This window comes from Corvus kubaryi, unplaced genomic scaffold, assembly GCF_017639235.1.
Source record: "Corvus kubaryi isolate FWS band 111438036 unplaced genomic scaffold, C.kubaryi_AGA036_p1.0 37394, whole genome shotgun sequence".
Lineage (NCBI taxonomy): Eukaryota > Metazoa > Chordata > Aves > Passeriformes > Corvidae > Corvus > Corvus kubaryi.
In genome coordinates, this window is record NW_024581133.1 from 4942696 (window position 1) to 5014784 (window position 72089).

At 45.0% G+C, this 72089-nt stretch overlaps 1 protein-coding gene across 4 annotated transcripts; it reads right to left on the minus strand.

The window, feature by feature from the left end:
* Positions 1 to 22322: 22322 nt before the first annotated feature.
* Positions 22323 to 56992, minus strand: MINAR1 (membrane integral NOTCH2 associated receptor 1). Of its 4 annotated transcripts, XR_006017915.1 has the most exons (6): positions 56784 to 56991; positions 45634 to 47989; positions 43908 to 44162; positions 40251 to 40361; positions 34767 to 34966; positions 22324 to 34023 (listed from the first exon to the last, which is right to left on the minus strand). XR_006017915.1 is itself a non-coding variant. In XM_042039389.1 (5 exons), exons 2-5 carry the CDS (start codon positions 47941 to 47943, stop codon positions 34889 to 34891), a joined length of 2754 nt encoding a protein of 917 aa, XP_041895323.1. In that variant the 5' UTR covers positions 47944 to 47989; positions 56784 to 56991; the 3' UTR covers positions 22323 to 34888. The 4 variants fall into 4 exon arrangements, 3 of the variants coding, with proteins under 3 accessions (XP_041895323.1, XP_041895321.1, XP_041895324.1); XM_042039389.1 differs by having other exon boundaries at positions 22323 to 34966; XM_042039387.1 differs by lacking the exons at positions 22324 to 34023; positions 34767 to 34966 and having other exon boundaries at positions 36519 to 40361; positions 56784 to 56990.
* Positions 56993 to 72089: the final 15097 nt, after the last annotated feature.

A 72089-nucleotide genomic window follows, 5' to 3' on the forward strand; every position in this document is an offset into this window, starting at 1 on the left:
GACTCCAGGCAAGTGCCCCAATGTCATTACAGCCTCAAAACCTGAGCACAGAACAAAGACACTGACCCAGCCCAGGGGAGGTGTCCCTCAACCCCTACTAAAGCAGATACAAGTAGCTCCCACCATGCTAACCACAGCAAATCCCTAATTCTTCTTCATCCACCCAGGATCACAACAGCCTGCTCTCTCTGCTCTGGGGGCAGCAGAGTCACAGGATTTCTGAGGATCACTCATGGAAGGAGATTAAATGACTGCCCCTAAGGCTCCCCATGTCACTGCTGGGCTGAGCCTGAGTGGCCTGGGCCTGGTGGCATCGTTTCCTCAGACAGCCTGGGCTCCAGATCCCACAGAGCCAGCAGAGTGACCCAGCAGGCAGCAAAGCCCTGCTGCTGGCCGTGGCTCCAGCTCTGACACCCTCCAGAGGCACAAGGCAGCTGCTCCACAACCACCCCACCCTCCAACTCTGTTAGTCCTTGAAACTTTCTCCAAGGGCCTCTGGAAACTATTTTCTCCCCTTGTTTGTTCCCTGCTCCTTTAGAAATACAGCATTTGTGAGCATGTGCCTGCGCTGGGCAGCCCTGCACACATTGAACGCCAGTTCTGCAACGAGTTCTGCCTTTCTAATGCACATCTTAGGGATGCAAATTTTTTGCAAATGAGAAATGTTCTCTAACATTATGGATACAGTTTATTTTTGTGGAGATCAGAGAATCTGGCAATGTTACACAGTGATGACATTATTCCAACTGAAAATTCAAAAACTCATTGAAATACTGTCAGTTGTGTATTTAGTTTTTCTGCTGCCAGTTGGTGAGAGGAAGGGCACAGATTACAGTCACATTCCAAATGTTTGTCTTTCCCCTGTACTTTTTGCAAACAGAAGAAACATGTATCAAAAGGAAGCAGGAGATTTCCCTTTTTTCTTCTAATATTCAAGGCCAACCAGACCTTCAGCTGCTTTAAGAAGAATTCGCAGTGAAAGCAGCAAAGGACAAATTGCAGATATACCAAAATTCTTGCCTTTCTTCCTCCGTCTCCCTGATAATATTGGGCAAACTTTACAAATGGTGCAGTTACCAGGTGTCTAAGCAATATGACATTGCTGCTTTATTCTTCTTGTTGCCCAAAGCTGGGCTTGATGGACACATAACTCAGTGCTAAAAGGAGAGTGGTACTGCCTGGGTCTTTAACTCATTTTTCTATTAAACTGAGCCCATTCCTATTATGCAGTATAAAACCCCTGGCAGCAGAGAGCAGCAGGGAAGGCAGGTATTCATCCTGCAGCTTTACAACAGAAGAAACCAGGACAGGAAGTTTAAATGATGTGCCCAAGGCTACACAGCACAGGAGTGCCAAATTGTAGGTGGAAACCAGCAGCCCATGCTCCCTTCCCTTCACTTTATGCTGTTGCAGAGTTGAAAGAGGCATTGCTTCCCCAGGCCAGGAAGGCTGGCATTTCCTTACCTGCAGCCTCTGTTAGAAATACTAATTTAAGTTTCAGCTATTTAGTTTACAAAGAGAAATACTAAAGGGAATATTTCCAAGAAGTTTCCTGAAGCAGGCTTGCAAAGCAACAAAGACTTTACTCTGGCGTATTTCATGTTTGCATGAAGGACCCAGGGAGTGGCCAAATGAAGGATGGTAATTCATTTCCATTCCTTTTACTTATTTTTGCCTGTTTACCCATAAATCTGTTCTTTGTTCCACATAAAAAATAGAAACACCTAGGATGACAGCCTCAGACATGAGAGATTGATGAGCTGATGGGGAGGAGACTGAACATTCACTCCTTCATTCCTTCCATCCTTCATCTCTTGGAGGATGCAAGAGGAACTTGCAACTCTTCTGCTTCTAATTAGGAAGGGTTTGCAGTTTGTTAAGCATTTTGGAGTACAAGGTTGTTTCTTGTTTGTGTGTACATCAAGCCTATGAGCACCCTGTGGGTAGCTCAGCCTGGTTTTGCAGTAGCTGGGAAGGATTTTGGAAGGAACAAAGGATCTGGCTTAGAGGTGAGATGCATGGGTATGGGGATACATCACTGTCATCACACTGCAGAGGAGGTTTTTCATATTCAAGCTGCTGGTAAATCTCCAGGAGCTTGATTTACATGGGGGCACCCAGACTTCCTCTGCAGCTCTTGTATTGTGTGTGGTGGGTATTTAATATAGCAGAGAAAGGAATGATGAAACCTGGCCTGGAAGCATGTGGGGAGTTTCAGAGAATTTCTCCATCAGTGAGTAGCCTTTATTCATGTCTGCTCTCTCTATGAAGGAAAATAGACTCTGAAGGAAGGACAGTCCCTTTGCCACTAAAACCAGCCCAGCTGATAAAAAGTTTGCAGAATCTAGTTCAGAATCAGGCAGGTGTCAATAGATGAAATCCTAGGGATATCATCAGTAAAAATTCCATTGTTTTCAGGGCTGTTTGGCTTCTTGCACAGGGCCGGAGTTCAACAAAAGCCGTTGAAAATATGTCCTTTTTTGATGCTGTGCTGCACTTTGTTCATAAGCAGACTACACAAGAGAAAGGCGTGTCAAATCCCTGAAATTCATGACAAAATTCCTGTGAAATGAAGTGATGTGGACTTTTGCATCACCCACACCCAATGTTACCTTTTTTCTCTCTAATGACTTCCTTCTTCTCCTATGAAACTTGTAAACAACGTTGCTCCAGGAAAGAGTGAAAGGAGTTTGCCAAGAGCCTTATTTCTGTGCTCGACATTCACAGATGGTCAAAGAAATAACCTCTGCCAGAAGGATGCACTAGAACAGCTTTGAAAACCAGGGCCTGTGTATCCCATCTCCTGAGTTCATGAGCTTATTAAGTTTTTAGAACCAATTCTGTGATTCCCTTTAATTCCAATAACCTTTGCATGGATTGTTGACACTTCTATTGAAACTGCCAGATGCTGTTAACAGGAGTTGCCACTCAGTTTTACATGTGCAGGTGCTGCTGTTGTGAGCGGCTTTGTGCAATTAATTCAGTTGTCACAGGGACTTGGGAAGCCTGTTGTGGATCAGATGGTAGCTGTCTATTTTAGGGCTGATCAAGAATCCTCCCCAGCCAAAGGTAATCCCTAGATGGACCACTTAGCCATTAAATCCCAGCCCACTTCCAAGCACAGGGACTGCTCCCTTTTTTCCCAAGCAGTGGCCAGAACAACCAGGTTGAGGGAAGGACAGCAGCTGCTCCAAGGGCTGAAGGAATTTCCTTTCCTAGTCAGAGGCTGTGGTAAAACTGCCCCAGGGTAGAAACATTCCGCCTTGCTTGGGGTTTTCCAAAGTTCACGAGACATCGTTATTGAGCTCTGGATTTATCTCACCCAACACAAAACCTCTGCAGATCTCACTCGAAGAGAGACAACCAGGTGTGCAAAAATGCCACTGGGTACACCTACCCGGGCAGTCAGACTACATAATCCCAGCATCTACCCTGCACCAAGTACCCAAAACCTCTCTGCAGTAAATCTTCAGAGCCAGTTTGACTCTTCTGAAGTTTCTGCTGCTTTGTGTCCATCTGCTTCAGAAGCAGATTGTGAGCCCATACCCCATTTAGCTCTACCCAACCCCCCCGGGTCTGACTGTATCCAAGTAATGTGCTGGTCCATGGTAGTTTTAAGTGGAGATTACTGACTAAATGCTTTTGCACCCTGATAAACTCCCAGACTGATACATGAGGGTAACCAATATCATTAAGCACTAAGGATCAGCCCAGCGCTTCCCAGCGCGGGACAATGCCGGATAAAAGCCAAGTTATTATTAACATCAGTGTCTCTGGAGTTAAGCCTTGCTCCACTTTTTAAAGCCTTAGATAATTAGGTGGGAAGATAAAAATATGTAACGGGAAAGAGAGACTGTGGGTCTTAAGCAAACACCTAGCTGAAACAGGAAAGGTGGCTCCAGATCTCCGTCACTGACATTGAATTACCCTCTGCTGCTCAGTGTGGGGCTGACTCATCCTCTCCGTGGGTTCCCTTAGGAACATCTGCTCCTTGCAGTCCATCTGGGGTTCACTGAGACCCCTGGATGTGGTGGCACCGGCTGTCACCAGGGCTGAAAGCATGGAGGGATGACCACCTTAAGCTTCTCACTTTATTAATCTCCCATCATTAATTGCAAAGGAATTTCTTCTGCTGTAATACGCTCATCCAATACCATCAACTCTCCAGACAAGAACTGTTTCAGAGCAAAGAAGACTCAGGAGTCTCATGGCCGTCATGAGAATGCACTTCTAAAGTGAATTAATACGTTAACCCTTCCACAGCCCATCTTTTAAATATGTGTCACTTGGAATTCTGCACTCAGGGCACTGCTATTTTAGCTCTACAGTGCAACATGAATGAGAAACACTACAGTCTGGGGGGAAAAAGTCACCATGAGTGGGGCAGCCCTGTAAGATTATGGGCTCCTTATGCATTTGAGGAATCAGGGAGTATTCTTGCTGTGTCTTAATAAGCCATGCTCAAACCTGGGCTCCAAGTTTGTTTTCAGTACCAGCCCGCTGTGTGACCTTGGATTAAACACTTCCGTGTGTCAAGTATCTTTGCACTATTTTCTGAAACCAATCTCCTCCTGGATTCTGACCTGGCTGTGAACCAGTTCTCGGTGGTCCCACACTAGTTCTGACCAGGTGAGGATCCAGCCCTGCTGGTGCCTCCAGCAGGCAGATCCCCCCTTCAGGGTGATGCTGAGCAGAACTGACAGCAGGGTGGGTGATGGTGCCCTGTTCTGCAGTCAGGGGTGGTTTGTGTATCTCTCTCCTCCTCTTAATAATTGCAGAATATTGTGAAGCAAAGTAAGATTTCTCACCTAATGTCTGCAATTCATTAAAGCATGTTTAGACAGATGGTTGATGGAAGAGGGGTGAATCCTCCTACCCTGCAACCTGAGATTTAACTTAAACAATGACGCTTATTCCTCAGTGAAACATTGGAAAACCATGAGCAATGAAACTCTGGAATAACATTTAGTCAGGCACAGCATGAGTAAGGCAGCAAAGCAGCAGAATCAGCATATTTTCCTTTGTTCCTCTTACAAACTCTCATGTCAACAGTCTCAGCAGTTGTTCTTTGGAGGGCATTTATACTGTTGCACATTGCATTACACTGTTATTTATTCTTTCCTGGCTTTGTGAGAGGAAAGCAGAACAGCAGACAAAGGCTTCTGGAATTAACACATCCAGGAGAGCAATTCAGGGAGTGAATATTAAAGCAGGTGAGCTGTGCACCTCCTATCATCTCCCTGAAGCTGTAGATTTTTCTGTTGAAGTAACAGAGCTGCTGCCTGCATGGAACTCATCCACTGGCAATAACGTGGTGCTGGTGGCAGGTTAATTTGATGATGATCTCCCTGTCTGTCTACTCTGTGAAATTAAGAGCAGACTCAAGACCAGCTTTATGAACACTGATCACTGGCTGCGTTGGCACAGACCTACCACACATAGACACAGTGAAAGCTTTCAGCTTGCATTCCCATCACTTATCCTATCTGGTATGGCATCCACCTTCATCATTAACTATGTTTATACATGTTTGGCTGGCTTTCACATGAGCACAGCAAAGTTTGGAGGCTCCTCCCCTAGAAATTTTTGTTCTGAGTATTTTCCACACCCACACAACACAGACCATACTGGTTTTGTCAGCTGCTGGCCCAGTACTCCCATCTGGGCCAGTACTGCCCAACTTGTCCCTGTTTGGCTGACAAAGTAGGTGATTTCTTTGCCTGTCCCTGCAGAGCTTTGGTGGCTGCCACCACACAGCCAAGCCCTGCTACTCCTGGTCACAAAAGCATGAGAACCACCTCCCTGGAGCCCACCTCCCACACCAGTTCCTCCCTGTGCTGTGGAATGTTGGGAATCAGTCCTGAGTTCACTTCACTCTGAATTTGTCATTTTGTATAAATCTCTTGTATTCCCCCATGTTCTCTTCTCTCCCAAGGGGGAGATCCAGTCTTTCTTCATAAAGCAGAAGTTCATTACCCTCAATTATTTTGCACTACTCATTTTTCCCCTATGATGGACTCTTTGGACACAGGTACACAGCCAAGCCCAATGCCAGAAAACTGCCATTATTTCAGTCCCAAATCAGTATCCCTACAGGCTGGCACCCAACCTAAAGGGATACATTCATGACCTACAGCAATGACAACATCCACATGAGTAGGCTGTCAGTTTAAAGAAAAATTTGCAAAGCTTTACAGGTTTCCAGCACTCTGCTGGCCTCAAAGTGCTCCTCTCTTCTCCTCAGAGCTGTGACTAACACAGATTTACCCACAAAGTGCCATTCTCCAGGTGAAATAAGATCTGGATGGGAAGCAGTTGGCTCCAAATCAACTGAGAGAAGAGCAACAGCCATTTGTGAGCAGCTGGGACCATGGCAAAATAATGGAAAAAAACCCAGTTACCTCACCCTGTGTTCACAGCATCTCCCCTGTTCGAGAAGATGGATGGTCTTGGGGTCATAGAAGCCTCATCTGCTATGGTAACAGCCATTGCCATAAACAAGTGCTGATTGCTGAGTGAATTTCCACAGGCTCCTTTTGTGCCAACTCCCTGAAAATAAACCACGTCGTACATTCATGGAGAGGAGTCCTCAGTGAGCATGGAATTTGGGCTCTCTGTACTGTGGGGTGCATCATTATCCTGCCACCCCCACCTCGGACACCAGGTTGTGGAGTGAAAAGAACCATCTCCCCCCTACCTGGTGATTGTTCTCCCTGCAAGAAGCAGAGGTTTAGCTCCTTCCCTCGCAGGCAGCAGATGGTCCAGCTCTCCCAGAGAGCCGGGGCAATGTGTGCTGGGCCAGCTGCTGGCTCTGCCCTCCCAGGACAGGGAGGCAGATTGAGATGTCAGGTTGCTCCTGAGGCCCAATGGGTTCCCCTCTTTCGTTGTCCACTCAGTAGCCATTTCTCCATGGTAATGACAGAAAGATGTTTTATAGCTTTGATACCATCCTCAACCTCAGATTTATTGGCCAGGCAAAGCACATGAACTGCCCATGCAAAATACTAAATGGGGCAATTGTGACAAGTGCAGTGTGAGCAGACCAAGGGGGTGCATATAGGACTTATAATAACCAAAGCAGGAAGTTTTAAATGCAAAGAGAAGCAAAAGGTAAATTCAGCAAATAATTGTCAGCTGTATTTCCTAAGGGTGGCTTTAACTATCTCAGCAAGTTAATGTAACATCAGAAAAAGATAGGAGCACATGAGCACAAAGATCAGAACTTCTGTTCCCTTTTAGTGCCCTGTTGCTGGGTTTAGGACTGGCAGTAAAGAGGTTCAGAAAGTGCAGCTGATCCGCCGTGCGACATCGCAGCTGCCGACTTGTACCGGCTGGGAAAGCATATTCTGTCCTGTTCTGTTGTGCTCAGCTCACAGCTCCTGGCACAGGTAATTCATATCCTGACTCTGCACCCTACAGCAGCAGCATGAGCAGCAGAACTGGAGGATTCTATTTATTTATTTAGTTATTTATTTATTTGAATGAAAATTTTCTTGCCTGCTGGAAAGGCTGGAAAGAACCTCAGCATCTCAGCAATTTACTCTCTCTAGTCCTTTCCCCCCACAAAAGCTCAGCCATGGCTATGGCACTTCTGATAAATATTTATCCAGCCTCTGCTTGGAGGCCTCCAGCTGTGGAATCCCTACAGCCTCCCCAGGAAACGCTCATCCTTGCCATTAGAATGTTTTACCTCCCATTTAGTCTGAATCTTCCTTGCTGAAGTTTAAGCCACTTCTCTGTCTGGAGAGAAGAAAAGATTATTTTCTTCCTCTTCACAGCAACCTTTATAAGTCTTTCACATTAAGTAGAAGATCAGGGAGACACAGCAAAGGCAGAAGCAAAGGCAGAAGCAAAGGCTGGAGCAAATGCTGAAGCTGTTTCTGCCTCTTTTGGCAGTTCTCCTCATCGAAGGTAATTCAGTGTAAAGAGGTATTTTCTCCCAGTGCAACAGGCATGTTGCTAACATGCAAGTAGGCTTTGTGCCATCTGAGCAGATGCATGTGTATGTAGGCAAGAAAAGGCCATGTCTGAGCATCAAGCATGAAAACAGAATTGAAATCTAGACAGAAACAATCAGGCTTTTTCTGGTATCATATTTTTATCAGAGATGACAAGAAATTTATGTGGGTACAACATCTTATCAAACCATGATGTTTCATTTCTTTCTCCTCCTCCATCATTCATCTCTTTGAAATCAGAGTTCAATAAGCCAGCACCCAAACACTGGGGCTGGAGATGCAGCATGGAGTGGCACCAATATTCCTGCAGCAGGTGGGAGATGCCCACCTCCAGGACCACCAGGCAGTGACAAATCACCCAAAATCTAAGTCACTGCTGGCAGGAACCCCTTTCAGAGTACCAAAGTGCATGTCTCTGGCTGTCATCCTCAGGAAGATGGCAGTAGTCTCTGACTGTAATCAGGTCTGTCCAGCCTTCCCTGCTCCCAGAAACAACAGCCCAGTCTAGTTCCAAGAGCTGTGTGGAGATAACAAGAACCAAAGAGGCAGCAGGTGGTTCCAGCTGAGTTCATCACATCTTTGCCCAAAATAATCTCCTGGACAGCTGTGAGGAGGAGAATCTCGTCTGGCTGCAAACCAGCATAAGCAGGGGAGATGGGATGTGGAGCCAGGCAGAGAGGCTGTCGTGGATTATTTATGGTTCTCAGTGGATGGACAACTTTCCTAAGCTAATAACCCTGCAGCCAGAGCTTTTTTTGGTACTTCAAGAGCAACAAAGCACATCTGGTCTTGCTTCCCAGGCTGGTAAGTACTGAATCGCTAGGGAGATACTGTCCTTGATGCTAAGAGGACTTTTTATCTTATTTTGCAGTATATACCAACATAATCAAGAGGCAACACAGAGGAAAGAGAGTTTGTCTCTGCCAGACACTGCTATATTATGAGGCTTTGAGGATGCTCTTCTCTGCAGGGCTTTGCAGGAAGGAAATTTCTGTCTGTCTTAGCCTGAGAGGTGCAGATGTGTGTCAGACCAGGACTACAGAGAGCAGAGAGAAATTCTGACTGAAATGTTTTTACATGCTGCCACACACAACAGCTTTTCCTTTTGTTATCCCATATTTCTGAGGTGGTTACCCACCTTTGGTGTTTTCCTTGCAAAGTCTCTTCGCAGAGTGGATCTTTAGCCTGAGTGACTCCTGAAAATAATTCCAATTCCTAATTGCAGGAGGAGATAAAGGAGATTTTGAGCTTTAAAACCACTCCCAAGGGTCACAGCCAAAGTACTGAGGCTTCCCAGAGTTTGGTTTGTGGGTTGGATGGAGCACCCAGCAATTATCTGCTGTGTGGAATAAGCTGTTCCTATCACATAACATATCTGTGCATTAAGCTGATCTATGTTGACAGAAGTGGGATATTGGGGAGTGCGAGCTGGGACTCCTGATACTTTGCACAAAGCAGACATGGATAATTGAAAAAGATGTTCCCTTCCACAAAGCACTGCCGGCCACCTCATCATCCCTCTCTTTCTGCTCCTCCTGCTTGGCTAAATTGGAAGCGAGTGCACTGCTTGCTTCTTGCTGCTCTTCCACTGTTGCTCTTTCATGCCACTGGCAGCAAAGCTCAGTGTGGATGGGTGATCAAGTGGGAGATGTGCATTTTGCCTCTGCCATCAAACCATGTCACAGTGCCTGGTACCTGGGTGGTCAAACAGGCCAAACCTTTCCTCTGAAAAAACCCAAGTGAAGACCACCAGGAATCACATCTTGCTCCTGAAGGCAGCTTCCCTTCCTTCTGGCTTCTAGATGTTTCTGCACTTACATTTAGATAAAACAGTTCTCATTGCACACCAGGCCAGGTAAGAAAAAAAACCCAAAAATCCCAGGCCAGAGGTCAGGGATGCAGGACAAGAACTAGGACCCCCATGGGGTGGACTCCAGTCCACTGGACCATCATGCACACCCACCTATTCCCATCCTCTGCTCAGTGACCAGAGTAATTGTCCTAAAAGAAAGGGAGAGAAAAGCAGAAACACAGAGTCCAGCACCAAGCTGCTCCCACCAGGCACAGGGATGACCAGGGGAGCAGCTGTGCTGCTTGCCACTGGGATTTCCCAGGGATGCTGTGAAGCTGGTACCATTTAAGTGCCATAATCTACAACATCAGCCCAGCCTTGGCTCTGCCTGGCCCCTCTCGATCCCCAGCCTGGGCTCAGGGGAGCTGCAGCTCTCTTCCAAGTTGGTTCTGTGTGGTGTATTTTGACTGGAAGGTATGATTAGCTCTGAATGTCAAAATGTACTTAGGGGTTGAGGAATAAACTCAGGGGAGATGAATGTAGTGAGACATGCTATTATTTAAAAACGCCCTGAATGATTTATGCACCCTCTGCAGCCCTTCTGCACCCCCTCACTCATGCTTATGCATTTATGGACTTCAGTTTTCAGCTGGCAGTGAGGTGTTTCTGCCTTGAGGAGCAGGAAAAAAGGTTCCTGACACTGAACTGAAGCTCATAACCCACAATAAACCCAACACTGCATGTTCCTGGCCTTCTTCCACACTTCAAGAACTCGGAAGCACCCAGCAAAATGATCAGGCCACAGGTTTACAACAGTCAGGAGGAAATATTTTTCCCCTGCCATGCATAATTGAGTGACTCTCTGCCATGGAATTATGGAGATTGAAAGAGAAATAAATTCACGGGCAGATTAGACAAATTTATAGAAGACAGGACCAAATAATGGCTATTAAATGGGATGATCAAGATGCAATTGATGCTTAGAAAATCACCAAATTCTGATTACAAGAATGAGCAGAGGAGCTGGATGCTTAGGGAAGTGCTGCTCTGCATATTCTCCAGCTCATACTCTTGTTTAAGCACCTTGTTTAAGGCATGAGTTGGGGATGGAAGGATGACTGCTCTGATTCACAATGGGTACTATTTAAGTTCCTCCCTCAGCCTGGTCACCTCCCCGCAGGCACCATCCAGTCCTGACTCTGACACAGCCCAAACCTGCAGAGGAGTCACCTGGCATCAGTCAGGGTGTGCATCACCACCAGCAAGAGGGTGCTCAGCAGCACTGAGCATTGACTCTGAGAGGAAAATAAATTATAGTATTCATTTTGGGGGGTTATAAAACCAGCTCATTCTGCAGATGTAAACATTATGAAATAAAGTGTAAAATAAATCATTAAAAATGGGAACACAGCAGGAGAAGAAGTAAGGGGAAAGGAAAGGAGAGGTAATGAATCTGGAAGGACAGATAAGCAGCTGAAAGATGAAAGAGGAAAATAAAATCAGAAAACAGACCTGCAGTGGAAGGAGAATGTCACAGAAATAGACATTTGAGGCGCAAGTTCATTTGGTGACTAAAGGCAGTGGATTTAATGTTACCTGCAGATTTACAGCTTAAACTTTCAAGGAAGTAAACTTTTGAGTGGTTGTAATGTCACCTAACCTTCCAGAAACATCACCAAGTGGTTAATGCACATATACACACATAACATGTAATTTTACTTAGGTATACACACACGTACTATTTTAATATATACACACACACGTCATTCTGTAGGACTCCAGAAGGAAAAAAAAAGGGTTTTTGTGAAAAGTATCAATGTTTGCTGTTGTCAAAGAGGGAAAGCTACATGTGTTTCATCTGCTGTTATTTCCCAGCCATGCCGGAGGTATATCACCAATAAAATGTTACCCAACAAACCCTGCGAATGTGACAACTGAGTGAAAGCTCTGCGAAAACAGACTGAAAGATTTGTAAATTAATCTGAAATGAGACAAGTATGTCAAACACACCCATCCACAAGCACAACAAATTTTAAAATTCAGTGCTATGTCACCAGTGATGGCAGTTTCTTGACAGGCACAGCCGTGGGGGGAACGTTCCAAAGCTCCAGTTCCCTGCACACAGCTCCTGCCTGCACCTGGGCTGGAGCTCAGGGTGGAGAGAGGAAATTCTTGTGCTCATACTCTCTGTAAGTGCATAAGCCATTGCTTTACAGCAGCAAGGCTTTCTCTGACCTTTAGATATTGCACATCAGAAAATGGCACCTCATTATGTAGCTGCAAGAAGTTGGAGTAAATGGGCTTTTTCCACTGTAAAAAACAGAACAAAAATAAAACCCACAAAACAAACAAACAAATCCAAACCTGTCCTACAGCCAAGATGCATTTGGGTCCTTTGCTTGGTACAAATCCTTCTCTGTGGAGTAATAGAGCTCAGTGAATAAAACCTGCCCCTCCTTCCTAATTCACTCCGAAGTGGAGATGATTAAAATGAACCATTTATCTTGGTCCCCTCTGCACAGGGCCAACCGCTCCGAGCTGAGAGGAGGTGTAGTACTGCTTAGCAAGAAAATTCCAACAAGGACATGGCACAGTTTCTTAGGACCAAATCCAATTAAAACATTTCCATTTTCATCTCCTGGCCACCCAAAGTAAAGCAGAGAGCATCTAGCTCCGGAGAACTTCAAAGCGCTGTTTAATTGTATGAATATTTTAAACATAACACAAGAGAGACTGATCCTCTGCTTTCAATTAGCAAAGCTTCACAAAGTCAGAGCGATGCACACCAGTGAGGAGACTGGCCCCAAGTGGGGTTTAAGGGGAAAAAACCCACCAAAAAGCACAATAGCGCAGTACTAAAATTCAGCTTTTGCAGAACATTTAAATATTTCTAGTGTTGGTCCTCTGGGTGATGCTCTATATAGTGCTAAAATTTACAGATACCTGATTTTAGCCACCATCCCTGCCTGGCAGGGCTAACTTTGCTTGTACCTGGTGAGGGTGCAGCCTAAACACCTCCTGAATCCTGCAGAGCTGAACACCACTGTGTCCTGCCTTAGAACCCCTGGCTGTAAGGGAATGTGCATCCCCACTGACACGAGATTAACCATTTCTGAAAGTCTTAATTCTCCAGGCTTTAGCAGGAAAGAGAATTCAAATACCAGTTGAAATGTGGTGCTGAGCACTGGGTGGTGGAAGGCAGCCTCGTCTCCAGCATGTCATGTATTGCTCTGGGGCTCTGCACTGTGTTTCTGGTACAGCAGCTCTTGGAGTTGTCTCATTCACGGAGAAAAATACACTGAAAAGAGCCTTCTGCTGCAGAGTCCAGTTCAGAACACCCTGAGTCTGAAAGGGCCAAGGAGATTATGAATAAAATAGCTGGGTTTCCATTTATGTGGAGCAGTGCGGAATTTCAGGACCTCAACAGGAAAAGCTACAATCTACAGGAAAATATTCAGTAGAGTTTAAGAGACTTACATTCCCACAAGAGACCTGTTTTAGATGGCTAAACCCCCCACAGACAGAGTCCAATTATCTGGGGGTTTTCAAGCCATTTCTGTGGAACCCTGTTAAATTTTTATAGAATCCCCAAAATTCCCACCCTGGTGGATCCTCCGAGGTTTTGTCATTAAGGCAATTCCTGGAAGAGCGCTCTGTGTTAGAGGGAGGAGGAAATAAAGCACGACTTGCATCCCCAAAGAGCCAAGATACACACAGAGCATATTCACAGGAGCTACGACAAGCAACCCAAAACTGTAAAAGCTGATGGCACATCCCTGAGTTGCTCTTCAGAGAACTCTGCAAAGTCTTGTGCTTGTATCAGTGGTAATGAAAGTGATTAGCACAGTACGATTAAACTCTCCCTAGGACATTTTTTTTTTTTTTTAAATTAAAGGTTGGAAGTTAGATTTATCCTCTTCTATAATGACTTTTGGATTATACTGTCTGAACTGCACAGTTTTAACTTGTATAAAAATATTAACCCGTGAGAGAACTCACAGAGGCTGAAGGTGTTACCAAGTCATAGAATCTCATCTAAAAACTTCCTTTCACCACTGTTTTTACCCCCTTATAGGCCTTTAAAATAAGACATAAATCCTCATTTTATGTGTTTCTTAACCTCAAGATATTCAAAAGAGTATCAAGTACAACTGGTCCCCACAAGATCCAGCTCCCACAGCCTCAGAAAAATTTGAAGTTAATCTGAGAATGGAAGGAAGAGAAGCTCATATTTTAAACAAAGAAAAAAGAAAAACCATAAAACCACACAAAACCACCTCAACTCTAAGTAAAAGCTTTCTCAGGGTGAAAATGAAAATCATCGCCCTGGGACTGGTCACTTCTCTGCATGGGAAAGGGTCAGAGCTGGACAGGGAGTCTGAGGTCCCCACGCTGCACGGCGACAGGGGGCTCTTGGGTCAGACTTGGCAGTGCCCAGCCCTCATCCTGCCCACCTGAAACTCTCACAGCTAAGAGTTCTAGGACAAATTCTGCTCCAGCATCAGGCTGAGAGCCCCTGAAGGTCTGCAGGATCCCCACAGGGCACTTTGCTCCCATGGAAAAGGGTTTTCCAACCCCACAGCCTTGCTGCCTTCTCAAAGAGCTACTTGACAGCAAGAGCTACAGTGTCTGGATGCTGTAGGGCTCTACCACATCCATCTTTCTAACAGTTTCACATGTCACTGACAGAGTAGCCTATTTAGTTTCAAGGCCTTTGAAGAATTAGTGTGTGCCAGACCCACGGCGCTAAACAGACTCTGAAAGTTAATGGGTGACAAACTGCATATATTAAGCGCTCAAAAAATTGATCTGATGTCAGGTGAAGGAAAATTTTCCACAGATCCTCTCTTTGGGTGAACAGCTAGAAGAAAGGATCTCAGACATCTCCCATTTTATATGTGCTGGATCTTCTAGATCCCCTCAATAGCTGAGCTCCCCTGCAGCACTGTCCCAAGGACTCCTGCAGCCATCAGACCTAAAGTAAAGCCCCAGAATGAGGCTGTAGAGCCCAACAACTGCATCCCACAGATACACACCCAGTAAGTCCATGTTTCTTCCCATCCCGGACTAATTTTCTATGTATTACCCTTCCAAGATAAATATATTTCCTTTTTTTTTTGTACCCTTTTTGAACATTTTTGTACCTTTTTTTGAACATTAAGAATGTTCAGATCAACGTCAAATTTCTGACAAATTTCAGGGTCAAGTGGATTTTTAAAAATAAAATAAAACAAACTTCCACCAGCCAAAGGTTCTCCCCTGTCTTTAATGCTAAGATCTGATCTACTTAGCTGCTCATTGAATTTTAAAGTACAAAGATAAGGTCCATATCTGCTACTCAAGAAAGTGAGAAGTCTGTGTCTCTTGCTGAATAAATTCTGAGTTTGAAAACAAGTGATTTACTCCTTAAAAATACGTGTGTAATATTTTGCCAGTGTGAAAATAGTCTTTAGATATCACACTCTCATAATATTTTTTCTGAGAGTTCAGCTTTTCTTTACTGTTAGTCATCAAATCTGTCACTTCCTACTCTCTTGACTTCCACTGCACAATGCCTCTCCTAGGAAGCAATTATATATGCTTTTTTAACATTCTTAAATGTTATCATGAGCCTCTGCAAAACAGTTGTCAGATCTCTTACAAAAATCTAAAGGACTGCTGTTTTGCTTGGAGTGCCTTTGCTTACAATAAATCAGATTAACAAGACTAACTAAGTGCAGTTTAACTCTTCCCACTGTGACTTGAGTCTTTCCCAAACTACACGTGCTGCACTTTTCAAGCTGTGCCAGCTGAAAATGAATTAGGGAAGAAGCACTCCATAATACGCTTTTTTCCCTCAAATCAGCATGGGGGATGAGCAGGGTGCCTGGCAGTTGTCTCAGCACACACCTTTTCCCTTTTTAGACCAACAAAAGGGGTCGACAGCCCAAAGCAGTGGGTGGGGACGGTTTGGGTGCTTGAATTCAGAGTGCCTGTTCTCAAAGCTGCCCTCAATAAACACTCCAAACTCCCTTGTGCCCTATTCTTTGTACCTGCTTTAGCTGCAGGCTGCTGGAATCCTGGCAGGATGGCTCAGAGCCTTCCTCGCATCTGGGGGGCTCCTCCTGGGCAGTGTCCCAGTGTCCCCCCAGCCCCGTGCCATGGAGGTGAACACCAGCAATCCAAAGAAACCTTCACATGAGTGCACCACAGTTACTAGAAATTGACACCAGAGATCTCTGCGTTGCCCAAAAAGGGTGCTGGGGAGGGGGGTTTGATCCCCCTCAGGCACACAGGGACTTGTCCCCGGGTCTCTGCCATCCCCAGCTGAGGTTCAGATCACAGCAGTGAGCAAAACCAAGAGGAGCACCCCTGCCTCCTCCCTCAGCACCTGCCAGGTCCATCCTCCAGGATCTGGGACTGCAAGGAGAACCCAAATAGGGCAAGAAAAGCACCCTAGATTAGGATCCTAAGGCACCAGCAAGCAAAGAGCCTGCAGAAATTTCCCTCTCCAGCATTTCCTATTGGATCACCCAGGCAGGTCTCTGGCAGGCTACAGACAACCCTCAAGGGAATCCTTCCTCATCCATCCTCATTCAGGGATAACAGGAGATTCACAAGGCACCAAGGATCCCAGCTTGTTGACAACAACCTTATTAACCCAGCAATTAAGGCTAAATTTGACCAGCCCTTTACCAAGAAACCACTTGCACACAATGCTTGGGGTATTTAACATTCCTTGATCACTGCATAGCTCAATTAACTGGTACCATTCATTTCCTGTGTTTATAAAAAATAATAAATAAATCAATATGCAGCTATCACTTCTCATCTGAGAAAATGAGCAGCAGCAGCTCTGCATTTAGTGTCCTGAGGTGGAAAACAGCAGAGAAACAGATCACAGAGAAGGTGCCATAAACATGTTACCATCAAAACAGAGGAAAGCCAGTGGAAATGAAGTAGAAATACTTAACAGCAGGATTCTCATCACTTGAAAGGGACCTGGATTCCATCCTGCCCCTTTCAGAGCAGGGAGCTCAGACAGAGGACACAAGAACACCTCTCCAGAGAAGCATTGCCTTTTCATACACATAAGAACGTGTGTTTGTAAGGAGACAGATGTACAAAACTTAGAGCTACTGCTTTCCAAACAAGCAACTCTCATTGAAATTCCTGATGGGTTTGTGTTCCCAGGTATTCTCTCAAAAAAACATGTCACTGTCAGCAGGGGAGTGCTTGGGAGGAGAAAGCACAATCTATATCTTAAATCAGAAGGATCTCAGCAAATGAGCTGGCCAAGAAACAGCACAAGAGAAATGGGGCATATGATGAAAACACATAAATCTGTCCTCCAGCAACCTTGATGCCACAATTTCCAGACATCCTCTCAGAGGGCTGGACCTCTTTTTTCCAATTCTTTTTCATGAGTAATTCAAATTCATGAAGTGGACTGAAAACTTCGGCCAAACTTGTTACCACCACACAAACACTCGTAGGACTTGTGCACTGCGAATCCCTGTGCAAACTGATGGGCAGCTGGGCCATCTCTGGCCCTGGAGCTCAGCTCAGAGATGCTGGGGTGATTCAGAAATCAGTAAGTTACAATGTAGAAAATCTCTCTATTAACCCTTCTGACCAAGGACTCGTGGAACAGTAATTTTCAGACCAGGCAATCCAAACGGCAGACGCAGTTACAGCAGATCTGAGCCACCAGCAGATCTCTCCTCAACCCTCCGAGGTCACAGCCCTGTGACATCTCCTGTGCTCAGGTGGGAGGTGCTGCAGACCCCCAGAGCACTGCTCTGAGCTGATGTCTGAGGGCACCCCAGCCCCACATCCCACTCCCAAGCTGGCACACAGCACTTCCATCCTCTTCCCGTGACGGGCCAGAGTCCCAGCACGGATAGGAACCATCACTCGCCTCCTAAACTGCCTGGCCCCAAGCATGAAAAACAAGGATGAGAACAGAGCAACAGCAACATTTCAGTGCACTTTTCCAATACAGAATTCGCCAGCTCATTCGAAACCAACAGAGAAACTTGCACCAGGCACAAGGTCTGTTCCTTCAGGCCCAGTAACCCAGTGAAAAGGTTAACTCGGAAAAACTTGCTGTACTAAATAAGCTTGCAAGGCTTTCCCTATGATCCTTGTCTCTTACCTGGGCTGTTTCCTACTAACTGCTTCACAACAGCTCAGCCACCAGTGCTGTAATGGGTGCCACCTTTCCATAAATGCTCTGAGCTGAGCCTGGCCACAGAGAAGCTCACTGAGAACCGAATTAGACCAGCTGTTCATTTGACCTATGTGGTTTTTTTTTTAAATATGCAATTGCAAATCTTATCTTCTCTACACATATGGCTCCTCTACAGAAAATGCTTTCTCTGCTAAGAGACCCTCCAGGGGCATAGCATTAACTGTAAGCAAGCACTGCAAATACTGAAACGCTTTATCACCATACAGAATACAAATGCAAAAGCAATATTTGACACAGAGACAGAGCTGTTTTTCAAATTATTTAAATTTTAAAAAAACCAAAACAAAACAACAAAAAACAAAACAAAAACCAAAAAAACCCAAAAAAACCAAAAAAAAAACAAAAAAAAAACAAAAAACGAAAACAGGTGACCAAAGTCTTCTGTAGGTACATCCAAATAACAAACACTATCATTTAAATAGCAACAGCTTACTACTTCCAGTGAGACACGGTATTGAAAAACTTAATCACAAGCTGGGGCCTGTTTACCATATTCTCACATTTTCCCTTTGCTGTGACTGTTCAGATGACCTGCACCCATAAGTCAGCCAGGCAGAAATCAAAGACAGGGGAGAACTGAGGCAGGTTTGCTGTGGAAAACTGCAGGCAGGAGGCTTCTGGGGAATAAACACTGTGCTGTGTTACTTGCACACATCAGAGCAGAGAAACAAGTTTTCAAGGAAAAGTTGAGTTTTTTACCTGAACACAAGACTACTTGTGCAGCCTTTCCCCAGGAGACTAAATTATTGCACTGCTTGGGAAAAAGTAGACCAAGCTTAGTGCAAGCTAAGGATCTCCACGGAGCAGTTTGGAGCAGGAAGCAATTACTGGAAGCCAGAGGCAGGGACAGGGACACAGGATGCAAGAGCTGGGGCATGTAAAAAGCACCACAGATATTTAACACTTTCCTCTGGGCAGCTGTACAAGACACCACTTCAACACTTCTCCTGAGAATTATTTGGTTGGGTTTTGGGCTGCCATGTGAATTCCCAGTAGGTTTTTCATGGTAAGTTTCTGAGTTCACACATATAATGATTTGATTGAACCCATAAACTCAGCTGAAACTGCTGAGCTTCATCCAATTATGAGGTAAACCAATGTAAAATCCAAGCAATGTCTGGGCAGCTGAGCCAAAGGTCAAAATCTATAACAGAGAGCAAACCTGAGGGAGTTTCCTGCAATTTCAGGTTTCCGACACTGCAGAGGTAAGTTTTAAGCTATTAGTATAAATTGACAACTTTTTAAACAAATATTTTAATATTATTTCAAATGTCTTAACATCCCTGAGTACTTCAGCATCTTTTGGCAACTGCCATTGCCCATCTAGTTTTGCAGGAGACACTCATGGGTTTCTCTGGAGTCTGGATCCAGCTGGGTTTGTGTGAATGCATCTTCACACAACTCCGTGGTTATCACCAGCACTGCTGCCTTGTCATTCTTGGCTGCTTTTGCCCCAGCTGGAATTCCCTGTTTATGGTGATTGAGAATGAACCACTGACCATGCCATTTACAGAGCCAGGATTAATCACAGAAAGGAGAGTTATCCATTCACAGATGAGCAAGCCTCTCGAGAGTGAAACTTTTTCCTTCTACTGCATGTGCTTATCATTTTGCCTCTCAATTTATTCCTCCTCACACTCCCCTCATCTGAAATATAACACTGTGGCTGTGCCAAGGCTCACTTTGTGAGACGAACCTTGCTTATTGGAGCACCTCTGCCAGGCACTGGGTTATTACTGGTCTCTTCCCAGATGCTCTCCTTTCACTGAAGCCATCATTATGTGCACAGGAGAAGTCCATAAACCTCCAAAAGAATCATCTTGTGCTGAGGCTCCGTGCAGCATAGGATGCTGCCTAAGCAAACCTCTTCAGTACATCTATATTTATTTTTTCTAAACCACTGAGGAGGCTCCAACAAAATACAAAACCCCCACAAGTGATTTTCTAAGATAAGCGAGTTGTCAGCTTTGCTGTTCACATCAGGTTTGACAATCTCAGGTACAGGCTGAGCTTTTGCTCTGCTTTTAGATTATTTCTGAAACCCATGAGCAGCCTGCCAGCGAGCTTGACTTTGATAGGTAGTGAGCCTGGGTCATCTTACTGGCAAGTTTTCACTTGGGTATCCTTTCTAGGATGAAACATCCCTATTTATCATGCAAGAAATGACATTTTCTTGTTATTGCAGTACTTGGCTGATTTGGTACCATCAGTGGAACAACTGAGGGTACAAGCTACCTCTCCTTTTAACGAGGAGGAAGAACAACAGAGAGATTCATGCTCTTGTCAGCTTTTTTCTGATCTGCAGAGACAATTCCTCAGCATTCACCAAGGTGGGAAACGCAGAAATCCTTTTTCTCGTGGTGAAGACTGCACCATCACTGATGATCACTGAGGCACTGGTTTTATCATCAGCCCACCTCAGTTCCCTGGCCAGACAACTGTCTCTTACCTGGAGGGGCAGCAAGATTGCTGCACTTCTGGATAGAGCTACATAAACAGGAATGAGGGATCTGCTCATATCTTTATCTTTCTGTACAAGAAAAGAAAAACACTTAAACCCTGGCCAGAGCAGGAACCTACCCAGAAGCTGCAGTAGGAAAGGTCCTGAGAAGCATCCCCTGCTAGGAGCAGAGTTCCCATCCTTCTTCCACAGTGCCAGGTTAAGCAGCCTCAGCTGCTGCACATCCACACATCACAGAGGGCACAGCTCAGACCTGTGTGCTGGGAGACAGGTCCTGAATGTGTTTTCACTTAGGAAAAATCATCTTCACTGGTGTGTCCTGCCCAAACCTGTGTTCTGCTCCAGTTCAGAGCAGCTTGTGACTGCCTGTACCAAAATCTCTTCCAGCCCCAACCTTCCCAATGCCTCAGTCATGTCTTTCATATTACACACCTTCCTCTAGACCATCCCTTCTTAATCCATGTGATCCCTTTTAGATCCTCCTATTCCACCACTTGGTCTCCCTCATCCTGGTCCAATCACTAGAAAAACACAGCTGACCACTTTGACGTTTATATCTTAAAACTGTAATGAAATGAGTGATTTCTTGCTAAATCCCTCATAGGAGCAGGGGATGAGAATATTAAGGGCTGCCCCAATTAGAAGAGAAAAAAGTCCTGGCCCATCTATGTGTGTCTGCTCAGACATGTGTGTGCATCAGAGAGGGAATATCAACCAAACAAATAATGATGTTAATCCTTCTATTAATATTGAAAAATTGGAAAAGCTGTGTACATCTCTGGGGAACACTTAGAGCAAGATCTTGGAGTATGGCACATCTGGAGTGCAGCTATAACGTACCATAATGGTGTGAGATGCCAAAGGAAGAAGTGTCAGGCTGGAGCTGGGAGTTCTGAGCACAGCACCAGCTCTGCAGAGCCTGCAGTGCCTCGCTAGGGGCAGGCAGCAGATCCAAACAATGGCCTGCAGTCTGGATTTTATTTACATTTTTCAAAGTGAGGATGCCCCTGCTCCCCAGATTCTCGTAGCCACAGGGAGATGGAAGGAGGTGTCCTCTGCAGCAGTGATGTTCTCCCACTCCCATGGGAGAGACGTGCCTGTTCCTCTTCTGCATTACAATCATGTAGGCACTCTCTGCTTGTCTAAGGTTTTCCAGGAAATCTTACGGACAGACTAAAACTGCATCCAAAGACACACAATTGATTACAAAACTGGAGGTGCTGAGCAAAGCACTAGGCCAGCAGGACCCCATCTCTCACTGCTGGAGAGGGTGGGGGGTGATATCCTGAGTCTGCTGAATTTATTGGTAAAACGTCCTTGGTGACCAGGATTTCACTTTCCAAGCTTTCCTGGGAGTTTCATGCTAACAAGCCTGGCTGTTGGTCCTGCTGCCGTGCTGCACAGCAACTTCTGGCTGAGGGAAAAGTCCACGCCCTGTATCAGCTTCTTTTCCACATTGCTTTGCAAGAGGGGGAACCAGAGGGGATACTGGCTTCTTCCTGGCTCTGTGCAGGACTTCGGATAATGAGATACCTCTTAGAGGAGCAGGGATGAAGCTGTTCATAGATGTTTCCAGCAGCCACTGACAGCACTGAGCACTCAGCAGCATCCTCAGATGACAGAAAGAAAAATGATCAGTGGAGGGAATTAGAGGGAGTTTCTCTGTTTTCTGGCTTGACAAAAGCAAACAACGTCAGTGTTTAAAAAAGACATTTCCTGACTGTAATCACACGAGTCAGAGGTTCATAAGCTTTTATTAAAGGCTCAGACAAGAAATCTGAAGTCTGTGGTTAGTGAATGCTACAAAGCCAAATGGGAAACGTCCTCTCTTTCCAATAACACATGAGCACGTAAAGTTAAATCAACTGTTTTGTGATTTTGAAGGTACAGTGGGGTAAAACGTATTTCAAAGGAATTAACATGGCCAAACTGATGCATCAGAATGTGTCAGGTGAACAAATTGTATGTATGGCTGGAGATCAAAAACTGGGGGTTTATGTCAGAGGGAACCTGTGCCTCACGTTTTCCTGCTGTGCTCTGTAAATCCTCTTATTTAAACACAGGGGTAGTTAAGATTAGCACTTCTATTTTCTAGCTCTTTGGATTGGGGCACTTTTCCCCTCATAGTGCAGCACATGAATCACTCTGAATAAAAAAAACCCTGCTGTAAAGAGCAAAAAAAGTAGTTATTTAGTGATTTAGTCACAACCACTGGAGAAAAAAGTTCGCTCTCTTCTCTTTCCTCCCTTTTAGCCTCCAGATGTGGGCAGAAAGAAAATTCACTTGAAAAATGCTGCAGCTCTTTGTGTGGTGAGCTGATTGAAATAAGCCTTACCTGCCTTTGCATATGTTTGCAATTTAAAATGGATCTGTATTTACACTAGAGGAAATATTTACCAAAATTATTATGAACATTTTTCATCTGCATAAGTCAATGAATTATATCTCTAATGGTGTTTGAAGGATTGGAGCATTTTATGCAATGTGAAGCAATGCTTTAGCAATACTCCTTTTTCACATAGTTAAAGAATTGGGTATTTTTGGCAGAACATTTACTATCAGACAAATATTCGAAGCAGTTCTGAAGGTTTCTCATTATCAATAAATATAAGAGTCTCAGCTTTTAAGTCCTTTGCCACTTATTAAGAGACTCAAGCAGACAGCTCTGCACATTAAAGCTCAGGCCCATTCTCTATGCAGTGGGAAAAATAAATTCTGAGAGAAACCTGTTGCTGTGAGCAGAGATACCAGAGGAGAGGAAAAAGGGAAGGAGAACAAACACAGCTAAAAACTGAAATATCCACAGCAAAGCCCAACAGGCTCCCAACAGGTATAATTTGCTGTATGTCTCCAAAGGCAGAAGAACATCACTGTGTCCCAGCAGCCAAGGCTTTGCCCACACTGCCATGCTCATGCAACTCAGCAACAGTATTTCTTCTCTGGCAGAGACTCCATCTGTTGTGCTGTTACAGCATCTGAAGTTGCTGGGGTACTGCCAGAAAGGATGTTTTCTTCTCTCTTTGGAGAAACAGCCACCTTCCAGATGATCCTTGCTCTACTGAGCATTAGGAAGCCACACTGAGGTGTCCTCCAAAGAGAAAGACCCACCAGGAAAGTGCTTTGCCAGCCTTTATCTGAAAAGGCAGCTCAAACTCACCAACCCAGTTTTGATTGATCCCAAATCTTCTGTTCTTGTGCTCATTTGAATGGGATGCTCACAGAGACCTTGTATATTTACACTTTGCATATTTATATTTGTCCAAGTGTTGTCCTTTGCTGTAGAAACTTACACTGGTAATAGTATAAATGCTTTGTTTATTACACATTATTGTCAAATTCCTTACCTTAGTCTTCCAGAGGGAAGAGGAGCTTAACAGCAGCATGGCAGCATTAGGGATGCTGGAACAATCTTCCTAATTGGTCTTGGAAGGGGTGAGCAGTGATTTCCTTTGAGTGATTTTCATTAACTGAGCTCCTTCTTATTGCTTGGGTGTGGGTTATGAATATAACAGTTTTCACATGAGTGTACCTTCAGTTCAAACACATTTCAAACACAATATAATATGCTTCAGTAAACAGGTGAAAGAATGCAGTTTTCAGCAGCATTTTTATTAAGTACTGGCAAACTCTTATGCATGTTAATGCCTGATAAAAATACAGCCAACTCAGATGCAAAACACTGTGATGGGTTAAGGCATATGACAGGTTAAGCAAAATATACCCAAGACCAAACAATACCCACCACCCCTGCAAACTCAGCTCACAAGCACTGGGAAGTGGAAGGGGAGCCTGTGCTCCTCAACATGTGAACCATTTTAACCATCAGTTTTTAAAGAGTTGTAATTTACCCCGCGAAGGCTGACTAAATAACCCCACAGAATAACCTGGTTAGACATTGGCAAGTGGATTGTGTCTTGTACTGCTGCTGAATTCATTCTGTGGGAGAGCATTGACAATGCATCGCTTACTTCATATTCACATTTACAACCACAGTGAGAAGAATAGGAAACTAGATGTTCTTATGGCCTCTATATGTTAAACCCTACAATTTCCTGTTATTTGCCACATTAGTTTTCTTTATTCACTTCTGGTTATATATGTAGCCTACACAAAAATGAGCTGAGGAAACCACTTGGTTAAGCAGGCAGACAGTTGTGTGTCCTTGGCCACCAGCAGTCGAGAACATGAGCGGTCATCTATTTTGTATGAGCTCTGTGATCACTTTAAATCACTGTAAGCTGGCTCTGCCACCAAAACAGCTGTTCCTGCCCTGCCTTTGCTTCATCCCGGCCCATCACTGCATTTCAGTCAAACATCTCTACAGCTGCATGGCAAAACAGAGAAGGGATCTGAGCCAGATTCAAATTACCCTGATGAAAACCAACAACTGTGTCTTATGGTGGCCCTAAGGCATTGAGAAAGGCATCATTGCATCTTGGAACAAAATCTTACAGGATGTTTCCAAGTATATTGTAGTGCAGCATTTTCCATGGCCGTAAGAATAAGATATTTCCATTTAAGCAGTAAATACCAATCCTTCTGCAAAACCAGTTCTGGTTCCCAATTGTCATTGTTCCAAATTTCGCACCACCATGCTGATTTCAGAGCTCTGGGGCAGATCTGATTTAGGGTGACCACGTGCAGCTCCCCTGGGTCCTCAGGGCTGGTGCTGATTTCATTGGGGATGCACAATTGTGCAGCAAATATGAGGCTGTGCCCATCATCCACAGCATTCACTTCAATGACTGCAGCTGCCCCGGGATGAAATCCATGGATTTCATGGGGTTACACCAAGACATGCCCTTAGCCCTGGAGTTGGATGACAATACTAGCAGCCTGAGCTGTAAGAGCAACCAGAATTGGTGAGCAGTTCAGAGATGCTCTTTCAGACATTTGTTTTTGCTACATTACCTCATTGCCATTTTTCTTCTCCATTAGACTGTGCTGTTATGACTCTCTTATATAGGGTCATCTCAGGTCTGCAGGCTATAGCACTGAAATGGAGAGAGGGGGATATTTTTAGGCCTACTGTAGAAAAACATGAGTAAGCATGGATGTTTACTAAACAATGGTATAAGGAAGAATGGTACAAGGAAGAAACATGAAAATAAAAAGATTTTGCTACACATCTCCCTACCCTGAGCAGTAATCACAAATTTAGATCATTTAGGTTGGAAGACCTGAGAGTTAGGGTGGAGTTGAACCCAACTACACCACGCATGACCCACTCTGGGGATGTCTGGTAGAGCAGGATTGGCTTCAGTCAGCTCTCTGGTTGAGGCTAATGTGGATCTGTGCCCTGGTTTCATCCAAACTCCCTTCCCAGCACAGGGAATCCACAGAAAAATCACTGCCAGGTCAGCATCTATCATAACACTACTACAAACACGTGCTCTGCCCACGGTGCAGCGGTGTTGGGGGAGCACAGTGGTTTCTTGGGGGCAGTGAACACACCAGTACTTGTTCTTTCTTGCTCCTGTGTCAAGTTTTCACTATGCTGCTTAATCAGTACTGCTGCAAGCAGGGAATGGGGGTTGTGCTAGTGCTTTTGCTGCATTCTTGCTGCAGGGAAACTGTACTGGTTGTACACTAAAGTCTTCACCACAATGACAGCAAGAAACAAGGAATTTAATGCTTGATGGTATGTTCACAGTGTCACTGAGAGAATGTGCAAGAGCAAAAGCAGTTCCGTTTGGGTTATTTAGGAACTACTTGAAACACTGCTAAGGGACTATGTGATGTAATTAGGCACCAGGTCAGAACTCCCAATAGTACAAATAACTTAGTTTTGGAAACATCTTTTCCTGTTCATTAGGAAAAGCAAGTGTTAAGCAAGCAATCTGCCTCTTCAGTGCAAATTCAACACAATATATGCCATGACTTGTCTTACAAAATGAATTACAGGGCTCTCTGATAAGGCTTCATTTTACTAATAGTAAAGTGGCTCCATGCACCCAATAGGGCTTTGTTAAGGATGGAAGCATATTGTAGCACTAATGAACCATGAGTTCAGCCTAATTAACAGGATGGCAACAGCAATCATACAGCCCTTTCATTCACTTTTATACATTCTGTCAGAGTAACAAAGTTGTGTTCCACACTGCTGGAATCCTCTGGCTTTGCTCCCTCTTTGCACGCCTGCTAATCCCGCTCCTTTGTTCCAACGGGCCCGGCTCCAGCCGAACACTAAGCCCATATAATCACAGATAATAAGCCAAGGCCCCTGGGCAATGGCCCTGCTCAGCTGCCCACCTGCCAGCTCCCACCCCTCATATTTAACTTCAGGCACCAGAGCTGATCCCTTGCAATCAGCGGCGCTGCTCACAAATTTCCAGTTAAGCACAGGCGAAAGTGCTTTGCTGGATTAGGGCCATGGTTTGTATTGTAAGAGGAAGAGTCATGGGCAGAATTTATTTTCCTCAATAACCTATTCTGGCCGTGTTGGAAAACAATAGCATTTTCATTACCCACTTCACAACTCACCTGAATGAATAGGAAAGGCTCTTCGCCTCCAGCTGCTCTTTCATTTGGGCTTGTAAGATGAGCCTTTGAAGGGCAGTCCAGGGCAGGTGAGCTATTTGTGTCTGATGTAGGTATGATGGAGGAGATATCCAGACAGAAACTAACTTTGTTTCATTAATTTCGACATGTTCTGTCGAAATCCCTCATTTGAAGTGCTGAAAATAAGCCTGCAGATGGGGAGCCACAGATCCTCTGCCTTGGCCCAGCTCCAGCTAGGGCAATTACATGCTGTCTGTCTGAATCCCCTCATATGGCTTCAAATGGAAAAGTCATTCTCCACTTTTCCTCCTGAAATACTGCAATGTAGTGCAGCAGTCGCAGAGGGGCAACTGAGCAATATCTGCAGCTCAGCAGTGGTGGGAACAGTCTCTTATGGACTAAATAAAGGCTGAATTCCTTCAGTAACCACCACAGCTCCCCTGGAGAAGATTTTTGTGCTTCAAGGCATGGCTCCTGGCCCATGAGAGCTTCCAGATGGCTCAAAATGTGCACAGACAGGGCTCGTGGAAAGGTTAGTGCAGAGATAGCACACAATTTTGGGGAAAATCAATCTCCAACTCTGCAACAATGAAACCTGACTGCAGAAGGTCACCTTTCCACTTCATTGTAGTCAATGGTGTGGCTCTGCTGTCAGTCACCTGCGACATCCTCTCCACAGCAACTGCTCCAAAATCCTTCAAGATCGACACACAAACTCGAGCTCAGAGATTGACCATCTCCCGCCTTCAGAATGAATTTGTCTTTCCTTGGTTGAAATAAATCACACACTACATTTTTACATAGAGTAACTTTGTAAGCAGCATGAAAAGAGATGAAGGAAGCTGTGATCAAAGCCTCCGGTAAGTCTACAGTCACTGAGGGCATCTAACAACATGCCAGTTTTTGCTCTTTTTCTAAAGTGTTCTTCAGAAGCTGCATTTTCGTTTGATCACATATTTAAGTAAATCAGATCACTGCAGCAGCAGAACTTTCACTGGAAGAATTTTATTCTCTCCTACCAGTTACAATGTATGGCAAACTAATAGGAGTAGGAAAGTCAACCCACTGTTGCTGGGGGAGACTTGAATAAAACAAAATTCAGACAGAAAGGCTGGGCAGCTTCACAGGCTGACGACATGTGGCGAAATCTCTCTCTTGGTTAATGCATTTCAGGTCTCACAGTGACTACTATATTTTTACTACAAGGAAGCTGGGTCCAAACAAGAAGAGAGGTGGGACCCTTTGGACAGCAAGTGACATCTCTCATGTCCTGTCCTTTGCTGGACTGCTTCTTGCTCTACACTGCCATATTGTTCCACAACGCAAAAATGGTCACATGTCCCTTCTTTGCAGTGTTTCTGAATGCTTATATTTTATCTGCACCTTTTCTGAAACATAAAGAGTTCCTGTAACCTTGGCATTTTACATCCTTGAAGAGTTTTAGCACTATCACCTCCGCTTCCTGCAAACATCAACATAATAAACACATCTCTTCTCATTGATCTCATCAGACAAGCCAAACACTGAATAAACCTAGGCACTAGATTATCCTCTTATTCCTAAAGGTTTGTAGAGGAATTTTTCCAGATTAGAGGTACATGATGATAAAATCATAAATGCAATGCTGTCCTTTACTTGACCTAAACATAGCTCTTCAGTTCCCAAGAGGTTCTTTCCCTTCCAGGAATCTGGTTTACCTAAAAAGTTCATTTGTACATAGTGAAAAATAATTCTTGTGTAATAGCTTATCATAGAATAAGGTTAAAATCTCATTCCCTGGCTATTTTTTGTTACTTTTATGGAACAGCAGAAACACCTGCAGTGAAAGTAAGATGAAAAGCTCCAAAAGTATTACTCACTTAAAGGGTGAAAAACATGCAAAGAACAATTTCTTTCCAAGTGTTTCAGTTCATACTAATCTTCCAGGAAAGGAGCACGACAAGCTTTTGCTAAGTATGGCATCAAAGCAGGGCTCAGGAACGCTCAGGACATTTTCAGTTGCAGGCCCTGGTACAAGATACATCTTTATTTCCAGGCATCATCTCCCACATCTGGCTGATAAAGCATTACTGGGGAACTCCTGAGAACTGAAGAAACTGATTTGGGAACAGGATGTAACAATACATTACAATGCAGCTTTCTACAAATGGGTGTCCAACCATTTTTGTTGATCCAAGAAAAAGATTAGAATAAGAAATGAAATTATGAAATGATTAGAAATGAAAAACTTTGAGACTAAATGTGTGCAAGCTCAAGACACAGACAAATAGTTACAAAACAGCTTTATTCTCCCAGGGAACATAGCACCATCAGCAACAAATATGGTGCTTGTCTGTATTTATATTCCAAACAGTTTTGTTTCCCATAAATCATTTGTTCTGCATTTGCCTGGGTTTTGTTCTTCTGGATTTTCGTTGGGGTTTTTTTTGGTTTTTTTTTCTGAAATAAATCATATCCATTAACACACAATGGCGTGGGACATGTTCCCATACACAGGGAGAAGTGTTCCTCTCAGATCTGTCCACATACCCCACTCCTGGGACATTTTGAGTTGTGTGACAGCAACATTCTCACAGCACAGCCATTAACTCAGATGCAAAGGAGCTGATTTCCTCAACAAATGCTGTGTCTGCAGATGGAGCTGGCTGGTCCATGGCTAGGGAAGAAGAACACGAGCTATGGTGAATGCCCTGGGAGCACAGGGTGTTGAGCAGAGGGGGCTGAAGCTGTAAGGAAAGGATGATGCCCAGCAGCTGAATCCGAGGACAGTCTCTGCCAGCTGAGTGCTGGCCCCCATGGCACTGAGGGAGGTTAAACTGCAGGGACTGGTGGGTGAGGTGCTGCCTCTTCAGAAAACCTGGGAAGTTTTGCCAGGTTTGCCATTGAAAAGGTGTTGATTTTCCTGTTATAATCTACTTCTTCCAGAAAATAAAGCAGTTTGGACTCTCTCTTACTTGAGAATAAAATTTTGAAAAAACTCTCCCCCTTTATTTGAAAAGACACAGGGGGAAAAATAAATACAGCTGAAAATACTACTAGAAAAATATTGGGAGTAGAAATGGGAAAGGTTACTCAAGTCATGCTTTAATAAAAAGAGCTGCAGCTCTCGACATGCTTATACAACTCAGCAGACAGCAAAACACTGCAATTCAGCAAACTTTCTTTTGTCTAAGCTGGGGCAGGTGCTCAGCTGCTCTGAGTTGAGGTTTCCCATCTCTCCACCCAAGGCTGCAAGTCCTCTGCTGAACTGCTCTCCTGCTTTACAGTGACGTAACCCCTCCAGAGCCAGGAGGCCACCAAGAGCAGCAAGTGGACAGGCAACCTTCAAAACCACTGCTTGTTCTCTCATCTCTTTTGCTTTGAACCCAAATTTCAGGTGGGCAGCAGCCAGGGCAGAGAGGAACAGGGAAAGTTGCTGCAAGGACAAACCCTGCTGTGGTGTGTAGGACAGAGCAAGCTGATCCATCCCATCTCACCAGCATGAACATGAGCTCCTGCAAGGAAGATGACAGGGGAAAAAGCATCCAAGCTCTTTTTTAAAATGGTCTTTCCTTTTTCTGAATTTCGTTCTCCTCTATTTCAGGTAGCTGATTGAGGACTTTTCCCCTTTACCCACAGCTGGAAATAAGAAACCCACGAGGAAAACTCTCATTGCCAATAAATGGCTCAAAAACTTCCCCAGCTGGGGACCTGCCAGGGCAGGAGGATTACAGTAACCAGCATCAGCAGATTTGCATATTCAAAGACTGTAATTGAGGAATAAGCAGTAATGCCATTATGCAAATCCCCGGGCTCTGAGTGGCCGAAGCCAGAGCTCGGCTTACACATCCTTACCAAAATAAACCCACGGCGCCGAGGAGGCAGCGCGGGGGCAAGCACAGCCAGGGAGCAGGGATTGCTGAACGGCAGGAAAAGGCACCGCAATTCATCAGTAACTACCTGTGCTCAGCCCTGAACTCCGGCAGCTGAGCCACCTCCTGCCCCCCTCAATATCAGGTGTATTTGAGCTCACAGTGCTCTTCTGGGTCCGTGGTGAGTTAGAGGGCAAAATTATTGCCTGCAACAGGCGAAAGGCCATAGAAGTATATCAATAAAACAACATCCTTTCATGTGCTACCGATGAGCTAAGCAGCCATTATCATGGTTCCTTTCTTATTTTTTTCTTAACCCTTTTCCACCTCGTCATCAGCAGAATTGGATTTGAAGAGGTGTATTTCATCTGGAGGATAAATCTTCATCAACTCCACTTGTAAACTTGTTCTTCGAGGTCAGCAAAGGTTATGGAGAAATGAGTAGCTCAATTGGCACATTTAAAAGCAACCAGCAATTACAGCAACTTTTTTTTTTTTTTTTTTTTTTTTTACTTAAAACACCTGAAATACAGCCATGCTTTCAGAAGGATTCTGTTCAGGTCTGTCACACATTATTTTCCATAATACATGGCTGACTCTGCCCCAGCAACTCATTTCACCTTGATTCATGAATAACTGTCCCTCACTTCCTACTGTAAATACAATTGTAAACATATGGGAGAGAATTTATAGTGAATTAGGGTTGTACATTATCACTGTGATTAGCTGCATTTGTTACCCAGCAGATGTCTGGGTAATAAAAATCCCCCATGAGTACAGTATCCTGGAGTTTCCCAATTCCTTGATAACTGGTCCAAGAATTTCTCAGTCCTGCTGTGCTCTGATCCTGGTAGCCCAGAGCAGATGCTCGCTGTCTGCCCATCTTCTGCAGCACTAATCCCACTCTCCCCACGCTCCCCATGCTCCCAGCAGGGCATCACACTTCCCCTGCTTTTCTCTCTCATGTTATCTTCCCCAAAAAGCTTTCCCAGTGACATTCATCATTCTCACAATACCAAAACACTTTGACAAGCTGAGCCAAACACCTCCCTGGTGTCGTATCACTGATTACCACCAGAGTTACAAATCTGATGACTGATCTGGCTGTAACTATCTATGATAGTGGCAACACCATCATAAGCATCAAGGTGGTGCTTGTAAGATTTCTCAGCCCCTGTTTGGCCCCTCTCTTCCTGGGCATCTCATGACCCCACAGCAAGGGACAAGCTCTATTCCAAGAAAATGCCTGGAGAGAGACACAGTGAGTAACTGGCATGAAACCAAAGCCCACAGAGATCAAGCAACTAGTCCCAAAACATGGAAGACATACGGTACTGCCTTGAGAGCTTTCACATGAAATTAGCTTTCCCACTGCGCTGCTTTTTCCACCCCACAGATGCCTTGCTTTTGGCAGAGAAAAAAAAGTGTCACTGCCCCCCAGCCCTCCCCCACAATGGTAAATGGATATTTGTGTCCTCCATCAGAGCTTTGCAGGCTGCTGCCACTGATCCCTTTGCCAAGCGATCGTCGGACATGAGCCCAGGGTCTGTTGTGGTTGGAGCCACTTTTGGGACCAGTGGGCTCGTGCATAGCCTGACTTGGACATACCCAGACATTTGGCAGCCCCGGAGCTCCAGTCCACCTCAGCTCCTCAGCACTTCATACTTTTGAGTCCCAAGGGATCAGCTTTTTACCTCTAGCAGCAGTGATCTTGCACATATCACATCCCAAACACCAGGCAATCGCTCCAGATCACAAGCATGGAGCTTTCTTCTGGCTGTCAGACAAAGCTTTGAAGAAGTAAACAGGTGCTGTCAGATACTGTCTAAATTCCTGTCTCAGCATCCTGAAAATATTTCTCCAACCTTTCTCCAACTATCACATGAGCAAGCCCTCGTCATCGGTCATTTGTCTTTTGTTATGTCTTCAACCTTGAATACCAGATTAGTAACTACCTTTAAACTGGTAAAAAGACTACAAATACTAATTCATCCTTCTATCAGAAAGTGGCCTTTTTACATAGTAGGAAAATGAACGTTTAAATGTAAGTAATGCCAATTAATTTATCGTTTACTGAGCAGTTATTGTTCACTGACTCCAAAACAGCATGAGGTGTAACCCTCAGGGTAACACTAACATCCAGTTCAGTCTCTCCAGATCAGAATCATGGCTAAAAGGCCCATTTTTAATGCACTGCATTCATAGACATCTGGTTTTGAAACCTGGAACTAAGAGCCATGCAAAGGAGCAGAAACCCAACTGAACCAACTCACAGGGCCAAAAATTTCAAGGGTTAATTGCATAAACAAAAATGTATAAAAAATACATATTTGTGTGTTGTGCATGTACCTTTTTTTAACTTTTACCTGGCAAACTCTTCAAGGCAGGACTGTTTCAAGGAATTAAGAGCTGTAAGGTGAGGAAAACACGAGCCCTGCTTTATTGAACAGCCATTAGCCATACTTAGAAACTGCACCATAACATTAATATTGCAGCTACAAGATATTGGCCTTGAACAGAATTAATGCATATGCACATATTTGCTGCACAGTCATAAATTTTACTAATGCAATTTTGTGAACCTCTTAAATGGCAACCATTGCAAAAAAAAAAAAAAAATAGTAACAGGAAAGGCAGGGTAAAGTTCAACAGCAATATTTCATTACCAAGACAAGCAAAGAAGATAAACGACTCAGCTTCTTTGGTTCTCTCCTCTCCCCCAACATTACATGAGGAAAAACACACTGCACAACATGGATCTCTGTTATTGTTGGAAGTGTGGCTGTCTAGCAGGGCAGCAGATCAAGAGGATTTTTCAATGAGGAGATACATCTGTCACTGAAGCAGAGTTTACAGCAAAGCTTTTCAAAAGGGACCAGCTTCCACATGATCCAGGGGCAGGCAAAATAATTAGCATTTCTCTAGTCCCTCTTTTCCCCCTCTTCCAGGGGGACACCTGCTGTTGTGGACACAGTCTGGAGCCTCACCACGTGCTGGGGGACAACATACAGACAGCACACGCTGCACACAGGCTCAAAATGAGCAAGGAAAACAGAGCAATTCTGCTGCAAATAGCAGGATTTTACATTTTTATTAGAGAACCAGCAATCAGAACTGCGTGTTCCTACCTGAGGAGATCACCCATATATTTCCATCTTTAATAAACAGAATCAGTTTTCAGCCCTCTGGTTGCAGAGACTGGCAGGAAATGTGGCTTTCACAAAGCCCTACAAAAAAGCAAATGGGACTTGTTTTTGTAGCCCTGCCATTTCCAGGGTGCTCTCATGATGTTTTGGGGGTGATGAGAGGAGGGGCCAGGTCACATTCCCTTAAGAGCTGCCAGCCTCTCCAGTGGGACAAGGAGATCACAGACCTTGGGATTTTTTTCTTTAGCTGAGGCCAAAGCATCAATGTCTGGCAGAAAATTCCCTCCTTTTACTGAGGAAATCTGGTACTTTGAGAAAAGGCAAGATCTGAGCCTTCATTGTATGTCCAGAGACCTGCTTTAGTGCCTCAGAGGAATATCCCAAAATCCACAGATCCAGGGTGCAGGAGGGCAGGGAGGAGCAGGACTGGAGATGGGTAATTGCTGCCACAATGCTCTAAATTTCTAAAACCCTCCAGCCTCAGCAGCAACTGTGTCTCCAGACACCCACCATTTCCTCAACCCTATACTGGGTTAAGCCTTGTGGAAAACTTCTCTGGTCCAGAGAGCACTTTGCACATCTCCTCACATCCTCTGCTGCTCCACCAGGACCAGCAGTGCCTTGTGGTGCCGTGCACAGTCCAAGCACAGCTGCTTTCTTGTGCTGGGCTCATCCAAGACCACGACCTAGCCTCCCTTGAAAATCCCAGTCTGTTGCAGTTGGGAAGGCATGGATGTACAGTTGCTTCTGGAAGAGCTTCATGCCTCTCCTACACATAGTTTGTACTGTATTGAAGAACATAAATAAAACCATAGGGAACTTACTCATGGGAGGAGTTTGGCTGCTGACAGCCCACTTCTTCTTTGTTGGAAGATTTTGTTCCAGTATCTAAGTGAACATTGTAGATTTATGCAACAGCCTGAAAGATATCAAGTGATCCAGTGTCTCAGAAGTTGTCCAAAGCAGCCAAGTTTGCTGGAGAACCACCAGCAGAGCAGCACTTTACGAGACAGAGTGTTCTTTCCTGAAAAGATAGCAAAGAAAAAATGAAATTTAAAAAATTACCTCATCTCCATAATTACTTCCCCAGGTGCTTGTCTCTTCCCAAAGTGCACACCAACACAACTGACCTTTCCTTTCAGAAGGAGCACACTGCTATGGACGGGGCACTGCCTACTTTCCTTTCTTCTGTTTGCAGGTGCAATGGGATGGAGACACGGGAGCACCTCAAAAGGAAGTATATGGCCCTGAGATCCAATATTCTGCTTGTGACTTGTTTGTGCAACAGGCAGAGCCATTCACCAGAGCTAGATATGAAATCAAGGATTTATTCAACCAGGACAATTGACTGCTCTGATACATTCAAAGCAGCCCCGAGCTCGTGGGGCTGGGGCTTGGTTGGCAATACAACATTGTGTGTAGGAGTTTTCTTCTACCTTGAGACTCAGTGACTCCATCCAGCAGACAGAAACCTGGCAGCTGCTCCATCTTCCAGCACAGCAATGACCCAGATGAGATCTATATATCCAATATACACAGCTTCATGACTGAGGAATGCTGTGCCAGAGTGCTTAGGATTTTTTGGCATAAGCCTGGTCCCACTTAGCATTTTTATGAATGTTCCTGCTCCTGGATTCAAAGTAAAAATCGAAATGGCACTCCTACTTGTAAGCTTCTGGACTTGATGAGTACAAGAGAAAAACCTGACATTGATGCAAACCCATGATAAACCATTGGTGCAAATAAATGCAAAACAATCTCCCAAACTGAAACCAGCACCAAATTGTGACTGACAATCCCTCCACGGGGACCTGTGGTGGTTTGCAGCCTGACTCGCAACATGTGAGCACCCAAGGCTGGAGCTGGCGGTGTGGCCCTGCAGAGAGCACTCAGAACTCCCCATCCTGTCCAGAACTGCTAAAACAATGCACTGAAGGTGTTTGTGCAGCAGAGAGGAGCAAATCAAAGTCTCACAGTACTGTGTTTTCAAGTCACTGCTCATTGTTTATGTGTCTTCTTCCACAGCTGCCCTCTGTAACCTCCAGCAGTGGTAGGCTCAGCTCTACCTGTGTTTCAATACCTGGAATTTTAAGACAACCTGCTTTGGCAATTAACAACTCACAAGCAGCAAATTAAATTCATACAGGGACCCTAAGCAAACTGACTGCCTGTTCACAGGTGATTATAAGCACTTATCTGTAGTACTGACATAAAAGGGGCAGTGGTTGCATAAATATATAAGTTAAACAGGTACCAAAATATTAGTCATAAAACAGTTGATATGGCAAAACTTAGTCATGAAATAACCTATAAAATGAAATACTACGGTTAGTGTCAAGAGCTAATCTTCCAGAAGCCCAAACAATATGATGCAAAGGAGCTCTTAAAAGAAACCAAACAAACTCATTTTTCGTTATCTTCTGCCATCTTATTATTTCACAAGTTAGAAATCCATTAGCAATTCTGCCAAGAACTAGATAGGCTGCTTAGTTATCTAACACTGACACACTCACAACCCATGGCTATCTTGATGTCTCTAAGAAAAAAAACAACTGGAAAAGCAATGGAGTAATAAATTATTATAACTGTTTCATTAAAACTTAGGACACTGTAATTTCAAGTTTATTTGGTGTTATATTTAAATGAACCAAAAGGCAACATTGTACAGTAACATTATAAAATAAAATTATTACATAGTACATTAACCAAAGCCCCATTAAAAAAAAAAAAAAATCCTAAAAAGTCATTTGGGGACATATCCTACTCTTGCTCTTCTGCACACATGATTTATTAAGCTCATTTAAAGCAGCACTCTTTTTTTAGGAAAAGCAAATGGGATTTGCCCCCAAAATGGAGTATCTTTTCTTATAGTTCTTGCAGTTTCATTTTATCGTGTGTAATATATCAAGTTTATAAGGCATAAATACGAAAAACAGTTCAATATGCTCATCATAATTTTAATTAAGTAATATAATCTAGGACACTTTTTCAATCACACCAAGGATTACAATGTACCTATAGCTTTAGTTTCTCTTTTTTTTTTTTATACAAAAGTCTATCATATAGTATACAGTGTATTCTAGTTGGTAACTGGTTCACAAGGTGGATCACAATATTCTTGCAGGTTAATACGTCAGGATTTCACCTAGTGTGTACACTCTGTGCAGGCTTCCTCCTTCCCTGGCTGCTCTCCTCCAGCAGAAGCATCCCATCACTCCATCTCCTTGCCTGTTTTAAGAAGGGCTCTGTGCCAGATGCAAATCCCACTGGGAATGGCTTGGGATGCACATCCCAGTGGTGCCAAGGAGCTGCCAGAGGCAGCCAGGGAGGGGAGGAGACAGCAAGGCAGCAGCTCACAGAGGTGTTTGTGGAGCAGGGAGTCAGGCTCTGCTCTCCAAGTTCCCCTCAGGCTCCTGGCACCATGGAAATGCTTCCAGAGACTGCAGGAGCCAAATCGAACCCCAGGAGGGAATTCATGACAAACCACAGTCTGGTGTGCAAGGAAACCACTGACCAATGGAGTGGGTGCCACTGGCTGCTTGTGCAAAGTAAGGTTGGGCAAAAGCACCTCAATAAATTAGGAGCAGCATGGATGTTTGGGATGCTGAGTGCTTGGGTTGGGCCAGCTTCATGTCACCCACAGCTCCATAACCTGCAAAACCCTTCCCAGGATTCTGGGCATCTCTAATGCAAAGACTCATCTGGCGCTAGCTGGATGAGTTGCACAGACAAACCCTGTGATCAGTAGCACCTCCCCGCCCTTCTCCTATCTCCCCTAAGGGAGAAACGATATTTTCTAAAATCAGATTACTGAAATGCCCTGGAGAAAGTGCTGATTTGGGGCTGGGGGCAGCAGGGCCAGACCATTCACGGTAGTGCAAGAGGGGTTGGTGAAGGCAGGGGGTCTGTCCCCACTCATCCTGCCCCTCCAAGGGTCTTGTTGCTGCTTGGTGTGGGCAGATGGGGGATTGACACTGTGCCCCCACACTGCTCCCTCCAACAGCAGCCCGTGCTGCTGTCACCAGCCAAGAAGGGGTGTCAGAGGGCTTTCTGACATTACCTGAAATAGGAATAGGTTTTTCTACATATACAATCAATCTAAATTGGGCAGGAGGTAAACTGCAGAGCAGTGTCCTCCAGAGTGTTTTTCACATGTCTAATATTAGGTATCTTGCTGGCAGCTCTGAGTTGTCCCCAGAGGTCTTCTCTACCTGTCTATATTTACTACGGATGGATCCTGTACTCAGGTGCTCTGAATCACACAATAATCAAAGGCAGCCTAAAATAGACAGTGTGAATTGCTCCCTCCCTGCTGTGACTCCATCCTGCAGCATCTGGGAGGAAAGAGAAATTATCTTAGTATAAAGAATGGGCCAAAGCCACAGAATTTGGGTCAGGATTCAGGCCAGGCAGGCACAGATTTTGTCTGTGGGCCTATTCTTGTTCTCTCTTTGCTGATGGGACATCCAACCCTGTGCTTACACTTATTTTTCTGACAGATCAACAGTCCCAGGGATCACCTATCCCTAAATAAAGCACAGCACGTGAGCAGCACACAAACAGCTCTCCAACTGCAGGAAAGAACTGACACACATCTAAAGTCACAACAAAGCCTTCGCCTCCCACACACCCTTCCCTCAATACTTTTTTTAAACCAGCCAGAAACAAACAGTGAGTGCAGCACATCCCAGAGAGCCAGAGGAAGGAGCATCCAGTCCTTTCTTAGCTGTTGTGTCATTGTGTAGGGAGGCTGCTTCTGAAGAAACCAAATTACCTTACATAAAGAGCGTTCACTAAAAGAATCTTCTTTCCCTTAGAGGACCAGCAAGATCACATTATTTCCTGAAAATACTTTTTTTGTCTTTTTTTCTAAACTTGACAGAAGAGTAATACTGTCTGGGTTTTTGCTTTCACTAACCATGACAGGCAATTTCTGTCCTAGCTTGAGAATTCCATCGAACCTGCTATTTGCATTTGGGATAAAGCATCAAATGGACATTTCCAATGGGATACAGACTGCTTGCTGCCCAGTAGATTCAACCATCATTCTTAAGTACATTAGCAAGAGGGAAGCAAAAGATCTCCCTGTGCTGGATGCATTGCATCTGCAGCAAGTTTCTACCAGTGCTGGGAAATTGTGCCCTTAATATAAGTGCTCAGTAACCACCAGCCCTGCTGCTTGAGGAGCACTCGGAGCTGTATAGAAGGCTTGTGGGAAAAGAAGCTCCATTAGTACCCATTATGCTGTGATTTATGTTATGGGCTTAAAATAGCAAAAAATTACACAGTTCTATTTAACCTACAGTCTAAAAAAAGGCACAAAGACTTTGTGGGAAAAAAAAAAAATTGTAACTGTTCAGATTACATTTCCAAGAACTTTAACAGAGCGTTGCTTTGATTTGCCAGCTTTGCTTGCTGGCAGGAGTGAAATTGAGACAACTTCACTGTCTGCAGAGGTAAGGAATACCCTTTTGGCAAGGCAAGTTTGCCAGCTCTATGCAAATGTTATTTAACAGAAGTAACTAAAACCTCTTGTGATTGCTTTAAAACATAATCTTTTTGGTCTGCAGCACATTGCACTTAGATCTAAGTACTCAGTGATGATAGAGTGGGTCTCAGGGCAAGACCAAATACAAAGAGCCCTTTTAAATCTGAACACAGGAATGAACTCTGTTCACAGCTACACAGTCTGCTTTCAAACAAATGATCATGAAATACATAAATACTATAAAATAAATACAATACATTCAGAGTTTTCTACATTGTAGAGAGCTGTTAAGACTTCCCTAGCTCCCCAATGTAATGCATATAGAACATTCCCTTCTATACAGTGCTACCTCCATGTACCCACACTTCATTTAAATGCAACATAGCTCAGACAACCTTCCTCTTTTGCCTGGATTCTCATCAGTCTCTGATTCTGTAAAACATTATATCATTTCTTTAGGAAAAAAAAAAATATTGCACTCTTAAAAATGCATAAAAATTGAACCGAGTTCCCATTAACTTCACCACAAAGTCTGTTATTTAAAATAGGACTTTTCCAAAAATGTTTCTCTAGCTGTTCTGCGTTCTGCCTTCATTTACAGCATTCTCCACCAGGATATGCTCAGAACACGGCTCCTCAGCGAATTCCTTACAGTTTTGCCAGCAGACATTTGACACACAGCGTGAGCTATCCGAGACACACGTGGCTGGGAGTCACAGGTCTGTGGCCAGGTTCAGGATTTCATTGTACAAATGGGAACCACAATGACCAGGATAACCGTACAGGCGGCCGCTGCGATCAGGGCAGCGATCTTGCAAACCTTTGCTCTCCTGAACTCGGCTTCTTTCCGTTTCAACAAGGAATCATAGCCAGGAGTATAAATGTCTTCCATCCAGTACTCTAAGTTGTTTGGGTTTAAAGATTCTTGAGTCTAAAAATTAAAAGGAAACAGTTGTTAGTTGTCTGGGGTCTGCCATTAGTAATGTAAATAAACAAAGCAGATGTGCCTGAAGGCCTCCCAGCTGCACCTGGATCTGCTGTCAGGATAAAGTGGGTTATTGCCACTTCTCGCACCCCTTCATCTCCTGGTCCCAATTCCATAAAGCTGACGAAAGTGGTAAGAAAATACTGCAAAAAATAGACTCCTGCAACAGTAAGATTCTGCTCCAAAATCCCTCACATACCTCTGATTTACCAGAAACTTCATCACCTTGGATGGCATTTAAATAAGATCTCTTTAATCTGCTTGACAGCAGAAATGTCAGCAAGTGCCGGCCTGTTACTGTTAATAATTTTTAAATTATTAAAGCTCAGCTGATGGGAAAGGCTCTTAATATATGCTCCTCATGCACTACATTTTATAAATCTAACCCTAATTTTGGTACCATGACTTGCTTGCAGGGCATGATTACCCAGCCCATCCAGTACCCAGTCCTTCTGCAGGGGCAATTTGCAGACCCCCCCGCCCCCCGGAATGGTAATACCTGGGGACCCAGGCAACCTGCAGAACTTTATCAGTATTTCCATTATTTATTTATTTTAATTTATTTATTTTTTATTTCTCACAGTTTTTTATTCCTAAGTATTTATGACTTCTTAAAGCTTTCCATTTCAACCTTGCTTGTTTTTTTCCCTTTAACCTCTGTGTTAGAGGAAAATGGGGGGGAAACTGGGGAAACCCAAACACTACACATTATATTGAACTTACCAGCAGACAGGAATAAAGCAAAAAGAACATTTTGAAAAATGACAGCATTTCCCCAAAGCTGTCTCCTTCATCTGGGGCTCCAAAAGTCTATTTCTTTAAAAAAATGAAAAAAAATCCACATAAAAATATTACAGTGAGAATACCCTAACACACACTATTTCGGTCCTTGTAACAGTCCTGATCCAAAGCTTGTTGGACCCTGCAAAGAAATTCCAGCTGACTTGAGAGGGATTTAACTAAGCCTTTAATTGACTAATTCAGCTTTTGTGACCATGAGCTACTGGCTGAAACTTGGCTTTGCCTGATAGTAGCATTTGCTTTATGTACAGAACTACTAAAAGAAGTGAGTTTATAGCTATCTCAGAAATAAACAATGAAAATCGAGCAATGGTTTTATGATCATTTTATGGACAGCTGTACGATAGCATTAGGATGCTGAAACAGAGGCCATCAGCCACATCTGTGATTGTACCATTTGGGCTTTGAATTACCTGTTCCAGCCTTCTGAATAAAATAAGCAATCTCATCTCTAAAGGCATCAGAAAACAGCCTGACACTGTTTCATCCCAGTGGATCATCATCCACAGAGCAAAGCAATGAATCTCTCACACAGCCCACACCTGGGACAAGCTTTGGGCATGACTACTTTTGCAATTCTTTTTTTGGAGGAAAACCCAGCAGACTTGTCAGGCTCCAGGAGAAATTTTAAGTAAACAAAGGTAGAAAGTTCCCAAAGATAGGCATACTGTGCTTCAAGGAAATTGCAGTTTTGGACCCCTCTGCCTTGGCATTGACCTTTTAACTACTTCAGAAGGAAGATGCATTATTAAAAAGGCCCATTACTGTTAATCAGCTTCCTTTCCCATTTCATTGCCAGACGTGGGAATGTTCATTAAGGCATAATGTATTTACTTTCAGTTCTAATAAACTTAATCACTGGGAAAAAAAAAACACTCATCAGTCTGTGTCTATTTTTTAAGTTTGTCAGTAAGCTCCATTATAAAGTCTAGACGTGGGCTTTGCGGGGTAGATGCAATTCTGACAGTCTTTTTGGAGGGAGAGAATCAAACCAGTAAACTTCTATCACCTTTATCCTAAAGATAAATGATGGCAATAAGCCGATTGCTCTGGTTTGCTCACAGCCATGCAGAGCTGCTTACAGAGAACAAAACAGCCCTACCAGGAGCAGATGAAGAACACTACTCCCAGAGGGGTTTTGCTCCCAAATATCACCTCCCTTATTGGCTCACACAGCAGGTAAGGGATGCTTTGTGACCGCCTGCTGCAGAGGAACTTCTTCCAGCCTATTCCTACTCTAGCATACAGTCTGCCACGCCAGGGTTAGGAATTTAGTAAGCCCTCTAAAGCTTTTAAAACCCAAAAAGCAGCAGGGAGCTGAGGCAAGATGCAGCCTGGTCCCTGTGCTGCCTGGTTTCTTTCCAATTGCACTTTAGGCACAGAAAGGAGCAGGGACTGGTGAGGACAGGGAAGTTTGCATGAGCCAAGCAAGGAGGTGAATTTGTTGTGCACAAATTCCTGCAGAAACACTCACGGGAGTTGCACTACAACACTGTATGGGTGATGGTTTCAAATCAAATGAACCAACTTGGGGTCCCGAGGCACAGCATCCTGATGCTTTCCTAGGGATTAGCCTGATGGGTTTGGAGCTGGCTTAGGTACCCTCAGCACCAAGCCACCGAGGGCTGGCATGGAGCACCAAGGTCTCAGACTCTTCCATGCCACTTTCCCTGGCAGACAAGCCGTGGAGACAAGCAGACTCCCTGCCTGAGCACAGCTGCACCCCACAGACTGCTGGCCACAGAGCCCAAAATGCCTGAGGTCAGCACCAGACCCCCGCACTGGTCCTACATTCTACTGTCAAAGTGCATATAAACGATACACAGTTATTTGCACATCAGCGTGGATTTCATTGTGTGACACATTCAGATTTCAAGACCAAGAAATGCAACGTTTCTTTGGTCTTTACACATTTTGGATGTCATTCTTCAGGCTTCCTCTTTAAACCTCTGCTCGGTTATCTTCCTTCCTAAAAGATGTGTTGTGACTATCAGACTACACAGGGTATCCAATGTGGGTGCTCATTTTATGTCAGGTTTGTGATTTTGTGTTGGGAAAACGTAAATGCAAAATTTGAATTTGTCTCCTGTGCTTGTTGCACAGGAGCCTGCACACTTACAAGCTGAACCACAATGCAAACTAGACACACCATCAGTTGCCTGGCTGGTTTCCAACAGCCACTTCAAAGCTGCAACAGTGACGTGTTTCAAAACCAGTCATGGTATTGAACATCTTCTACAAGTATTTTATGTCTCATCTTCCTAGTAAAATGGAAAAAAATAAAACCGTAACACTGCAATTCCCTGTGAATAATTCAGAGAGAACAAACACAAAGGAAAAGGCAGCAGTTCCAGCTCCTCCACCACTCTGCCTTGCTGCAGTTAGGGACCAGTTCACCCCTGCACTTCCTTATTCTCCAACTCTTCTTTAGAGCTACTAAAGCCACAATGGCTTAGAAGACATCTCTCCATTGCAGAATTAGCTGGGAGCATCAACCTGTCAAGGATCACCATTCAGCAATGAAACAGTCACATTCTTCATTGTCCCTGGCCAGGATGGATAGGGATCAGCAAGATTAGAGGCACAACAATTCACAGCTCTTTCCTGAGCTATCCAAATCCCTCCTTAAATGCATATTATGGCAACATCCTTTCGCAATCAAGCCATTCAAATTAAACAACTGGGACTCACTTGTAGATCCAAGGCTGCGATCTTGCCTTTATCCCCGGAATTCCTCGTGTATTCCTCTATGGTCCATGATGGCTGGGCACGTTTCACTTCAGCCAGCTCTGTCAACCTCATGTCTGTGTAGAGTGGGTTGCTTTTCATATGTGACTTGAGTGATGCAGGGTAGGGATGAGGACTAAAGACTTGTTCAATCAAGAAAGCATCTTTTGGCTGTTTAGAGAGTCTATGTGGCTGTGGGATTTCATATTGCCTGTCTGCCTGCAATAGGGTTCAAAAGAATTTGAGAGAAAAAAACAAGACTATGAGGGAGTTAAACACAAAAGACAGAGCTATTCCTTTCAGAATCACCATATGATAAAAAGTTTACCAGCTAAGACAAAGGTTTTGGATGGCCTTAATCCACTGCCCCCCTTCTTCCCACAGCCAAACCAAAGAGGTATTTTACAGACACAACTCCACATTCACTAGAACACAAACACAATGCTGATGCAGCAGAAGAAATTTAGGTTTTGTGCTGTTTACACATCAAAAAACTATTCTGAACACAGCCCTGACATCCAGAGAAGCCCAACTGATCTGCAAAAGCTGAGATACACAAGCAGGCTTCCGGGTTTCTGTTTCTGGATCAAATCCTAACATGAAGCAGTCTTGAGCGATGCCCCCAGCCTGACACTGCAGCATCCATGGTACCATCCAGTGTCAGCCACAGTCCACGGAAGGAGCCTATAAGGGACTCCCAAAGTCAGCATGTCATCCTGAGCAGAGCAATCTACAGAAAAGCCAAGGTTTGGGCTTACTAAGGACGGCCTTCTTCCCCCTCTGCAGTCTAGCAATAACCCATGGTTTGTGGTTTCTTGTTCACCCAGCCACACTTATTTCCATCAAACCTCTTCCTCTCTCTTCTCAACCTTCTCTGCCCTCACAGCCCACTGTAAGGAGGCACAGCATGCCTGTTGTGTGGTCACAATTGACAAGGGGCTGCAGGACCCCCTCCCCTCCCCAAACAGAAACAAGCACCCACCCTGTGCACTTTCAACAGAGCAGCACCCAGAGCCCTGTACAAGGGCAGCCAGGACAGCCATGGGGTCAGCGAAGGGGGCACTGGGCAGCCGCTGGGAGGATGGGCAGAGTTCTTCTGCCCAGCAAAACCAAGAGAACAGCTACGCTGTAGTTCCACAACAGGGGGCTTAAGAGTCATTTGAATGACCATGAAAGTCAGACAGAGAGCACAACTACAGTGAGCATCTCACAGTACACATACAAGGGTTCCTTTCCTTGAGGGATTTGAATCCATGAATCTATTTTGTTGGCTTTTAAATATGTACATACTTCTCTGATAAAAGCCATCACAATTCAAATCCAAAATATCCCTTCTAAAACAATCACTAGAGAATTTCAATTTTCCCCACACGCTTTTCTCCAAGGTAATTACCAGGCCTCCTTATACTGCTACTGATGATGAAGAATACCATCATCTTCCCAACATGCCACCCACATTACCACCCTCCCTTTACAAAAAAGCAAAGCTTTTAAGGAGCAACTTGGCCATTTTGCAGCTGCCAAGCAAGAACCTACGGGTACAAAATCACTCAATTATGGTAACAATATAGGCAGGCATAACATGGCAGGGCAAAGCATTGTCATACCCCGAGGCTTGTGATGACTATGGAAGATATTCATAACCACATTATTTTTAAGCATTTAGTATGTGAGTTAAAGTTCAAATTACCTCTTTAGATTTCCTGTGCCAGTCCTTATTTTCTCCTCCATCTCTCTCTTTCATCTCCTCCTCTGTAATGCCAACTTGGTTGGTGTAAGTAATAGCTCTCCAGTCTCGGGGAGAGTTTGAAATACTTGCTATTTTGGATTCGGTTGCACTGTTTTCTTCTGTTAATGATCTTGATGATCTCCTAGTAAACAAACTTTTTTTTAAGGCTTTTACTCGAAGACTCTCACTGTTACTTCCACTGGCATCCGAACAGCACCATTCTGGATTATTCTCCAGCTTGCCTCCATGAGGAGTGTTGTGGCACTGAAATATCTGCGGGGAGTTGCTCTCATCTGATGCGGCATCGCTTGTCAAAGAGTTGAGATCTATTTGTACACTGACCTTCTCTGGCTGCTGGATTTTTTGATCCAGCTTGCTTAATTTCCCCAGGACTTGAGAGATTTCTTCTCGGACACCTGAGAGAGATTCCAGTTTCTTCTCTATTTCGCCAATCCTCAAGACTAATTTGCTGACACTCGTTTTCAGTTCATCATCTGTGTTACTGACATCCGCCCTGACCACTTTATCCAATTTGTTACAGGCACTCCCGTTGGAGATCTTAGTCAAATTGTGCTCAGGTGAGCTATCACAGTCTGATTTATGCACCTGAGACAAGGAACCAGTGCTATTGTAGCACGAGGACTGCATCACTCCCGTGGACCCGCTGATACTCATGTCATCCAAAAACCGGAAAATGTCACTGATGTCATCGCTCACGATTTCGGAGTCATCATCCGACTGCTTCAGAGAGTGCCGCTCACCGTACTTGGCTTGGCCTGCTGCACACAAATCCTTGCACTTCTTGTGGTCGAGAACCTGCTGCTCCGTTTGTGTCCCAACACTCATGGTCCTGTCAATGCTTAAGATCTGCACAGAAGTACAGTTAATGCTTTTATCCTTAAACTTTTTGACTGGCTCGTGTTTCTCCACATCTAGAATGGAAGGAATCTCCTTAGGTTTATGCCCATTGGGTTTCACAGCATAGTTTGCCTCCATAATTGGTTGCTGATCCTTTGTGTTTAGGTAGGACTGATGCCTGTCAACTGAAGGAAAGTTTGGAGATGGGTTGTTCGGACTCTGGTATCGTGGTTTCTCTTCAGACTGCTTCCTGTTAAAAAATGAGCGTTCAAAGTCAGGGACCTCCTCAGTATTTAAACTCCAGCTTTTAGCTGGCCAGGCAGTTTGCTTGGTTGGCTTTCCACTCCACTTTTTGGTTTCCTGGGGCCCAAGAACAGTAGTTGGGCCAAAATATGTTGAAGCTTGAAGATCATCTAAACTTTCATGCTTCACTCGCCTTTTGTCTGGTATAGGAGAATAAACTGGATTCAAGTACTGGCTGCTGTATGGCATTTCAAAGCTGTGGTTGAAGAAAGTCTGCTTAGAGCTTTCTTTCCTGTTCTGAGGCTCTCTGTGTCCATCTTCTGGTGTTTTGTTGGATGGTATTAAGTTGGGAGATATTGTAATCAGATTATGAAAATCTTCTTTGAATATATTTCTTTTCTGGACACACGACTGCATCACGAAAGGCTCATCATTTGAAATGAAAGTTTCTTTTATGCCTGCACCTATAGGCAAGGAATCCTGGTCTGAAATAGATTCATTTTCAATGTTCATGGGGAAGTACGTACTCTGCATCTCACATGGTGGGGACGTGGCGATGGAGTAGGATGCCAGTGCCTGCAGCCTGTCCAGAGAGGCAGCCCGGCCCTTCATGTCCTTATTAACACCGAGCAAGAAGTTGGGTTCTGAGGAGGGGACGAACTGCTGGCAGTCTTTGCAGTCCATCTTTCTGCATTTCGAAGACCTTCTGACTGGAAAGCCCCGGTTAAAGTCCTGGTCGTTGAGCTCACAGTTGGGCACACAGTCAGGCACACAGTCTGCCATATTGCAGATCTCTGTGTCAGACCTGCAGGACTCGAAGGACTCCTTCTTCTTCACTTTGTGCCTTGCTACTGGAAGCTTCTCCTTGGCCACTCCCCCATTCATTTGTATGAGGTTGAATATTGTTACTATATCTGCTGCAACCATGATTTTCTTTGATTGCTGATTGTTTACAGTGCATCTCATTTTGTCTTTGAACAAAGTCGCTGGGAAATTAGGATCCAGGCAAGCAGTGTAAAACAGCACGCTTCTGAGCTTGGCCAACTGGGATAAATCAAACCTTGCACACAGGGACTTGCAGAGATCCTGGTAAGAAACAGTATTCTGCTTCGTGTCCAGCTCCTCCAATATCTTCACCAGGAAGAGTGAGGACTCCTGGTTGGACTCCATGGCTTAAGCGTATTTTGCCGTTTAGCCTGGAAACTGCGTTCCACTTCTACAGCAACACAGAAAAGATTGTAAGTCCCCCACAGATAATACCCAAGGCCTTGCAATTCAGCCAGAGATGGGGCCTGACTCCCTAACCACGCAGTCCAGGGCTTGCTTTTATAATCCATCCTCATGTTCTGAACTTCAAGCTGTAATCCTAGCATCCAATAAATCAATACTTAAATGGAATCAGGGTTTTATCCAAGAAGGCTCCTTTATACCAATGTCTACTAAAGCAACCAAGTGAATACATAGCAGAAGCTTTGGAGAGGCTGAACTAATGGCAAATAGACAATCCCAGCCTGCTTGCTATGGGACTATCACAGAATTTCTTACCAACTTGTGAGAGGTTCAAAGCACAGTTTGATCATCAAACTGCAATAATTCCAGTCTTAGCCTAACCAGGGCTGATCTACTGCGCCATGACATGTTTTCGTGTCTGAAATGCAAATGGCTCTGAGGCAGATTTTCTGACAATAAAATTCTGACATGTTTCTAGAAGCTATCTGAGCACATAATTACCATCTTGCTTACTTTAAACCATTATTTTCTCCTCTACTCTGAATTATCTCCTTTGGATACCTTGACATATTTTTTTCAGAAATACATTTTCCTAAGTATAAGATTCAGGAATGGAAAAGTTGCCAGGTCCCATGTGAAAAGTCTTTTTGAGTCCCATTTCAGGTCTTAAGGCCAAAATTTAGCAAAGAACAGAAGGAGTTAAATAAAAATCCTCCTGAACCTTGAAACCAATCCAGCAGATGCTAGAGGGCTGGCTGCCAATCAGGATAGATTTGAAGACAGAGAAATATCAAGGACAGAGAATATCCTCTTCAGTGATGCACTCCCAGTGAGGTCTAGGAGTGCATTTCCATTCACCATCCCGAAATGACAGGGCAGAGGTGAAGAGCAAAAGCTGCACATTTATGTGGATAACAGGAACAGCTTGAACAAGCACAGCCAACCCTAGCAAACACCTTGGGGAGAATATAAACTCCTTCATTTTCAGAGCTGAAACCAAACTTCAGCTATTATGGATTAGGAAAGGATGTTGATTTTTCATCCTTCTCTATTGTGAATATCCTTGTCGGTGTCTCTGCTGTTGGCTACTAGGAAAGACAGAGCACAGAATGATGCAGTTTGCCAATTGCCATGTTTGGCCACTCTGTCTTTGTTATTCTTACTGATAGGAATAACAAAAATCTCTTCCCTTTCCCAAAAAGGTGTGGTATCTTTCCCCATTCACTCCCACCCTTAGATGACCCCTGGAACTGGCCTCTCCTCCATCAAGTGCAGAATATCCACCCAAATGGCAAAGCACTGAAGTCAACATTGAAAGGTTTATTATTACTCATTCTAAAAGGCACCTTCTGGTCAGAAACCTCAGGGCTCCTGTTTCATCTCCTGCCCTGACATTACACACCAGTGATTCCTATCAGTATCAGAAGGCAGAGTACTTCAGTTTTGGTTAACAAATAGTTACCCAAACGAATACAAAACAAGTCCAAAGTATGTTTTTTACTTTCACTTTAAAATCCTGGTCAGCATATTTTCCTCCTCAGCTTTCAGTCACAATCTTCCTGAGATGTGAGCTGAGGTCTGATGGACCAGATTCTGCAAATGGATCCTTCACATTGTGATAAAAAAAATGAAAAAGTAGCAAAAACTAAAGAGTACATTATGTGTATAGCTAAATTGCACTTCTCTTGGTGAGCTCACTTTGGTTTTAAGATGCTTAGCTGTTTCTATCTTTCATTGTGCCTACCAGATCTTCAGCTTTGTAAAATTTCAAAGCATGGATTCATATGTAGTTTAAAAAGTGAGAATATTAAGAAATGTAGTAATAAAGTAGAATATTTTACAGTACATAAAAACATTGTTCAGGAATAGTCTAAGGAATATTTTCAGTGGTTTTTTCCTAGTCTACTGGAGACCAAATGTGAAATTTTGAATTGGTAAAGGAAATGAGTGTAATAGACAGCATTTCCAGATTCAGTATTTTTAAAGTTACACTTAATATGAATTGTAGTTGCATGTACACTCAGCTCTGTGCAATTCAAGTGAAACTTAATCTGACATGCTCAAAGACCAGAGAAATTGGCTGTGTCAGAGGTGTGGTGGCACTCAGGATGGGACTGAACACCAGCAGCTGCAGAGGACCAGCACATCCCAATGTTGCAGTTTCACCCTTTTGTTTTGGTCCAGCCTCACATATTTCAACTTTTTTGGATGAAAGGTTCCTGCTAGTATTTCAAGCTCTGCTAGTATTTCAAATTCTGCAAGCCTGCCTTAGCCAAGTTTTCCTTATTCACATGAGCAGTAGTGAAAAATAGGAGAGCTGCTTTGCCAATAATAAGGAATTTAATGCACTGTTCTAGTTCACTGTTAAATGCATCAAACCTGAAGTGAGCAGGATCCAGGCAATAATCAGAATAGCGGTTTTTTAAAACTACTTCTGTTAGATACAGTAAATAATTCAGCATATTGTTACAGCATTGAATACTGCTGGATGCTGAATTTTCTAAATTGAAGCTTTCCTAGGTTGTAAGGAGGGCATGTAGACACAGGCACAGTTTGCATGAGCACTTCTTAAAGGATAAATAAACCCCATTTCAACCAGCTGTGACCATAGCAGAGGTGATTGGCACTGGGAAAAGTATTTTGTCACAGAGGTAGGAAAGTTTTAATGTAAAGTGTGTTTGTCAGATATCAAGTCTGTCGTTGGAGACTAAAAAGTGAAGCAAGTGGAGGTGGTGAGGCCACTTTGAAGAAATCTGAAAACTTACTCATCGTTGGGCTCTATGTGGGATCGGCCAAGTTTATCTCACATGATAATCACACCACACCCCTCGACCGCCGCTGGCCAGAGGAGAAATCCCGCCCTGTGCGACGAAGGAGAACAAGGAACAGACGTGCTCAGCCCTCTTTCAATCACCCGCCGCTGGCAGCAGGAGAAATCCCGCCCTGTGCAGCTCAGGATAAGGAGGAACACACGTGCTCAGCCCTCTTTCAATCACCCGCCGCTGGCAGCAGGAGAAATCCCGCCCTGTGCAGCTCAGGATAAGGAGGAACACACGTGCTCAGCCCTGTTTCAATCCCCCGCCGCTGGCAGCAGGAGAGGAGATTTGTCCTTGATTTGCTACTTGTGACACGCCCGTCCCACAGCACGGCATGGGGGAAACCCGGACTGGATTTTACCGAGTACGGAATGGATTCGGGGGAAAACCCGGACTGGCATTTCCCTGGAGTACGGAATGGATTCGGGGGAAAACCCGGACTGGATTTTTCCCGGAGTACAGAATAGACTCAGAAGAAAACCCGGACTGGATTTTTCCCAGAGTATGGAATGGATTCGGAGGAAAACCCAGACTGGCTTTTTCCCGGAGTATGGAACGGATTCGGAGGAAAACCCGGACTGGATTTTTCCCAGAGTACAGAATGGATTCAGGGAGAAAAAATACTTTACTGTTCTGTGGTCAGCTCCAAAAAGTCATGCTAAAGGCTGGAGGAGAGCACCTGTATCTTTTTTCTCTCAGCAGCATGTGCCTTGGAGGCACAGCCTCTTTCACAGCCTTTGTATTTCTCTGACATGTCACCATTAATGACACTCCCAGACTAGGTCCAAACTCTGCTAGTTACCACCGAGGCTACTAAGTCCTCTGCATTAGTTTTAAAACAAACCAGTGGGAGATTGCAAGTCAGAGTAATAATTTAATAGGAAAATTAAAGTAAATGCAATAGTGCAAGAACAGTGACAGAGTCAGGATACAACCTGACAGCCTGTTATTTAGGGTGGTGGTAGCAGTCCAGATGAAGTGCTGGAAGAAATGGTCTGGTCTTCACCCAAAGGTCCAATTGTAGCTCTTGTCCTCTGGGAATCCAATAAGGGCTGCTTGTGCTGCTCCAAACCCCAGATTAGATCCAGGTGGGAACACCTGGCTCCTCCCACTGGGTGGAACACCTCACAATGGGCTGATGTAATTCTATGAGTCACGTGGTGGGTCCTTGATTGCCCACAAAGATAACAGAGATAACACCTGGAGGGAGTTATCAAGGATGAGTCATGGGAGGAGATAACGAGCAGTGCCCCACCCACTTTAACAGCTTGTGAAGATGATAAGAGAATACATACTGTTGGTTACATCTTGCATTGTAACCTAGGTCATCCTCACAGAATAAACTTTACATGTGGGGCTCAGAGACATTCCCAGCTACAAGGGGACTGGCATTTTAAGTCAATTTTCTGCATGTTATATATCTGACACTTGGGACAGGAGTGAAAATATGTCTTTTTGTCACCTCCAGGCTGAATACCAGCAAAAGCAACTATCTCCTCCTATTTGTAAATTCACAGCTTCTTGCAAACCCCTTACCTGGATATGCATTTTCACAGCCTGATGAACACTCTGTGCTCCCTGCACTGGCCTGCCAGCAGCCTGCCTTCTCCCCACTCACACTCCTGCTACAAAACACAAGTAGCCAGTTTGCGATAATGTATTTTTGAAAAGTGTCAACTCATTTTGTTCCCCACCTCTCTGTCTTTACTCTCTCATCCCAGTGAGGATATCCTAGGTACAGCTTCTTGAAATTTTTTGCTTTGTACCAAGCCATTCTTAGCATCACCAGAGGTTTTAACTTCAATTTAGGTTTCTAAACATTATGAATCTGGTAAAACTCAGGTGCAGCCTGATCTGCAAGGCTGCTGAGTGATGACGAGTTCAGTAAACTGAGATGAAGCCTTGCTGCACAACCCTAATCTCATGTTGCTTCTACTTAGCACCAACAAGGAGCATTGTTTTGGGGACCCCAATCCATACCCACGCAGTAAGGCAGAGGCACTAAAGCACAGACACCAAGCAGGAGAGCTCTGCTAGACTGGGTCAGCTCAGTGCAGACCCTGTGCTCACAGACACAAGCCTGGCAGCTGGCAGTCAGCTATAAAGCAGTGTGAGGTCAGGGAGGTGACAGAGGCTTTGAGACAAGGGTGACCAGGAGAGTAGCTGAACCTGCTCAGGTGGGAATTCAGCCAGTTCATTCAACTGAGACTCAGCTATGGGAGGTGGAAATTGAAAAGGCAGGTTGCAAAATCAGATTTAAGCCTTGAGGAAAAGAAAGATAGCTAGGAGCTGGAATAATTTCCTCTTCACCCCTTGGCTGTTCACAAACAGCTTTTTGGTGTGAGAGCACTTCAGGTGTGAAAGATGTCTCTGGGCTTCAGCCTGAGCATGGAAATGGGTGCTCCTTTGTGCCAGAGCATCTGAAACGTTGCTGCTAGTGGAGCATCAACAGATTCAGGCTGTGAAGAACAGGATGTAATACCCCATAAGGATAATATATAAGGACCTTGAAATTTTGTTTCCTGCTTCAGGGATGTAAAAACCTAGTGTCAAAATTTTTAGTGGCACATTAAGCTGCTCTGTCTCTTGTCAAGTCTCCTAACAGCCTGCAACAGAGACAGGTGCTTCTTGGCAGGCCACCCCAGGAGCTGCCACATCCCGGGTGCCAAGCACTTGGCCATGCAGCATCTCAGCCATTATGTCCACGTTCATTCATTATTTCTCAAAGCAGGACCAGAATAGACCCAGACGTGGCACATAAATGCAGAGCTCTGAAATAAGCACAGGAAGGCCTTTTAAAGAGGGTACAGGGTCACAAATCAATCAAAAGCAGCAGAGAGAATTAAAGCACCCACAGCAAGAGCAGCAGCACAGGGTCGCCTCAGATGGCCTCAATTCCACCAATGCCCTTGTGCCTTATCCTCACTGCCAGCAGCCACACGCACCCTCCAAAATCCCCCTCAAACCGACTTTGGTCTCCAGACACACGGAGTTTTCTAGACACAGGGATGGGATCTAGCTTATTTATCTTCAGCAAGACCATCTCTGACCAAAGGAGCCACTTAACATTTCATCCTTAGTGATTCTCTTATATTAACACTGGAAGGAGGGTTGCTTCGACTCAGCTTCCCAAGATTTGACGTTTGCTGCTCTAATAGCACAATTATATCCCAGCATGGACTTGTACAGCATCACATTGCACAGCCAGTCGATGGGGGCTGGTTCTCCTTGCACGCAGATGAGCTCCAGACTCACCACAAATCGATGTCTTCTTACCCTGCACCAGGAGCAATGAACTGAGCTCTCATCTTACCACTAACCCACTGTCTCAGCCTCTGGAGGAGAAGTCCAAGAATATTATGATTGCAACCTCCATCCCCAGTGGAGCTTTCTGCTGCACAAAGGGAATATACTGTTCTATTTTCTGGTGTCTTTAGGAACCAAGCCTCCATGAAACCTCTCCCCCTCTGGTTCTCCAGACCAGGGGAACCTGAAGACTCTTTCACGCAGCTTGCTTCCTTACAGAAAAGCCAGAATGCACTTTCCTTCCTCACCACCTCCCAAATCAGCACTGGGGTGGGGGTGGTCCCCTCACATCCTATAAATTCGCCATCCACAGGAATTCATGAAATTAGTACTGCTTCCCAGTTGCCCTGCCTGCTTCCCTGTGACTCCTTCAGCCCAAAGCCTGCCCTGCCAGATGGGCTAAGGGCTGCACACACTGGGGCAGATAAACCCCAGCAGATGATTCAAGAGACAGTCCCACCACTCGACTTCCCTGAGCAGCTGCAGGGTGGCAAGGTGCCCTGCACGAGTCTGAATCATGGCCACTGGCAGACAGACCACGTTCTCTTCCTCTCTTATTTCCTCCTTCATTTCCTTCCCTGTTCTTTGTGCCACTGACATTTGCTCTCCCCATTTCCCAATATCCACAGCAGGTGCAACTAATACACAGATGTGACTGCTGGAGTCATCATTCCCCCTCTCCCTTTGATTTGCCAGCCGAGAGGGAAACAGCATCCTTGTTTTGTCCCCCCCACAGTGACTAACGGGCCACCCCAGAATGCCACTACTGCAACAGCAGACGGCAAGTGATCCTTGCATAAATTCCCTCAGAAAGAGCCAGCTAGTTCAGCACAGGAGAACATTAATACAGCAATATGCTGCTTTACTATTAACTCGAGCTCATAAATCATTCAGCCTGTCTTCCCAACACCAGATACTATAAAACAAGGCAGGCAACACTTGCCTCACATGAAACGTAACCCATCGAGATGGAATTCAGTTTTCGTTTTCTCCCACACTCACAAATCCATTTCTCTGTCAAAACATTAAGAAATTTCTGATGAAGGAACGGGGACCTCGAGCCCCATCTGGCTTCCACTGCACACAGACACGGGAGCTGGCACTCGGGGAAACAATGCCCGTTTCCGCACACCTTATTCCTCCTCCTCCTCCCTCCAGCCTTCTGCTGCCCATTAAAAAGAAAACTAAAACACGCACTCTGGAGCCCTGTAATGGCAACTGCTCCTCTGCACCTTTCATTGAAGAGAAAAGTCCTCCTGACCGGTCAGACACAGGCTGTCTCCTCCAGACTGTTGGCTCGGCTGTGCAGGAGCAGGGTGGGCTCAGTCCCTGGGGCAGGCAGGAGGTGGGTGCTGGCTCCCTGCCTCGCCGGTGTGGTTTTTATTCATTCCTTCAAAGCCGAAGGGAATGAACACCTGCATGCAGGGAGCTCACGGTGCCTGTGCACCCGCTCTCGCCAGTGGCTCGCTGCTGTTGTGCACGGGAACGATGCACACTCTGCACCCTCCTGGACATCCCACTGCCAGCCTCCTCCGAGGTTCACCGGGGGTCGCTGGGAACAGCACTGGAAGAAGTTGCTGTTTTCTGGCTCTTGCCTTGTGTGAATGAGCCCAGGAAAACTGCGCTTTACAAACCCAGTTCCTTAACAGAGGCAGGCTCTGCTGTAAAAGGACTCTGCACAACACTTCAGCTTTCCCAACAGCCCAGAATTCAGCGGTTTTTAAAGCATCTGAGTGCATAAATTAACAGGGAACTTGTGGATAAAGGCAGCGGACCCTCACAGCTGTGTCAGGGCTCAAGTCGAACAGGGCTTGCCATTGATTTTTCTTGCACAGTAACATTAGGCTGATTATTTGCATGGCTCAGTTATGCAATCCAGGTTAAGGTATCTCTATGATCTGGGAAAGTGCAAACAATCAATCTAAAACTGTGAAATAAATTACTTGAATTATTACTGCATCATATACTCTTGGTAATTCTTTGCCAACTCTTGGCCCATACAGACACACACAAATACTGTCCTCCCAATGCATTACTAGAGCACATCCAAGCCACATTTTTACCACAAATTTTTGCATAAGGAGACACCATTGAAAATACTGACAGACAGACACAAAAAAGTCTAATTGAATTAAATGTGAGCCATTTATCCCATCTGTGGGCAACCTGGATTTTTGCACAGCAAACCTACAACAATCTCACTGGCACCCAGGACCTAACTGCTCCCTCATCCTGGTGGGTCCAGCTTCCCTGATCCCCATCCCTTCAGACTCCCTGCTTGGGGTTGGGACGCCCGGGGGCTCAGCCCAGGGGTCACCCACTTGCTCCCCTCGGGCAGATCCACCTGTGCGGGACTGAAGTAGAGCTGCCAAAGTCCCAGACGGAGTTTCAAGATTTTGGAGTACCCTCTTTCCCAGAGAGCTTGACAAAGAGGCAGGACCCCGGGGCACCGGTGGGGACCACAGGGGCTGGGGGGTCTCTCACCTGCGCTTACTCCTCCTTCTCCCAGCCCGGCGCGGGGAGCCGGTGCTGAGCCTGTTCCCCTGCACCCCCGGTGTCCAAAGCATCCCTGGGGCTGGAGAGCGGGGGCCGCTTGTCCTCGGCGCCCCTTTCCCCCAGCCCACCCCTCCGCGTCCCCCTCCCGCACCTGGGGCTCACCTGCGGGTTCCGCCTGCCTCTGGCGAGGGGAGCGCGGCCGTCACGGCTGGATCTGCCGCTGCTGCAGCCGCTTCCCGGCCAGGAGGAGGAGGAGAAGGAGGAAGAGCCCGAGCCTGAAGCCCCAGCAGGATGCCATAGCGCTGGGCTGCGCTGACAAAGGCGGCAGCAGGTTGGCATGGGAGGAGGGAGAGAGGGGAGGAGAGAGGGAAGAGAAGGAGGGGAGACGGGAGGGAGGGGGCTACACAAGCCGAGCCTCTCCGCACCGCCCCCCGATCCCGCGGCGGGGCTGCCCCGGCCGGCCCCGGGCGCTGCGGCAGCGGCGGCCCCGGGTCCGCAGGGATGGGGCGCGGCGGGAGGCGGCGGGGCCGAGACTCCGCTTCCCTAAACCATTATCCTTATTATTTTTATTTTTAGTGTGAGTCCCGGCGCTCCTCGGGGCGGGGGACAGCGGCCGGCTCTCCCCGCACCGGCAGCCCCGCTGTCCGGGCAGGAAAGGGGGTGCCCAGCGGGAAAGGAGCCTCTTTCTTCCCAGTCGGGGACATGGAGAGCAGCAGTCTGAGGAGGAGCGGCTGAGGGAGCTGGGGCTGTTCAGCCGGGAGAAAAGGCGAGTCGAGGGTGACTATCGCTCTTTACAACTGCCTGAAAGGAGGTGGTAGCCAGGTGGGGGTCGGTCTCTTCTCTCAGGTAACAAGCGATAGGGCAAGAGGAAACGGCCCACGTTGCACCAGGGGAGGTTGAGGTTGGATATTAGGAATTATTTCTTCACTGAAAGGTGAAGGCTGGAACAGACTGCCCAGGGACGTGGTGGAGTCACCATCCCTGGAGGTACTTACAAGATGTGTAGATGTGGCGCTTAGGAACATGGTTTCGTGGTGGACTTGGCTGTACTGAGTTAACAGTTGGACTTGATGATCTTAGAAGTCTTTCCCAACCTAAACAATTCTATGATTCCATGACAACACCCCCGTGCCCACCTTGCATGCCCACCACCCCCAGGGCACCAAGGCCACCGATGCACAGTCCCTGTACTGCACAGCTGCCCACACCCCCCTCAGGCAGGTGGTCCTTGCAGGGATGGGGTCTGGCGGTGTAGGAAGGGGCTGTGAGGGCTGCACGGTGTGGGTGGGAGTCCCCACCCCAGGTGTGCTGCGGTGCACGTGCAGCAGCACGACACTCACGCTCTCAGTCTGGGCAGGCAAGGTCTTACCTCAATCAGAGCACTGCCTCTTCCCCTGCTGCTGCTGGCTGGCCACGCCACGCAGAAATACTGCAGAGAGTTTTTAATAGAGGTGTTGCTGGGTGAAATAAAGCAGAAAGATGTCAAGGCTCGACTTTTCCTCTCACTAGCACTGTTTGGGGAGCGGACTGTCGGCTTTCCTTTCCTAGATGAACTAATTTGAAGGGTTGTATGCACAAGCACACCACAGCTGTCAGACCACCATGGACAAAGTGGCCTGAAACTATGTGGTTTACTTATTCTGGCAACCTTGGGAACAGAACTCTCTGCTTTCCTGAGAGAAACGAGGGGTCAGGAGGGTTTTTTTTTTTCTGAAACCCACTGATGAGTGAGCTCTTCCCCTGACTTGGAAGAATATTGTGTGTGATTCAGTGTATGCATAACATCTGTAGAGACACTTAACACATATAGCAAGTAATACAAGAGGAGAAGGTAAATATACATCCTTGCAAATGGAAAAAAACTTGTTTATACTACATTATTCTTACCACTACTCAACAGCACTGAAAGAGGCAGTGTCCTTGGGCCTCATTTTCCATGCTTTCATCAGATTTTTTTAGTCTATAAGTATCCATTTACTTGCAAATTTCATGGCTGGGTGATTTCAGCCCTACACCACTTCCTAGAACACATGCCTTCAGGTCATCAGAACAGTGAGAAGAGGTCTCTGTACCCTTCAGAATTGCACACACCAGAGAATAAATAGACATTTCTTACCCCTAGTTCAGGTCTAGGTGATCTTACTTGGTTTTGCCTGGGTTCTGAAAGGTTTTCAGAGCTGGCTCCCATAGCTGGAGCCAGAGGAAAATTTGGTGACTTCGTCTTTTACCTTCCTTGTTTCTGCCTCAGCATGCAGAAATTACATTTAATTGATGGCAAGGGTTTCATTAGCTTTTTGTGGGCTGTGACTAGCAGCATATAATTAGGAATCACCTGCAAAAATTGGTTTGAAACAGTTGAACACGGTGCAGACTCATAAACACATTGATTTTACACTGGGTGGTGTGTCCCGAGGGCAGCAGGGCTGGCTCCCCTTGGGGCTGGGGGAACCCTCTCTGAGTAATTGGGGTGCTCCAGGTCTGCAGGGGCACCTGCCACCACCCCTCCTTTATCTCTTGTTTTCCAATCTTGGAAAAAAAAGTTCTTGGATCCCAGTTCTCCTCCCTCCCCAGGCCACGTCTGACAGCAGCTTCAGTGGGAATTTCATCCAAGAGGAGAGCACCAGATCAGCACTCCCTGTCCCAGTTCTCCATCTAATTTTGGCACCATCAACTCCTGTCTCCCCTCCCCACCTTTTCTTGACATTTCTGCTTTGTTCTTCACTCTTATTTTCCCTTTCATCTCCTCTTTCCTTCAGCAGCTGGCACATTTACCTCATCTGGCTCCACCTGCCCTCTAGGCCTCCCATCTTCCTTTCCCCTCTGCTTCAGCAACTCCTTCCAAATTAAACACGGGATGTAGGAGATGTCTCCTCGAGCCAGGGGTGTCCAGAACTGAGCACACCCACCTTTCCCACTTTGATGGGCATCACAGTGCTGCAGAAATGGTGCCCAGTTCCTCATGGTCTCTTCCCTCTGTAGCACAGCCCTAATATAAAGATAATTCAGCCCAATTTGGTTGTCAGGGCATTTTCCTCCTTCTTACATGATGCTGATTCCAGCTGCACAAAAATGAACACGTTTCCACTGTCCTCTCTCACAGCAGCAGTGGTGCTTTTTATTTGTGCACAGGAATAGTTCCTCAGGGTTGGAAACACTGAAGCTGATGGATGCAGAAGGGGAAATGTTGAGGGTAAGGTCTAGGAAAGAAAATCTGATTTTCATCACTGCCACACTCACTAGATATTTCTCTGAAACTTTTTGGCCTCCTTCACATGTGAATAACTCCCTGTGGAGGGGCAGGTTTTTTCCACTCTTGTCTTATCCACAGTCTCCTGCAAAACTTCCTCTCTGTTGCGACCCCTCTAGAGCAGTGTGCATCCAATGGGCCAGCATAAACATCAGCAAGCCTGGGCTCTGGGCTCTCACTTTGCCTTTCCTCATGCCCGTGGCTGTAGCACCACACAGCTCCTATGTGCCCCTCCTCGCAGAGACTCATACAAGTCTTTATAACTTCAAACCAAGCTGCTTGTCCCAGTGACAGCAAAGGGACTGCCCCAAGGGCTCGTTTTAAAGCACTAACTAGTCTTTATGCAGCAAGTCTTTTCTTCACCTTCCTTATTGCAACCTCTGGGCAAATTTGTGCCATTAGAAAAGCAAGACCAAAAATCCTTCAGTCAATTTGGTGTTTTAGCTGCTCTCAGGAACCCCCAAACCATTTCCTGGTGAATCTCTTTTCCTAAGAGGCAAAAGAAAAAAAATTTCATTTTAACTGGGACATGACCTTGCCTAGCACCTTCTTCAGCACAGGCATTTCTTAAACAGCTAGCAGCATTCTAATGGTATTAAACTGTAGAAAAAACAGTCCTTTGCCAGTATCATCTTTAGTGCAGAGACTGGTTTATATTTTCCAGTGTTCAGTAGCAAGTCCTTAATCTCTTCTGGGCTTGCTTTTAAGAGAAAGAGAAAATCTAAAGCCCAAAGCATAGCCTGTGCTGGGAGTACAGTTCGTTACACTCCAAACAGACAAGTCTCTCTGAGCCTGCTGTGCTTCCTGAACTCTTTAACCAGGATTTGGGAGAGCAAGGCAACCTCTGGGGGAAGAGCCAGACAACCCAGAGCACTGCTTTCTTCCTCTCTGTCATGGTCTGGGTGAAACATGGAATCCTCTCCTAGCTTAAAGACAAATACTAAAACTTTCTGCATCGTTAAATAGCACTTAGCAATACGGAGCCTGCAGATTGCTATTTTTATCGAGTACTCCGTATTTGCACTTCCTCTGAAATCTCAGCAGGGTCTCAATATTGCTGAAGCTGACTCCTGCAGCCAGTGTGCACGCAGGCTGTGCCTGGAAGGATGCATCTTGGAGCTGGCAGCAGTTATCAGTGCGTGATTGATAATGGGCAAACCTCTTGTTCAGCTAAACGGGCTTTGGCACAGGATCACTTGAAATATAACAACAACCAAAAAAAAAAAAAAAAATCAGTCTGTTGAGGAGCATCCACCCATACCAGATGTGCTGACTGGAGAATATGCCAAATTCTTCAAAGCAGTACAACTTGACAGCAGTTCTAAGCAGAAGTGATATTTTTCCCCCAATGTATTTACAAACAAAAAGAACAGTAACTGTGGAGTAGGGTGGATAAGATATTTTTGTGAATATTAGTCTAAATTTTTTAATGAGTTTCCCTCTGCTATATTGAATTACTTTTCAGTGGGTGTGGGAACAACTGGCTTTCGCTGGCACAAACACCTATGAAAAATATACACACCCCCCCCCATACTGCACGTTTGAGCATTTGTAAAGTGCACTTTTAAAACCATGTAGAAAAACACTGATGATTAAAGTGGCCATGGGCTAATCCATCAGAGAGAAGAAATGTTACATTTAAGTTTGTTTAACCAACTTAAACTCAAAACCAGAACAATTTTATTATTTATATTCACGACCAATACTTTTCCAAATGAGCCTTCACTTCTCAGTTTGGGTCTTTGTGAATGCACTGCTGACCGTGAGCAGAAGGGGTACGATTCAGGCACTTCTCAGGTCACGGCACACACAAGCTCTCCTTTCTGGAGTGAACATGCACAAAAGCACGGGTGCAACTGATTTTAGGTCAAAAGTGAGTGAAAAGATAATCAAGGGTTTGCTTTTCAAGTGCAGCCTGCAGGAGGGAGTGAGGGCTGGAAGGCCAGACAGATGGAGTCACGGTGGCTCACGTTCACCTGTGCCCAGCCATCGCTCCGGCTGTTTGGGCACCGTTTCCTCTCGATCTCACAGGTGAAGGCAGCAGCAAGTGTGACAGGTGACCACCTGCTATTTTGCAAGGCTCCCTCCAGCACAGCTCCACAACAGGCTGTGGAGGATCTCAGGTCAGGGCTGGAGACAGATTTGTTCCGTGTGAGCTCTTGGGAAGGTGTTACCTTCCATACTGAGTGCCAGAGAGGTGAAGGTGCTTCCAAGCTGTGCAAGGTACGTGCTGATTTCTTGCACGTTCAGGTGAATTTTCTATGCAATCTGTCTCTCTGTTGGTTACTGGCTCATCCCCAAGTCCCCAAGCCCATCAAGGTTTTCGTAAGGAAAATCAAAATAACGTTCTCAAGAGAGTCAAAACCCTGAAGGAAGATAGCTCTCATCCAGTGATGCTCTGTGATGGAGGGTGGCACAGCTCTGCCTCCCTGCTGGCTTTAGCCCTCACATTTCCTCAACTGTGACCTAACCAAATGTCCACTGAAGCCAGAGGAGACTTTCCAGTCGTATCGATGGATGCCTGATTGTGCTCACTGGCACTTAGTAATACACTAAACAGTCTTCAGATTTCTTGTGGTCACCAAGGAATTCACAAATGCCTTAGCTTTTACAGCCCTGAGTAATTATTTATTGGGATGGCCTTTTTATAGAATCTCCTTAAAATGTCCATCCAGGTTTTAAGGCCAGCAGAGACTATTAGCTCATCGGTCTGCAGAATAACCTATCCCGTAGCATTTCACTCAATAACCACTGTGTTTAGCTCAGCAGTTAGCATTTGATTAAAAAGTATCTTCCAGAAAATCCTGCAGTCTCCACTGAAGAAATCGAGAAATTAAGAAACCATCATTGCCTTCAGTGGTTTATCTGGTGCTTAATCTCTGGTTTAAAAGTAAGATGTATTTAATACAGAATATCCCCCCACCTTTGAACACCTCTGGACATTTGGCTGGGAAGCACCAACATCTCTAGCCCAGCACCCTCACAGGTTTGTATCCCCCAGAGCAGTGTGACACAGTGTGTCTTGCAGAGAAATGCCTCGAATTGTCATAGGGGACTGAGCTATTCATCCTAATTCCAGCCTTGCAGTCTGGAAAATGGAGGGAGAATCTTTGCAAATCATTGTTGAGAGAAAGGACAAGTTCTCCCTTCTGCCAGGTGGGTTGGAGGAAAGCAACCATCGCTGTGATGGAGTGGTTTAATTCTGACTCCTTCTCCAGCTGAATCACGAGTTGCACTGCTTTGCCTTTTTCTCCCTCAGTATTTTTGTCTTGCTTGTTCTGAGCTCTAGCTCCCCATCTCTTCTGTCAGTTTTGCTCCGGGGAACAATATCACATTGTGATAACAGTCCTAGGTCCAGCTTGTTCATGTCTGATGGTGGGCAAGAATGCACCTCCACTTAACCTTGGCTTCTTTGGCCGTGCTTTTATTTATAACCATTTCCTGGATCTTCACTGTGGGAATAAGGATCATGTATTAACCAGATGCTCCAAGGCTTTCAGGGATGGAGCAACGTATTTTCTCTGAGCCCATGCAAAGTAGAGAGTCAAAAGTGAACTTTTGCAACAACAACAACTGCTGTGTGGGGGCCAAGGTCAGCTTCCCTGGGAGGGGACCAGGGGAAGGCTTGTGGGAGGAGATTTGTCGAAGCTCTAAAGGAGTTCTTTCACATGTTTCAGCTCAAATCTCTAAATTGTTCCCTGCTCCTAGTATCCATACCTCTGGGCTGAATTTGTCTGCCTTAAAATCCTTTGAGGTGATGCAAGTTTTTGTGCTCCCAGAGTGAAGAATAGTTCGGAACATATCTATGGAAAAAAGCCATTCCTTGCTGGCTTCTCCAGGCCACTTTGTATCTCAATGTGGTGCAAAATTCATTGGCTGCAATCCAAAGATCCAGGCAGCAGCACACATCAGATTGTGTCTTTGGGCTTGGTGGGGTTAAATCACTCTCTTCATTTGAAATTGTCAGCAAAAAGCATATTGATCTCAGCAGCCCTGGGATTTCTCCAGTAGCTGATAAGGCTGGAGCAGGTGGTGTGATACCATCTGACTGCCACTGGACAGAAAGGGAACAGTGTCTTCACATATTCCCATTCTCTTGTATTCCTCCCCTGGTGTCACTGGCTCATTCACAGGAGGTATTGCATGATATAATAAGATGCATCATAACAAGATGTCTTTATAAGCCAAAAAGTCATGCTTCTCCATGCTGGAAAAAACAGCAGATGAATGACCCATATGGATCACAGTAACTTAAATTACATTATGGAGACAGTGAACTGTTTGTGACACATCCTGTACAAGGCTCCTGAACCACAACAAATAGATTGAAACCTTTCTAGCATTTAATCTTTTCTCCCATTGACCATGGGCAGGCCGTAGAGAGAAAGAATCTCTCTTCCTTCTGTATCTGTATTGCATTTTATTAGGTTTGCAACATTTGCTCCCTGTGTGAGTTACTCTAAGTCCTTACTCTTGCCCTGTGATGCCTGGGGGATTATACACATGCTGCAGCCCAGCCCTTCCATAATTGCTTTATCAATGGGGACCATGTAGAAGCACATTTTACGTGGCAGCTTTGACATAATTTGTTTTGCTCATGGGAGAGATGGAATACTTAAAAGGAATTGCTCCTCTGCTCTGTACCAGAGGGGACCCATGAGGTGTGTCATACCTGACCTGCTTTCGTGCATCAAATCCATGAGGACTGAGGAAGGTCTCGCCTGGAGGTACAGAGACAAGTCCAAGGAGCAGCATCCCAGGGAATGCCTCATGCCAAGAAGCTGCATCTATTCACAGCTGGGCTGGAGCTGAACAGGTTTGCTCAGTGCAAGAAGGTACCAAGAGCAAGTCAAGCCTGACTCCTGGTGCCAGCTTCTGGGCAGTGAGCACCAAGATCAAGGATGTACGTGCCTTGTGAGCTGCATCTCACAGGCAGTGATGCCATGGCCACTGTTTCCAGCTGCCAGCTGAAGTGGGGAATGATGGAAATGCAGCTCTTGCCTCCCACTTCTGTGCATAGGGAGGGAACAGAGCTCACCCTGCTTTGCACTTTCACCCCTGAGCTGCATTTGAAATGCTTTTTGAGCACTCTCCCTTTGCCACAACTGAACATTTTCATCAAGCCCAGCAAGAACTTGCTCCTGAATTTGCAAGACAAAATTATTTTACAATATCTTCATTTAATCCAACACTGCTGCCGAGATCCAGAGAAAGTGGTATAGGAGACCTTTTCCTTTAAGTATCAGTACTGTAAAACTTCACCACCACCGAGTACTGCCAAAGGTTAAGAGCTAAAAAAGCTTTTTAAAGTCTCTTCTAGACAATTATACTATCTGGACTTGGAGTGATAAGCATCAGAATCATACATGAGTTTTGGGGGGATGCCCAAAAATAGAGAGTGGGGCACAGAAGCACAAAAGCAGTGATGAGACAAATTTAATTTCTGCTGGTAACTGGTTGGTCTGGTTCTGCTCTTCCATAGCTTGCTCTGACCTCACTGTGGAGGCACTAATATATGTTGTTTTCTTAGATGAAAATCAAGCCATGACTATGCATTTCTGCAGTGCTCCCCAAAATGCCTGCTGCTGGCCCTCCTGGTGACCAGGTCTTGCACTGGAGGGGCTCTTCTGATCCGAACTGTCATAGCAGCAGCCCTGCTTCTGTGCTCCAGCAGGGCATGCCAGACTGCATCCAAGGATAAAAAGGTAATTGATCCTACAGAGGAAAAGAGCGAGCCTGAGGCGAGAGACAGACACACAAACTGGAAGAATGCAACGTTTATACTTTTACCTAAATCAATAGTAACTATGAGAAAGCTGCTATAGCTGGAGCTCTTAGGCTGTGGCTGAGTCTCAGACCTGGAAAGGGGTTTGGAAATTCTTGTGTGCAAGAAAGTACCTGAAAACTGCACAAAACTGGGAGTGAGGTGGAGAAAAATCAAAGCCACCAGGAATTAGCTGCTCTTACACATAGGCACAAGGGGTAGTGGGCAATCTTCCTGCAGCCAGGACATGCCATTCTGGAGGTGTCAAAATATAGGGTGAGACCTGTCAGTTCACTTTGCATGAGACAAGTGTTTTTCAAGACAAGGTTTCCTGACCTAGGCTGCATTGGAAGAGGCAGATCAGACATCCATCAGTACCCCACGCACCCTGTCCACTGGAGATCATTTATTTTGGCTCCAGTGGCAAGCAGCAATATGTGAATTCATCACGGTCAGATAAACACTAATAAAATGTCCCAGGTTAGAGCAATAGTGATTTTTCTGTCAAGCCCAAACTGAATAAAAAGCAGAAAAATTTCATTTTCTGCTCCGGATCTGGAAGGACCAAGGTGTAGAAACAGAAAAAGAACAAACCACATGAATTCTTTGCAAATAGCTTCCTCTCTCCTAATTGCATTTCCCATCTAACTCCACTTTCGCTATGGCTTGTGGAGGTAACAGCTATTGATCTACAACTATTTTGACAAGGAGAGGTGCTGCAGAAACAGCAGAAATCTCCTCAGGTCGTTGTCAGCTAATCTGGCCACACAGTAAGGGAGAAAACAATTAACACCAAGCACTAGCTGCTGGGCTTATCATTATCCAGCAAGTATAAGGTCCTCTGAGGACTCGAATTCTCATTTGAGTCCAGCTCGTAATACAAAAGCCACACCTGAGTAACATGTGCTGGCAGAGCTGATTTCACAGAGTACAGAAATATAAGCACAGGAGCTGCAAACATGTTTTCCATTGACTGGAGCGTACAATGTCTTATTTATCACAAGCCAATTGATGACTAAACTCACCCAGCAAAGTCATAAAAGCATTAGTTTGTATTTGTTGTTCACATTCAGAGACATTATACATCAAAAAGGTCAATGCTTCCCAACTAATTCAATTATAACACAGCCATCTATCATACTAGTTCAGTTAATACCATGTTAGCTTTCTGTTTCTGAGGAATGATAAAAGTTGAAGTATCCATACAGGATATTCCACTATAATGACAAACCTGTTAGTGATAACAGAGCTCGTTGCAAACCTTTCTGCAGCCATTCTTTGCCAAATGCTTTGTGTATCTGAACTACTGCTCTTTGCAGGTGACAGGGTGTTTAAATGCACTGAGACACAGTGCTGCAGCCTGAAGCCATGCTACCTATACAGAGCTTGAAAAATGAGAGTCCCTAAGGATGTTCTATTTGCCTGCATTTGTTATTAAATGCATGGTGACTGGGATTCATTTACTGGTCTGTTTTCAATAGATTTCATCAAAGAAAGAACCATCATCCTCCCAACGCAGGTTTGAAAATCTGGATGTAAGATAGCTACAAGGCAAGGATTTATTTAATAAATCTGTGCAATCAGATAGAATGAGAAAATATGATATTCCAATTTTTCTAGAAGTGCAGACAAGCAATCTGGCAGCTACGGGTTCTTCAGTCTGATTTCACAGGCAAGCGAGGCTTTTTAATACACGTTGAAGAAAAGGGCTCTGGAAGCAAATGGTGGCAGGAGAAAATGCACCAAGATAAATCACACCCGGGGACATCGTTATCTTTCTCTGATAAAAAACCTCATTTTTTAAAGCAGCACATATAACCTATCAGGACTTCAGCAAAACAGCAGACATGGAAAATTAAGTTCACTGGAAATTATTTGGATTAATTCACAACTACTTCTCCACCCACCCTGTAGGAGAGATGCTGACATGCCATTTCAAGAGGAGGATGAGCAGGCTGGGGGAGGTTATTAGAGGAATTCCTCTGTGTCTGGGACCCATTTCCGTTACTATTTTCATTAATTATCCGTAGACAGAGCAGAAAGGCACTAATGCCTTCAGTGGCATTAGACAGAGAGCTGGGAAGCATTCTTAGAGAAATTGCACAGAACAAGAGGCTGAGGGATGAGTCAAACACAAAAAATCATTTATGATTCTGTACTGAAGGAGCAGCAAGAGTATCTGTGAGCACCTGGGAGCTCATCAGTGGGGAGGAAGGGGAAAAGCAAAGCACAGGATGCTTATGAGCATTTGACAGGCTGTGGCCACACAAAATCAAAGGGAACGGGGTGAGTAGCTCTGCACACAGCTACTGGGGAGAATGTTGACACATTTGCAGGGCACAGATCATTGGGAAGGATGAGGATCTCCCTGGGAAAACCCTGCCCCACATGGTCTCCTGTGCTCAGCAATGCCCAATTCAGTGCAAGAAGCAACAGAGATGAGCCAGTGTTGTAAGAGGAAAGTGGACAAGCTGCTCCATTTAGCTTTGCAAAATGAAGCCTGAGAGGGGCTGTGATTATTTTCTATAAATACATCAAGGGGGTAAACACAGGGGAGAGAGAAGAGCTATTTCAGCTGAAGGAGAATATTGGCACAAGAACAAATAAATGTAAATTGATGGACTAAAAAAAACTTCTTCAGAAACGTGAGTTTTTGAAATAGCCACACAGGAAAGGAGAATAAGCTCTCCCTCTCTCCCCACAGCCTTGCTGTGTTGCTGAGCAGGTTTGTATGGCCCATTTGGGTGGGATGAGAGCATGCTGCTCCCAAGCCATGCTCTGAGGTCTAGGTTCTCACACCGAGCAGACACCAGACCTGATAATTGATACCACCAAGACCTCCAAGCCCCCATTCAACCCATACCATCCACAGAATTCCCAAGAGTTCTATACTTTCAGTTTTTTAAATGGTGGGGTTTTCACCACAGCTGTGTTTTCCTGGTCTCAGGCCAGTGGCCAGGAGGACCATGGAGCTCCTGCCCTGCACCCTGGCAGGCAAGTGATACAAATGCAACCAAAACCTGTTGATGTGCACACAAACACCTGGGGCCCTCTATCCCTGCAGGACCAACCTGCTGATTGCTGTCCTGATTGCTGCTGACAGCCAGGACAGATTCATACAGAGGAGAGCTCATAATAATGGGATTTTTAACATTCATGGGGATCAGAAACCATAATGCTTGGCTCAGTCCTTTTGCTAGTGGCAGAGCAGGCTTTTAAATCACAGAAAATAACCATTGTCCATACTTACACAGTAGCAATACTGACTTAAAAAAATACCATGCCTAATCATCCCGTACCATGGCACTAAACAGTACGTGGGAAACTGAGGCACAGAAAGTAAATGCCACAACTCGTCAATACTTTGATGATTCCTTTTCAGTCAAATTATCCTGCTCTAGCCTTACAAGAGGTGTAAAAGTCGTGCCTGTCACTGGAAGGAGATCCCTGCAGACATCAGGAGCAGCTTTTGCCAGCTCTGTAGCACTTTGCTCAAGCCCTGGCCACGACCTCCCTCCCTGTGCAGAGGCACAGCACCCCAGGAAGGCATTTTGTCAGGCTGAGGCTTTCAGTGCAGCACATTCACACTCGCTTGGATGGCCCTCCTCCATCATGTAATACATTTGAGCATCTCCGAGCAGCTTTTTCTCGGGGCAAACACATCATCTTCTGGAGTGTTTTTACATTATCACAGCAGAGCTGCTCTGATGACACACAACTAATGTGGGACTTCGCTTTTACATTTTGTTGCAGTCTGCAGTAAAATTAGATGGAGGGCTCCTGAGATGTACATTTTGAGTCCTTGCATATCACACTGGAAAGTGCCAACCCATCCTGCAATGAGCAAGTTAAATTCAGAAGTGGAGACTTCAGTATAAACTCCTATTTCAATGAGTGGGGCAGTAATTCTCATTGCTCTTCCTCTGAGTCACACACAAGAACTCTCCTGCAGACCCAAATGAGCTCATATATCCCTCAAGTGCAAATAGGAAATGCAGTCCTCTCCTCTGGACATCAACTACCAATTTGTGTGTTGCCTCATACTGTTCAGATCATGTTGCAGGCTGATATTATCACTTTTACCATCAAGTTTATTGGTTTCATTTATACCAACTGGAGTCACTCTTTTTAGCATAGACTATCACTGTGCTTTATAAATCTTATCACAAGGGTAAATCAAAAATAACATTTTTTGCTAGTCTATGAATCCATAATTGGCATTTGTTCTCTGATGTGTTATGCAGAGGAGGATCTTTCTCAATACATTACTGCACATGCAGAGAAAAGCCCCACACTCTGCTCTTGAAAACCCAATGAATTTTAAATTGAAACCTTCCAGATTTTTGTGCATGAAGGTTGATTTTATTTGCACATTGAACAAACTCCTGGAAGAGAAACACCTTCATTTTAATACTTACTGCTGGATCTTAAAGCCTGTTTTCTTTTACATAAAGAAAACCTTCAGAAAAAAAAATACTAATAGAGTATTTGCTCAGAAGCTCTTCTGGCTCTGGGAACTTTCTGAAACTGATGGATGCTATGTGACAGGGGCACAGGGGGTCTCAGGACCTCAGGACCCACATCCTCCCTCCTTTTTCAAAGCATCAACTCAGAAACCCCAACTGGGGCACGGGTCAGCGACAGCTCCAACTGATGCAGTGGTCACCAAGAGTTGGGAAATATGGCAGCAAAGGCAGCTGCAGACATCCCAGCCCTTGCTTTTATTCTGGTGGACTCTAAATCCTCCTAATGTGCCAGGGCTTTAGGAGAAGGGAAAAAACTTAAAGGACCTTATTTTAGTCTGAATCTATAGCAGAGAAAACAAGGTGTCATGAGTGTGATACGCTTGGGGCAATATTATAGCTTCTTCCTCTTTCCCTAGCATGATATAAAGGGTCTACTAAAAGGGAAAATACCACTCTCTCATAGAAAATAAAAAACCTATGCCCTTTAGAGACAAATAGATGTCAATCCAAACTGATGGCTTAAATTAAATATTAAAGATTAAAAAAAAATAAACCTCCTGAACCAGAGTTTGATTTATATAGTACTGCTCCTTTAGAGAGGATTTGTGGAAACATGAACTCCTTCTCTCTGTTGTTCTTTGTAAAAGAAAAAGAACAAAATCAATTTCTATAAAGCAAGATTATTTCAGGAGTCAAGTTATCAGAAACGCCTGCTATATCTGGGACAACTGTTTTTCTCTCCCCCATTCTTTTTCTCATAAGGCAGTAACTGCAGAAAAAAACTGCAGAAAAGTATCCCAGGGCCTGCCCAAAACTAGGTTATTACTGCTTTTCTCAATGTGATTAAACTTGTCTTTAATGCAACCTCACCTATTTTCAGCTAACCTGATCAGCAAAAGCCCAGCTCTCTTCACAGTCCCACCTTCACTGCAGCCAGCAGCACCCCTGGGCCCATCAGGTGGTCTTTCATGCTCTCCTCGTGTCATTAGGACACCATGGAGCACGTGGGCACCCAGCAGCCAAAAATCCCCACTTTCCCCAGGAGGACTCTCCCACAGACAGGAATGGTGCTGGCAGCACTTGCTAGCAAAACCAAAACAATTATTCCTTCAGCAAACCCTGGACTCTGAACAGGTAATGACAGGGTGATGTTTAACAGCAGTTATGAACCTTGCATCCTGTTTCCAAAAACAACAGAGGCATGGACAATTCCGAGTGGACTTTGGGCTTCTTAATCTCCCAGGCTCTTCTGGAGGGACTACAGTATCTAGCACTGGTTCTCAGAATTTTGCAGTTTTCCCATCTTCCAGGAGCATTTGGCACAACACAGCCCTGGAGACAGGGAGTGTTACAAGCCCCTTATGCACAGCCAGTGTTTTACGTTTTATGGTTTTCAGCTGCCCAAAGGAGCCAATCCCCTGGATCTGATGGACCAACTCTAGACCTAAACCATGAGAGGAGGTGACCCAGATGCCTGGGAGCATGTAGGAAAACCTGAGTGAGGGGAGCTGGTGTGGGGCTGCAAAAGGCAGCCTAAGGTGTGGGAGAGCTTAAAAAATATGCTGGGCACAATCTGTCCATGGTGCTGGGAGGGTTAATCACACAACAGCTCCCATGAGGGCCTGTCTCACAAAGGCTGCCTTTCACAGGGAGAAAAAAAGGAGAAAACAGCTGCTAAAGAGAGAGAAAAGATGCTGCAATGTTAGAGGACTCCTCTGGGCTTGCAATAAGTCACTGGAGCAAGTTTATTCTTAAATGTGTTTGAAATACCTCCAAAGGAAACATGTTATTTTGAAGAAGGATGTTTTTATATGTAGCTTAAAAGAGATCAGTTGCCAACAGAAGAGCACAGCAGAAGAAAATAGTGAAAAACAACTGGAGATTGTTCTAGTGATTATCACACTGGTCAGCAATCAATATTAATGTTGTCACACATTAAGTGTTAGAAGCCCAAATGAACTAAGGACACCCACATAAGCATAATGAAATCA

Bases quoted from the DNA above. Each gene is read 5' to 3' on its own strand.
- MINAR1 (XM_042039387.1), bottom strand. From the start codon at position 47,943: ATGGAGTCCAACCAGGAGTCCTCACTCTTCCTGGTGAAGATATTGGAG. The intron at 44,163-45,633 runs GTAATTTGAACT...ACCCTATTGCAG, and splicing joins GGCACAGGAAATCTAAAGAG to GCAGACAGGCAATATGAAAT. The intron at 40,362-43,907 runs GTGAGTCCCAGT...TTTAATTTTTAG, and splicing joins TCGCAGCCTTGGATCTACAA to ACTCAAGAATCTTTAAACCC.